The sequence below is a fragment of the Elaeis guineensis genome, chromosome 1 (assembly GCF_000442705.2).
Source record: "Elaeis guineensis isolate ETL-2024a chromosome 1, EG11, whole genome shotgun sequence".
Taxonomy (NCBI): domain Eukaryota; kingdom Viridiplantae; phylum Streptophyta; class Magnoliopsida; order Arecales; family Arecaceae; genus Elaeis; species Elaeis guineensis.
Window position 1 is genome coordinate 160,925,058 of NC_025993.2, and position 72,089 is coordinate 160,997,146.

The window sequence follows — 72,089 nt, forward strand, 5'->3', positions numbered from 1 at the left end:
CATCACCCAAAGCAAGTACACCAAGGAATTACTCAAAAGATTTAGAATGGAGAATTCCAAACCAATTGGCACACCCATGAGCCCCTCATGTAAGCTTGACAAGGATGATGAAGGTAAATGTGTAGACTTAAAATATTATAGAGGTATGATTGACTCTCTATTATATTTAACTGCAAGTAGGCCTGATATCATATTTAGTGTTTGTTTGTGTGCTAGATTTCAATCTAATCCTAAAGAGTCTCACTTGAATGCTGTTAAAAGAATCCTTAGATATTTAAATGGTACTCAAACTCTAGGATTATGGTACTCTAAGGACTCACTAATTGATTTATTAGGATATTCAGATGCTGATTTTGCTGGATGTAGATTAGACAGAAAGAGCACTAGTGAAACTTGCCAATTTTTTGGAGTTAACCTAATCTCCTGGTTTAGCAAGAAACAAAATTCGGTAGCACTGTCTACGGCTGAGGCCGAATACATTGCAGCCGGAAGTTATTGTACTCAGATCTTGTGGATTAAGCAACAACTCGAAGACTTTGGTATCAAACTTAATGAAACACCCATAAGATGTGACAACACTAGCACCATAAATCTAACTAAAAATCCAATTCAACATTCAAGGTCTAAACATATTGAAATAAGACATCATTTTATAAGAGAACATGTTCAAAACAAAAATATAATTCTTGAATATGTTTGCATTGAAAATTAATTAGCTGATATCTTTACAAAGGTCCTTAGTGAGGATAGATTCTGTGAAATTAGGAGAAATCTAGGAATTCTTGATCCTTTTGCCTAAATATTTCTCCAATTTTAAGAAATCGATGTCAAAATTTCTTTGAGCTCAATTTTCATCATCTCTCTTGGACCTAAAAGCTCAAGATTATCATTCTCACAACTTGTCATTGAGCAAAATTTCTTCTCCCAAAATTTTAATTTTTTTTAGAATTTATTCATATTTTTTTTGAATTTTTGTGATTCATGAGTCGACCCCCTAGGGTCGACCCAATGGCATACTTGAAATTTTTTGCCAACTTCCCACGGGTTCTTTTCTTTTTAACTTAAAGCCCATTCATGAGCCGACTCATTCTTCTTCCTCGTCTTCCTCCCTCCAAGACTCTTCGTCCTCATCTTCGTTCTCTCCAAAACCAAGGATTTAGCCCAAGATCATTCTCCCTTCTCATCTCCACCTCAAATCACCCCTTGGGAAAGGAGCTTCTCGCATCTTTCTCCCTTGATTGAAGTGGTTGGAGCGTGCCCTAGCTTCCACCGTTCTTCTCAAAATCGTCATTTCTCTCCGCCAAAATCCCTTTCCATCCTCTAGTAACCTTCCTTCTCCTCACCTATTTGATCTTCCGAGTCTCCCTGCCTACTCTTGTGGTGAGAATGGCCTCAAAGATGAAACTCCCTCAAAGAAGGAAATCAGTCCGTGCGCTAGAAGAAGGCGTCCGCAGAAAAAGACAAGCTTCTCAAACCACCTCTGCTCCCATTCCGGCTTCAGTGTCTGCACCAGGTCCCTCTCAGTCTCTCCTTAGCCCTAGCAAAATCCCTCTCTCTGACAGAAAGGTAGAACCGGCAAGAATATGGACTTCAGGTTTTTTGAAAAAGATGGTTTCTCCTTTGGGTCAAAGATCAAAAACCAAGGTTGAGAATTTTACTGTTCTCTCAAGGAAGTTACATATGTAGACTTGGTTAGAGAGTTTTATCTAAATCTACACTATGGCAATGGAACAGTAACTTCTACTGTTAAGGGAATTGATATCTGCTTAGATCCTATTATTTTGGGAGAGATTCTACATTTGCCCTGTGAGGGATATTCTAACATGGAACTCCCAATGAAGGAAGAGGGAATCAATGTAATTTTAGGAGGAGCTTACTCGGGAAGTCTAAGTAAATTAGAAGCCAAAATCTTGTCAATTGAAATGAGAATTCTACATCAATTAGTGATAAAGCTTTTCCTCCCGAGAAGTGGTAGACATGACCTTCTTTCTGGCCGAGACATATGCATAATGTTTCATGTGATCACTCAAACCCCCTTAAACTTTCCTGCTTTAATGATTGAGGCCATGAGAGAAACACTGAATAGATCTAAGGCACATCTGCCTTTTGGTATGGCCCTCACACTGGTTTTCAGGAGGTTTGGAGTCAGTTTTGAGGGAGAGGCAACTGCTAGACTTTCTCACGCTGACACCATCAACCAACACACTCTGCACCGCATGGGATTCACTAGGATTGATGGTGGTTGGATCAAGGGTACAGAAGAGAGAGCTGAGGAGAGAGCTGAGGACAGAATTGAGGACAGAGCTGAGGAAGAAGGTCCCTCATCACCTCTCCATGACTTCAGAGCAGCATCTCCAGATATCCAGTTTGTTTCAGATCCAGAGGCTGGCCCTTCAGAGTCCACCAGGAGGCACACACCAGTTCAGCAGCCAGACAGTAGAGCACCTTCCTCAGAGTTCAGATTGGCTGATGATCAGATTGAGCAGATTTCTTAGCGTGTGGCTTCCTTGCTTTCTCGTCAGTGGAGCACTTCTGCATTTGCACCGGGATCCACATCATTAGATGCATCTGATCAGACCTTGATCCCCCATATCTCCACTGTATTTCAGATGATCACAGATCAGTCAGTTCGGATTCAGCAGCTCGAGGATTACATTTTGAGACTGATTGGGAGAGTACTTGACTTGCAGGCGCAAGTCTTAGCTTTGACCCATCCTCAGCCACAGGAGTGCACTATTGAGGTCACAGACCTTACTGCGGAGGCTGGCAGGCTCAGAGGTGTATTGGAGGGTGATTTTGATTTCTTGATGAGAGAGATCAGAGGCTCTAGTGAGCATGCTTCTACACAGTTCACTGCACTACTTCAGTCTGTTTCGAGAGCTCTGAACGTTCTTGATTCCATCAGGCTCTCTCTTGCAGTCCAGTCTTTGACCTTTGAACATTCTCAGTCTTCAGGATCATCTCGCCCACCTACTCGTGCCAGCACCTCCACTCGTGGCAGAGACAGTCGGGGTAGAGGACGAGTCCCTGGTCATAATCCATCATCTCCCCACCCCATCTCTGATACATCTGATTCTGATCCATAGAGTCATGTGTTCTACTAGATCCTTGTTGTTAGTCATGTCTGTTGTTCTTTCTAGGATCTGTCTTTTGGGCCATGTAATGATGTTAACTAGTTGACTTTTATATTATGAAATATGTATTGAAACAACTATGGTTTTAATCATCTTTTAATTATATATCTACTCTTTGTAATGGTATCAATCATCTCTTGATTATATATCTTCTCTTTGTTGCTAATTCATATCTATGGTACTCAATGGCATATTTTATTTTATGATTGCTATATTCAGGGGGAGTAAATATTAATGATTAGTACAAGAAGTTTGAAGAAACACTACAGAGAAAATATTTTCAAAAAAAGAAGGGGAGTTAACAATGTTTGATGATGTCAAAAAGGGGAAGAAATTAAAGAAAAAGATCAAAAGCAAGATTATTAAATGACTTAAAAATACAATGAGTGAATTGCTAAGCAAAAGTATCAAAAGAAAGATAAATAAAAGACTTAAAAATAAAATGAATGAATTGAAAGAAATTAAAATATCAAAAACAAGATTGCTAACAAAATGGATGAATTGCTAAGCACAAAGCAAATGAGCAACCTTTAAAATTACTTCTTAGACATGCTCTGATATGCTTTAAAATTAGACATGCTCTGATACATCTTAAAATTTGACATGCTCTGATATACTTTACAATTAATTCTTAGACATGCATTGATACACTTAATTGTTAAACTTGCTCTGATACTAAAACTAAATAATCAAATGAGAATGAGTAAATTTTCAAGATGCAACTTGCTCTGATACTAAAACTAAATAATCAAATGAGAATGAGTAAATTTTCAAGATGCTAAGAAATTTGAAAAACAAGCAAATGAGCAAATGAGATATTTTCAAACACGCAATTTTCAAATCCTAAGGTAAATTCTGCTTTGCTCTGTTAACAAAAATAAATTTTCTATTCTGATACCAAAATCACATAATCAAATGAGCAAATTTTCAAATCATTAAGCATTAGACAAATTATTTATGCAAATGGGCACATGTATCACATGCCAAAAGAATCAATCTTCTTTTCAAGCAAATGCACTTATAAGTTGGTAGTAAATTTTTTATTTATCTTCAAACTACCTATAATGCATTTCATTGAAATTCATGATCATTGATTCATATAAATGCTTTTATTCAAATATTTTGTCATCATCAAAAAGGGAGAGATTGTTGCTCCTTAGATTGATTTTGATGATTACAAAACAGTTGAAGGGGTACCAATGATTTTCACTTGAAAAAGACTTATTGCTCATCAGGGGCAAAATTGTAATTTTACCAAAACTCTGATTTGATAGTATCAAATGATAGAATAAAAGATTTGTGATCCAATGATGAAAATTTTATTAATTTTGGACTTGTATTTTGAAAGATATGCATGATTGAAAATCATGAGTCGACTCAAGAGTCGACTCATAGCACATGAGATGACTGGCACGCTGAAATTTCTGACCGGCACTGTCTTGGCACTCCCTGTGAGTCGACTCAATGAGTCGACCCCCAAGGCATGAGTCGACTCATGAATCGACCTCTGCGGGTCTTTTTGCCAGTTTTATAGAACCTCGGATCCCGTTCGATTCTGTGATGTTTTTCCACAGAGGTCGACCCATGAGTCGACCCCCAGGCATGAGTCGACCCCTGTGACGAAATTTTTCAGCAACGACTAGTTTTTAACCCATTTTAAGTACTTTTAATGCTCATTTATTGTGGTCTAACGGCTCTTTTTCAGCCTAGAATATTTTTCACTATTTCTTAAAACTATAAAAGGGACAAAAACGTGGAAATCAACAAGGAGAACAAAAGAAGAATAAGAAGAACAAAAGAGAGGATTCAAAGAGAGAGATTTTGAAAAAGAGATTTCAAGCCAACGTTTCAGCCCTAAGCAAGAGCTCATTTAAAGCTTTCAAGAAGCCTTTAATCCAAGCTCACCAATTCCTCAAGTGCACTTTCAAGTCTCCATCCACCTTGAGAAAATCCAAAAAGGATCTTCTTCTCTTCAGTAAAGTGTATTTAAAGTCATATTCGCTCATTGAAGGAGCTTTTCTTTGTGCTTAATTATGCTATAAATTGTTATACTCAGTTTGAGTGATTGGTTTTGTTTTGGAAGGGTTCCAAAATAAGGAAAGGTTGATCCAAACCTTGAATCAGAGTGTATAGGGTTGGCTTGTACCCAGGAAACAAGTGGACTAGCTTGGGATAGCTAGAGTCGGAGTTTCTGACGTTTGTATTCGGGTTGAATACAAGATTAGTGGATTGGAATTCTCAAGTAGAAGCTTAGAGAGTGGATGTAGGTGCAAGGTTGGCACCGAACCACTATAAATCCTTTTGTTTGTGGGTGTCTAATTGCTCTTCTTTATCTCTTCATTATTTTCTTGCATTCTTGCTCTTGCTATTAGTCTTGAATTAATTCTACTCACTCTATCTATTTAGCTTTGTCAAACATTTCTCATAAGTCATTAGTTAAGCTTAAAATTTTTAGAAACCCAATTCACCCTCCCTCTTGGGTTGCATAGCTGGGCAACAGAGAAAATAATCAATGCTCTAATCATATCATCACAACGACTTCATCCATACTTTCAAGCACACCCTATTATCATCTTGACAGATCAGTCATTAAAGGCAATGTTACACCAACCTGATACGTCGGATCGAATGGCAAAGTGGGCAATAAAGCTTGATGAATTTGATTTACAATATCGCCCATGTCCATTAATGAAGGCACAAGTTTTGGCCGACTTCATCATCGAGTGTACAATACCTGATAATAAACCTAAGAATGAAGCTAATGACAAAATAAAACAGACCGTGGCTCTCGAACCTGATTTAACGTCGGTATGGGTGCTACATATTGATAGAGTATCTAATGCACAGGACAGCAGAATCGGTCTTACCCTCATCAATTCCGAAAGGGTTATTACTGAATATGTCCTTCAGTTCAACTTTAAAGCTTCGAATAACCAAGCCGATTATGAAGCGCTCTTAGGCGACTTAAAAATTGTCAAGAATCTTGATGTCGACAGTCTGAAGATCTTCACCGACTCACAACTGATTGCTGGATGATTAAGGATGAATTTGAAGTCCGAGACCCCATTATGATGAAGTATGTTCAGAAGGTGAAGGATCTTACATCAATCCTAAAATATTTTGAAATCTTTCACATCCCAAAGATAGAAAATGCTTGAACTGATACACTTTCGTGACTCATAACCACTTCTTTCAACTCGCTAGGTCGGACATTTATCGAATGTCTTGAACAGTCGAGTATTGATAAAGTCGAGGAAGTGCTACAAATCACTGATGAATCAAATTGGATTGATCCGATTGTCCAGTACTTGACAGATGAAATTTTTTCTACGGATCCCTCAGAAGCTAAACGACTCAGATGGACAGCCTCACAATACATTTTGATGAATGGTCAATTATACAAGAGGTCATTCTCTCTTTCCTTACTGAAGTGTTTGAGACCAACAGATGCCGACTATGCACTCAGAGAAGTTCACGAAGGGATTTGTGAAAATCACTTGGAGGACAAATCTCTAACTTACAAAGTCTTACGACAAGAATATTATTGGCCTACCATGAAGAAAGATGCAGCTGAACTTATCCGAAGGTGTGAACCACATCAGAAATATGCAAATATACAACATCAATCGGTCAATCAGTTGATATCAATTATTGCACCATGGCCCTTTGCATAATGAAGAATTGACATACTTGATCTTTTCTCCCGGCAATGGTCAACAATTTGACAATCAGAATTTTAAAAAGTTCTAGCAAAATTTTATATTACATACAAACTCACATCAGTCGGCCATCCACAATCTAACAAAGAGGTGGAGGTAACAAACTGAATAATTCTTCATTGACTCAAAATCAGATTGAATGAAGCTAAAGACCTCTAGGTGAAAGAATTATTTTCGATCTTATAGGCATACCAAATGACTCCTCGTATACCAATGGGAGAGTCGTCATTCAATCTGGTTTATAGAACAGAAGCGATGATCCCACTTGAGATCGGACTACCATCAACAAGAATAGAACAATACAATGAGTCGAGCAATTCAGAATATCAGAGAGCTGATCTAAACTTGCTTCCAGAAGTTTGATAGCAAGCTCAAATTTGGATGGCAGTATATCGGCAAAGAATAGTCTGATATTATAATGCAAAAGTTAAGCCGAATATCTTCCATCCAGGAGACCTGATCCTAAGGAAAGCCAAAATCTCAAAATCTTTGGATCAAAAAAAGTTATCTCCGAATTGAAAAAGATCTTAAAAAATAATCAAAATATTTAGACCGGATGCATATCAGTTGGAAACCCTTGAGGGGGCAGCTATTCCTCGAACATGGAATGATGATAATTTAAAAATATATTATCAATAAAGCTGCTCATATATACAGTATTCAGAATGAAATATTAAATTTTAGAATCATAAAAGTTTCGGCCAACTACAAAGTGATTTTAGATCGATAGATGGACGGTTAGTGCCTATCGATTATATTCTGATTTTTCACTGTAAAAACTGATACATCGATTATATTTCGACTTTTACTGTAAAAACCAAAATACCGACTGTATCTCGGTATCGACTATATCTCAATTTTTTATTGTAAAAATCAACACATTGACTATATCCAAGCTTTCACTGTAAAAATCTCGATACCGACTGTATCTCGATACCGACTATGTCCCGATTTTTCAATGTAAAAGTCGATTCTAGTCGAACGACTATTATGCTGACTTAGTTTTAACTAAACGAAATATTCTGCCAATATGACCCAAGTCAGATTGAAATTATACCGACTTGACTAAATCGATCGAAGGATATTCGGCTTGCTACCGATTATTAAATAACTAGATATACTAATCTGACTACGGTCGGTCGAAAGGTATTCGGCTTATTACTGTTTATCCTAATACCTAAAAGGTAAAGTATGTCTATTAATATTTGACTAATGGATAAATTCTATAAGTATATTTGGTTTGTTGATCGATATTCGGTAGTTAAATAATAATTCTACGATATTGCAGATACACAAAGAAAGAGAATCTATACTTAGAAAAATTCTTTCATTCATTCATTCATTGAAAAGAAGATTACAAAAATTGGATCGAAGTCTGATTACAAAAATTTTTGATTACAAAAGGAAGACAAAAATATTATATCAATCATCAGTCATCATCCCCATCTCCTTGCTTCGGCACAGCATTGGCGATTAGAACATCTTTTGGTGCAGTCGGTGCAACATCTTCAGCAGTTGGTGTAGCATCTTCAATCGATGCAGCTTCTCCGATAGCTCCATCTTCTGTGACAGGAGGGATGATGCTGCTCAAGTCCAGATCTGGGTATAACTTTTTGACTGCATCTCGATCATCCTCATATCCGACGTAATAAGAAGCAAATCTATCTTTGAGGATTTCTTCTTTAAACTCTTCAGAGTTCTTGAAGTTCTCGATGGCTTGATTCAAAGTTTTTCTTGCCGACACTGTTTCCACTCTCACCAACTCCGCATCAGCTCTTGCGGAAGCCAACTCATCGTTGGCCAGTGCCAATCTTTTCAGAGTAGCCCGATGTCTTCCACATTCGGCTTCGAGTTCATCGATGCAGCCATCCCTTTCTCATCGAAGTCGGTGGATGGAGTGCTTCTTGCTCTTGATCTGCGACTCAAGAGACAAGATATTTTGACGAGCTGACTTAAGTTTGACTCTGAAAGATTGAAGATCGACGGTCAGATGGGAGACTTCCTTCTAAAGCTTCGCCTCCCGCTCGATCGCCACCTGGAGTTGTTCAAAGGCAGCCATCTTCTCAGCATTGGCGGCTGCCACCTTGTCGATCCAAGTCCGATGGAACTCTGCAATCTTCCGATAGCCGACCTCTAGGTAGTGCATATCATGCACCTACTGAAAGCAGAAGATAAGTCAGATCAGATAAAAAAAAAATATTGAAGAACTTATCCTGAGTATCGTCGGGTAAAAGGAAGAAAACATTTTGGCTACGGTATGGTTCTTTCTGTTCTCCCGATCAGCCAGGAGAAGAGCAACTTGGATGAGCTGCCTGACCAATACTGGATTGGCCAAGGCCGATTCACCCTCAGAAACTCTAATATCAAAAGGAACTGAGTGACCCATCGATGATCCATCGTCTGTCGAAGTCACCGACGTCTTCCCTCGATCTCTTGTTGGCAGCCCCGCACTTGAGAATGCGAAAAAATCGAAGCTCGACTGTGCCCGAGAAGGTTTCGTTGGAGGAACAACTGGCGCAGTCATTGATTGTTCAAGCTCGGCCCGAAGGTTCAATAACAGAGGTACACATAATGAATGAATATCTGATATTCTGCTTTATGTACCTTCGGAGAGTGGAGACTAAATTTACGAGACTGCAACGAAATATCGATGTTGACGACATTCTCACTGATGGATTGTTCGTGTTCTCCAATATTGTCCGACCATATGGTAAGACAGATTTTCGAATGTTGACATCACAAGAAATGGATGACATGTATTGGTATGTGCTAAATAATTATGAGGAGGTGGAAGCATACATGATGTGAGTATACCATTTAATTTTTCAATATTGATATTGCATGAATGTACATGCTCATAGACTCTAAATTAAAAAATATATGTTGTTACTGTTTTACTTCAGTGAGCACGAAAGTGAACTCAGAAAAATCAATCCTACATTAGCAGCGACATGACATAAGTTCGCATCATGATTTGACTAACGGGTAAGCTACGTTAATGTTCACTATGACTCAAAGTTCGTTTATATAGTATTTTGTCAAACATAACTTGCTTATTGCTCTTTTAATTGTAGTTAGCTTAGCTACGTATGGACAATCCTAACTGTATCAGTGATGACTTAGCTGCACTTGCACGAAAACCTGATAGACATGTATCGATATATTCAGCATGCATAGTCAATGGTGTATGATTCTTAATGAAAAATCATGATCACGATCGAACCTGTTGCTCCTTGGATTGATTTTGATGATTACAAAACATTTGAAGGGGTACTAATGATTTTCGCTTGAAAAAGACTTATTGCTTTTCAAGGGCAAATTCATAATTTTATCAAAATCCTGTTTTGAAAGCATCAAGTGATAGAACAAAAGATTTGTGATCCATTGGTGAAAATTTTATAGTTTTTGGATATGTATTTTGAAAGATATTCATGATTGAAAAATTTGAGTCGACCCATGAGTCGACTCATGGCACCATGAGCTGATTGGCACACAGATTTTTTGGCTGGCACAGGCTTGGCACAGTCTATGAGTCGACCCCATGGGGTCGACCCCTCAGGCATGAGTCGACCCATGAGTCGACCTCTGCTGTTTTTAGGCCAAATTTACAGAACCTTGGTTTTCTGTTGGTTTTCTGTTGTTTTTCCACAGAGGTCGACCCATGAGCATGAGTCGACCCATGAGTCGACCCGTGTGACGAAAAAGTTCTGCAACAGCTAGTTTTTAACCCATTTTAAGTACTTTTAATGCTCATTTAATGTGGTCTAATGGCTCTATTTTAGCCCAGATTATTCTCCACCATTTCTTAAAGCTATAAAAGGGACAAAAAGGTGGGAATCATCAAGAAGAGAGATTTTTGAAAAGAGAATTTCAAGCAAACTTTTCAGCCCTAAGCAGGAGCTCACTCAAAGCATTCAAGAAGCCTTTAATTCAAGCTCACCAACTCCTCAAGTACACATTCAAGTCTCCAACCACCTTGAGGAAATCAAAAAAAGCCTTCTTCTCTTTGAGTAAAGTGTATTTAAAGTCTCATTCGCTCATTAAAGGAGCTTCTTTTGTATTTTCTGAGTTATTGATTGTTATACTCTGTTTAAGTTATTGTTTTTGTTTTGGAAGGGTTCTAAAACCAAGAAAGGTTGATCCGAACCTTGAATCGGAGTGTATTGGGTTGGTTTGTACCCAAAAAATAAGTGGACTAGCTTGGGATAGCTAGAGTCGGAGTTTTCGACGTGTGTATTCAGGTTGAATACAAATTAGTGGACTGAAATTCTCAAGTAGAAGCTTGGGGAGTGGATGTAGGTGCAAGATTGGCACCGAACCACTATAAATCTTTTTGTTTGTGTTGTACCTAATTGCTCTTCTTTAGAACTTCTTTATTCTCTTGCATTCATGCATTCAACCATTAGCCTTGAATCAACTATACTCTCCTTATTTATTTACTATTGTTAAACATTTGTCATAAGACATAAGTTAAGTTTAAAATTTTTAGAAACCCAATTCACCCCCCCTCTTGGGTTGCATAGCTGGGCAACAAGTGGTATCAGAGCCCGATGCTCTAGTCCTACTTTGATTTGACCAATCAAAGAGATAAAGATCTATGGCAACTCAAGTTGGCACTTCTCTAGCCGAGGGGCAGTCCACTAACCGACCTTCACTTTTCAATGGGTCCAACTATACCTATTGAAAAGCTCGGATGAAAATCTTCATTCAAGCACTCGACAATGATATGTGGAGTATCATAGTAAACGGCCCTCACACATCCACTAAAATTATTGATGGTGTGGAATCAGCTAAACCCGAAAAAGAGCGGGATGAGGTTGATAAGAAAATGACCCAACTAAATGCTAAAGCTATGAATGTTCTTTATTGTGCTCTTGATGCTAATGAATTTAATCGCATTTCAACTTGCTTGTCTGCTAAAGAAATATGGGATAGATTAGAAGTAACCCATGAAGGAACTAATCAAGTAAAGGAGTCCAAAATTAAAATGCTCGTGCATAAATATGAATTGTTTAAAATGGAGCATGATGAGTCTATAACTGAAATATTTACTCGCTTTACTAATATTATAAATGGTTTAAAGAGTCTTGGTAAGTCCTATTCTAACAGTGAGCTTGTAAGAAAGATTCTCAGGTCCTTACCAAGAACTTGGGAAGCCAAAGTGACCGCCATCCAAGAAGCCAAAGATCTAAACATCCTACCCTTGGAAGAGCTTCTTGGATCATTGATGACACATGAGTTGAGCATGAAACAACATCAAGAGGAAGAAGTCAAAAAGAAGATAACAATCGTCCTCAAATCCACAGCTCAACCAGATGAAGAAACTGATGACACCGAAAATGAAGAGCAGGATGAAGAGATGGCATTCATTACCCGAAGGTTCAAGAAGTTTTTGAGAAAAAGAAAACATGGAATGAGGAAGAGGCCACTCACAAAAGGGAAACAGAGCAAAGAAAAGGATAAAGACCAACCCCTTATCTGCTATGAATGCAAGAAATCGGGACACTTCAAGTTCGAATGCCCACAACTGAAGAAGGGTCCCAAGAAGTACAAGAAGAAGGCCATGATGGCCACTTGGAGTGGGAGTGATGACTCAAGCTCCGAAGAGGAAGACTCAACTGAACAAGCCAACTTGTGCCTTATGGTACATGAAAATGAGGTAAATTCTGAAACTCCTAGTGACTTTACATTTGAAGAACTGTATGAAGCTTTTTATGATTTAATTGATGAACTAAAGAAACTAGGGATAAAGAATAAAGATCTAAAATCAAAAAATTAATCTTTACTGAAACAAAATGAGAGCATTTCAATTGAAAAATCTGCCCTGGTTCAAGAAAATTAAAATTTAAAGAATGAAATTATCAAGCTAAAATCAATAGTTGAAAAATTTACCTTGAGTTCTCATAAACTTAATATGATTCTTGAAAATCAAAATACCGTGTATGATAAGGCTGGACTTGGCTATAACCCCTTGAAGAAATAAAAGTATCTGAAAAATATCTATGTAAACTCTTCAAGTAATAAGTTTTCTAATATTACTTGCTTTAAATGTGGTAGAGTAGGACATAAGTCATATACTTGCTTCTCTAACAAATCTGTAAACTCAAATGTAAAGAAAATATGGGTTCCAAAAGGAACCATTATGACTAACCAAAAAGGACCCAAGAAAGCTTGGGTACCTAAAACAAAAACTTGACTTTTGCCTGCAGGTGTGTCTAGCATCCCAAGGAGGAAACAGAAAATGATATCTTGATAGCAGATGCTCGAGACACATGACTGGTGATGAATCCCAATTCATCACACTTGATGCTAAGAATGGAGGGATGGTCACCTTTGGAGACAACAGTAAAGGAAAGATCATCAGTATAGGTAACATTGGTATCACTCCCTCCAAATACATTGAAAATATTTTGTTAGTAGATGGTTTAAAGTATAATTTACTAAGCATTAGTCAATTTTGTGATAAAGGATATAAAGTTATTTTTGAATCTTCTGTTTGCATTGTAACTAGTCCTATTAATGAAGGCATTAAATTTGTTGGATATAGACATGGTAATGTTTATATGGTAGATTTGAATGATCTATCTAAGATAAACATGCAATGCCTAGTATCTTTGAATGCCAAGATTAATGAGACTAGTTGGCTTTGGCATCGTAGGCTTGCACATATTAGCATGCATTCACTTTCAAAACTAATTAAGAAGGAATTGGTTCTTGGTTTGCCAAAATTAAATTTTGAAAAGGATGGAATTTATGATGCATGCCAACTAGATAAACAAACAAGAGTTTCATTTAAATCAAAAAATATTGTTTCAACTTCTAAATCTTTAGAGCTATTGCACATGGATTTATTTGGACTTACTAGAACTACTAGTCTAGGAGGAAAACGATATGATTTTATAATTATTGATGATTTCTCTCATTTTATATGGATTTTCTTATTGGCACACAAAGATGAAACTTTTCAAGTTTTCTCTAAATTTTATCGAAAAGTCACAAATGAGAAAAAAATTTCAATTCAAAATATTCGAAGTGATCATGGAACTGAATTTGAAAATCAAGACTTTGAAAAATTTTGTGATGAAAAAAGAATAGGCCATAATTTTTCTGCACTTAGGACACCCCAACAAAATGGTGTAGTAGAAAGAAAAAATAGAACACTAGAAGAAATGGCCCGTACCATGCTATGTGAAAGCAACCTTCCAAGATACTTTTGGGCGGAAGCTATTAACACAGCATGTTACATTTTAAATCATGCTTTGATTAGATAAATTTTAAAGAAAATTCCCTATGAGCTTTGGAAAGGAAGAAAACCTAATATTGCATATTTTCATGTTTTTGGTTGCCGATGTTTTGTATTAAATAATGGTAAAGAAAGACTTGAAAAATTTGATGCAAAATCAGATGAAGCAATCTTTCTTGGTTACTCCTCCACTAGTAAAGCTTTTAGGGTTTTTAATAAAAGAACCTTAGTAGTAGAGGAGTCAATACATGTTGTCTTTGATGAATCTAACGATCTTCCTTCAAGAAAGAATGAAGGTGTTGATGATGCAGATCCTCTTATAGAAGGAATGAAGGAGATCACTCTGAAAGATTCAACAATTCAAGATGATGAGGAACATGAAGACAAACAGGATGAGGGAGGTGAAGAACATCAAGAACAACCTCAAGGTACAAATGACCTACCCAAAGAATGGAGGTATGTTCACAATCATCCTAAGGAGTTAATTATTAGTGATCCTATGCATGGGGTAAGAACTCATTCTTTACTTAAAGATGCATTCAATCATTGTGCTTTTGTCTCTCATCTTGAACCTAAAACCATTGAAGAAGCTAAAAATGATTATAATTGGATTAATGCAATGCAAGAGGAACTTAATCAATTTGAAAGAAATAATGTATGGACTTTAGTATCAAGACCTAAAAATTATTCAATAATTGGCACAAAATGGGTTTTTAAGAATAAATTAGATGAACATGGAAATGTAATAAGAAATAAAGCAAGATTGATTGCTAAAGGTTATAATCAAGAAGAGGGAATTGATTTTGATGAGACCTTTGCACCTGTTGCTAGATTAGAGGCAATCAGACTTCTACTTGCATATGCTTGCTTTATGAAATTTAAATTATTTTAAATGGATGTCAAAAGTACCTTTTTAAATGGATACATTGCTGAAGAAGTCTATGTAGAACAATCCCCAGATTTTGAAAATCATGCTTTTTCTAATCATGTTTTTAAATTAAATAAAGCTCTATATGGTTTGAAACAAGCACCCAGGGCTTGGTATGAAAGGCTAAGCAAATTTTTACTTAATAATAATTTTTCAAGAGGCAATGTAGACACAACTCTTTTTATTAAAAGAAATCAAGATGATATATTAGTTATACAAATATATGTTGATGACATTATTTTTGGGTCTACTAATGAATCTCTTTGTCAAAATTTTGCAATGCTCATGCAGGGGGAGTTCGAGATGAGCATGATGGAAAAACTTACATTCTTCCTCAGACTCCAAATCAAACAAACAAAGGAAGAAATCTCCATCACCCAAAGCAAGTACACAAGGGAATTACTCAAAAGATTTGGCATGGAGAACTCCAAAGCAATTGGCACACCCATGAGCCCTTCATGTAAGCTTAACAAGGATGAAGAAGGTAAAAGTGTAGACTTAAAATATTATAGAGGTATGATTAGCTCTCTATTATATTTAACTGCAAGTAGATCTGATATCATGTTTAGTGTTTGTCTTTGTGCTCGATTTCAATCTAATCCTAAAGAATCTCACTTGAATGCTGTTAAAAGAATCCTTAGATATTTGAATGATACTCAAACTCTAGGATTATGGTACTCTAAGGACTCATTAATTGATTTAATAGGATATTCAGATGCTGATTTTGCTGGATGTAGATTAGATAGAAAAAGCACAAGTGGTACTTGCCAATTTCTTGGAGTTAACCTAATCTCCTGGTTTAGCAAGAAATAAAATTCGGTAGCACTGTCTACGGCCGAGGTCGAATACATTGCAGTTGGAAGTTGTTATGCTCAAATCTTGTGGATTAAGCAACGACTCAAAGATTTGGTATCAAACTTAATGAAACCCTCATAAGATGTGATAACACCAGTGCCATAAATCTTACTAAAAATCAAATTCAGCATTCTAGGTCTAAACATATTGAAATCAGGCATCATTTTATAAGAGAACATGTTCAAAATAAAGACATAATTCTTGACTATGTTTATACTGAAAAATAATTAGCCGACATCTTTACAAAGGCCCTAAGTGAAGATAGATTCTGTGAAATTAGGAGAGAACTAGGAATCCTTGATCCCTCTGCTTAAATATCTCTCTGATCCCAAGAGATCAATGTCAAAAACTCTTTGAACTCAATTCTCATCATTTCTCTTGGGCTTAAAAGCTCAAAATTATCATTCTCATAATTAATCATTGAGCAAATATCCTTCTCTTAAAGTTTCGAATTTTTCGAAAATTATTCATCATTTTTTCTGAATTTTTGTGAACCATGAGTCGACCCCCTAGGGTCGACCCAATGGCAAACTTGCAGTTTTGGCCAAAATCCTACGGGCTCTTTTCTTTTTTATTGAAATCCCATCCCTTGAGCCGACCCATTCCACCGTCTTCTTCCTCCCTCCAAAACCTTAGGTCTCCTTCTTCTTTCTCTCCAAACCCAAGTCCTACCCCCAAGATTCTTCTCCCATCACCCCTCTCACCTCAAATCGATCCTTAGGAATCGATTTCATCCCCATCTCATCCCTTATTTGGAGCGGTTGGAGCGTGCCCTAGCTTCCACCCTTCTCCTCCAAATCGGAGTTTCACTCTTCCAAAAATCCCTATCCTTCTCCTAAAATTTCTCTATCTCTTCACACATTTGACCTCCCAAAACCCCTTGCTTGCTTTGGTAGTGGAAATGGCTCCAAAAATGAAGCTCCCACAAAGAAGGAAGTCGGTCCGCGAGTTGGAAGAGAGCGTGCGCAGGAAGAGACAGGCTTCTCAGACCTCATCTGCTTCCATTCCTGTTTCGGCATCTGCTCCAGGTTCTTCTCGGTCTCCATTAAGCCCCAGTAAAATTTTTTTATCTGTTAGAAAGGTAGAACCCGAAAAAAATGTAGATTTCAAATTTTTTGAAAAAGAGGGGTTCTCTATTGGTTCAAAAATCAAAGATCAAGGTTGGAGATTTTACTGCTCTCTTAAAGAAATTACCTATGTAGATTTGGTTAGAAAATTTTATCTGAATTTGAGCTATGGCAATGGAACAGTAACATCCACTGTTAAGGGTATAGATATCTGTTTAGATCCTGTACTTTTGGGAGAGATTCTTCATTTATCCTATGAGGGATATTCAAACATGGAACTCCCAGTCAAGGAAGAAGGAATTAATGTGATTTTAGGAGGAACCTTCTCGGAAAGCCTAAACAAACTAGAAGCCAAGATCCTTTCCATTGAGATGAGGATACTACATCAACTGGTAACAAAGCTTTTCTTCCCAAGAAGTGGTAGACATGACCTCCTCTCAGGCCGAGACATCTGCATCATGTTTCATGTGATTACCCAAACCCCCTAAACCTCCCAGCATTAATGATAGAAGCCATGAGGGAAACCCTGAATAGATCCAAGGCACATCTGCCTTTCGGTATGGCCCTCACATTGATATTCAGGAGGTTTGGAGTTAGTTTTGAGGGGGAGGCAGCAGCTAGGCTTTCTCACTCTGACACCATCAACCAACATACTTTGCACCGCATGGGATTTACTAGGACTGATGGTGGTTGGATTAAGGGTGCAGAAGAGAGAGTTGAGGACAGAGCTGAGGAGGAAGGTCCTTTATCACCTCTCCATGATATCAGGGCAGCATCTCCAGACATTCAGTTCGTTTCAGATCCTGAGGCTGGCCCATCAGAGTCTACTAGGAGGCACACTCCAGTCCAGCAGCCAGACAGCAGAGCACATCTCTCAGAGATCAGATTGGCTGATGACCAGATTGAGATGATCTCTCAGCGTGTGGCTTCCTTACTTTCTCGACAGTGGGGCACTTCAGTTTTTGCACAGGGATCCATATCGCATGATGTATCTGATCAGACTTTGATCCCTCATATCTCTACTGTCTTCCAGATGATTTCAGATCAGTCAGTTCGCATTCAGCAGCTTGAGGGTTATATATTGAGACTGACTGAGAGAGTACTTGACTTGCAGGGGCAAGTGTTAGCTCTGGCACATCTACAGCCACAGGAGTGCATCACTGAGGTCTCAGACCTATCTACGGAGGCAGCCAGACTTAGAGGAGTTTTGAAGAATGGATTTGATTTTCTGAGGAGAGAGATCAGAGGCTCTAGTGAGCATACATCCACCCAGTTCACTGCACTGCTATAGTCTATTTCGAGAGCTCTAAACCTTCTGGACACCATCAGACTCTCTCTTGCAGTTCAGTCTATTGCTTCTCAGCCTTCAGGATCATCTCACCCACCCACTCGTGCCGGCACCTCCACTCGTGGCAGAGGCAGATGGGGTAGAGGTCGAGCCCTTGGTCGTGATCCTTCATCTCCTCACCCCATCTCCGATTCATCTGACTCTGATCCATCCAGTCATGAGCTTTACTAGATCCTTGTAGTTAGTTTTATCTTTAGTCTCTTTCTAGGATCTATCTTTTGAGCCATGTAATGTTGACTTTTGTATTTTGGTATATGTATTGGAATAACTATGTGGTATCAGTCACTTTTTGATTATATATATATACTCTTTGACTTTCAATGAATGACCTTCAAATTGAGTTACTTTCAATTATGTGCATGCTTAAAATACTATGAATTGCAATATGCTATCCATGATATCCAATGGTATATCTTTTATGTTTGTTGTATTCAGGGGGAGTAAACAAAAGTAATATTAGTAAAATTATTTTCATCAAAAAAAGAAATAGAGAAAATATATTCAGAAAAGGGAGAGTAAATAATTTTTTGTTGATGCTGTCAAAAAGGGAGAGAAATTAAAGAATCAAAAGCAAATTGATACAAGAATCAAAAGCAAATTGAGCAAAATGTAAAGCAAATGAGCAAATTTTTAAATTCTTAGGCATGCTCTGATATCAAAATTAAATAATCAAATGAGCAAATATTCAAAATGTTAAGCAATTGAGAAACAAGCAAGTGAGATATTCTCAAATGAGCAAAGAGTAAATTTTCAAATTCTTAGGCAAATTCTGCTTCGCTCTAATACCAAAAATTCTGCTCTGGTACCAAAATCACATAATCAAATAAGCAAATATTTTCAAATGAGCAAATTTTTAAATGAGCAAATGAGCAAATTTTCAAATTATTAAGCAATAGGCAAATTGTTAGGCAAATGAGCAACACAAGCAAATGGACACATGTATCACGTGCCAAAGAATCAATCTTCTTTTCAAGCAAATTTACTTATAAGTAATTTTCAAATTGGTAGCAAATTTCCTATTTATCTTCAAACTACCTATGATGCATTTCATTCCTTTGAAATTCATGCTCAATATTTCATATATATGCTTTTGCTCAAGTATTTTGTCATCATCAAAAAGAGGGAGATTGTTGCTCCTTGGATTGATTTTGATGATTACAAAGTATTTGAAGGGGTACTAATGATTTTCGCTTGAAAAAGACTTATTGCTTTTCAGGAGCAAAATCGTAATTTTACCAAAATCCTGTTTTGAAAGCATCAAGTGATAGAACAAAAGATTTGTGATCCATTGGTGAAAATTTTATAGTTTTTGGATATGTATTTTAAAAGATATTCATGACTAAAAAATTTGAGTCGACCCATGAGTCGACTCATGGTACCATGAGCTGATTGGCACGCAGATTTTTTGGCTGGCACAGGCTTGGCACAGTCTGTGAGTCGACCCCATGGGATCGACCCCCCAGGCATGAGTCGACCCATGAGTCGACCTCTGCTGTTTTTAGGTCAAATTTACAGAACTTTGATTTTCTGTTGGTTTTCTGTTGTTTTTTCACAGAGGTCGACCCATGAGTCGACCCATGAGCATTAGTCGACCCCTGTGATGGAAAAGTTCCGCAACGGCTAGTTTTTAACCCATTTTAAGTACTTTTAATGCTCATTTAATGTGGTCTAACGGCTCTATTTCAGCCCAGATTGTTCTCCATCATTTTTTAAAGCTATAAAAGGGACAAAAAGGTAGGAATCCTCAAGAAGAGAGATTTTTGAGAAGAAGATTTCAAGCAAACTTTTCAGCCCTAAGCAAGAGCTCACTCAAAGCATTCAAGAAGCCTTTAATTCAAGCTCACCAACTCTTCAAGTGCACATTCAAGTCTCCAACCTCCTTGAGAAAATAAAAAAAAACCTTCTTCTCTTTGAGTAAAGTATATTTAAAGTCTCATTCGCTCATTAAAGGAGCTTCTTTTGTATTTTCTGAGCTATTGATTGTTATACTCTGTTTAAGTTATTATTTTTATTTTGGAAGGATTCCAAAACAAGGGAAGGTTGATCCGAACTTTGAATCGGAGTGTATTGGGTTGGCTTGTACCCAGAAAATAAGTGGACTAGCTTGGGATAGCTAGAGTCAGAGTTTTTGATGTGTGTATTCAGGTTGAATACAAGTTAGTGGATTGAAATTTTCAAGTAGGAGCTTGGGGAGTGGATGTAGGTGCAAGGTTGGCACCGAACCACTATAAATCTTTTTATTTGTGTTGTGCCTAATTGCTCTTCTTTAGAACTTTTTTATTCTCTTGCATTCTTGCATTCAACCATTAGCCTTGAATCAACTATATTCTCCTTATTTATTTAGTTATTGTTAAATATTTGTCATAAGACATAAGTTAAGTTTAAAATTTTTAGAAACCCAATTCACTCCCCCTCTTGGGTTGCATAGCTGGGCAACAGAACCGCATAGAATTATGGAATAAGCGTGGAGGGCAAGTACAAGGATGCAATAATGGATTTTTTTGGTGTTTTGCATGAGGTTATAAAGCTGAGGTATAATGGTCTTTGACGGGTCATGTTATTCAAATATCGATGGTATAATTTAGGACGATACAAGCCAATTGTTATAAATCCTCAACTCGTTAGTATCTACACCAATCACTTGTGGTATGAAAGTGATCCTTATATTTTTGCAAAGCAAGTGAGACTAGTGTAATATATTGAGGACACCAAAATGAAAGAGCCTAGGTGAGTTGCAATAGGGGCTCAGCATAGACATTTGTTCGATCTCATACTTTTCACATGCCTGAATGATGAAGGTTTAAAAAATAAAGTCCATGCAACTATTATAAACGAAGCATATCAAATGCAAGCATCAGATAATATATTAGTGCCAGATGACATAGTCGATATAGGATAATTGTAATGAGACGACTGTGAACCTGAGGATGTTTCTATTATTAGAACATCGGCACGGGCACGGGCACGATCCAACCATAATTTGGGGTCACAATCACACATGGATGATGATTTCATCAACGACGATGATGATAGCATTTCAGGATCGATGCCTTCTACGAGTCCTATTGAAAACGACTATATGGACACGAGTTCAGATTTTGAGAATAATAATTAATATAAATAAGTAATTTATTTTATTTTTTTATTACATCATATAGTATTTGAGTTTTTTTGATTACATACTGATTTGAATTATCTTAATCATTACAGCATCATGGCTAGTCCTGGACGTAGATATTCGCGGGATAGATAGTAGGCCTCACTTGATGATACACATCCTCACTTTAGTATTTTGCACAATGAGTAAGAGGACTTAGATGAGACTCAGCTGTCCGAGTCTGCGGAGCAGGCTAGTGCTCAGCCAGAGCCCGCCCAGCCGAAGGTCATGACACCACAGCATCATCCCTCTGCAGGTACACTTTTATCAAAATTATAAACTATGTACATTTTTTTGTTATATACATCCATTGGTAGATGATATATATGCATTTCATGAATTTTCATATGTAGGAACACAGGGGCGACGTGCGGTGCGTGGTCCTAGTAGGGGCCTCATTTTGGAGAAATACGTACATACACATAATAAAAATTTAAAAGTACAGATATTTTGGGATCATCCGGTTGGCACAGAGGCTAGTATAGTTACCAACAAGATTAGTCTATACATGTATAATTATTTTTCATGGGCCACCGAAAGTTTCAAGTATGTCGCCCCTCGATACCGCAATGCCCTTGTCTCTCACATCAAGATGAGAATTAACTTCGAATGTGCAGGATAATAAGAATGTCCTCGTAAATAATGGATAATTCTATGTCTTGCATATCATTACTTGGTCTATATTATCTTTTCTCTAGTCTCTTTATTAGACTTCAAGGATGTTACATGGATAATTCTTTGTTACATGAGTAATTCTATGTCTTTGCTTCTTGTTATGATAAATGTTCATATGTGCAGGATAATATTTACTTCGAAGATTATACCGACAAACAAGTGACGGCATGTATTCTCAAAATGACTGCAAACAGATACAGAAATCGACGATGTAGGCTTCATACGTACTATAATGAGCTGCAGATGAAGGGGATTGACCCTGTGACCTAGCCTTACAGAAATTAGACTGGGTCTAGTGACGATTGGCGGTGGTTATGTGAGCATTTTGGAAGTGAGATATTTAAGATATGTTTAGTATTTCAAGTTATTTTGATATTGTTATGTCCTTTATTGGTTATAATTATATATATTTTTTAGCGATGATTGGAGGAGAATAAGATGAATAGGAGCAATACTGATTCTATTCATATGTAAGGGAGTGCCTCTTTTGCACAAGAAATGAAGAGGATAGTACGTAACTGCATTTGCAATTGCACGCTGTAAGTTCTTATTAAATATATAAATTACTTTGATATCTTTTTTCTTCTTTTCTTTTATTTGAATAGGGATTATCCGGGGTCGACGCCTATGATAAATTCTATCAGAATAAGAATGATGAGTTTGTGACCGAAGAAGCGAGGCAGCATCATGTAAGTATGGTACTACATTTTGAATACTTTTAAAGTCTTTGAAACAAACCTATGGTGTTATTTGGTTTATTATGAAGAAAAAAATATTACATTTGAGAGAGCAGGTGATGGGTGAGGTTGGATCTGACAGTGATGTTAAATCACAGTCTATTTGTTCGATGACAGATGATGTGATCTTGGATGCCGTCCTCGGACGACAGCTAGGGTCTGAACACAGCATACGCTCAAAAAATTTTTGTAGTTCATCATCCGACCAGTTTGATGATGCCTCGGTGCCAGAAGCAGTCAGGACATCGATGAGCGTGATGTAGGATCAAATTACTTATTGAATGAATCGCAACGAGATGCTCAAGAGGATAGTGGCTGCGATGGTGGGACGGCTCGATATTGATGCCTCCGAGTTAGCACCTCTACAGCCGCATGATGCCGCCTCTGCACAGCCATTGTGACACAGGCTAGGGATCGATGCCTGAAAGAGAGAACGAGGCCAACGATTGTGATGATGTATAGTTTGTAGTTTTTTTTAATTTTAAATGGTGTATGAACTCATACTTTTGTATCTAATAATGATAGCTATAAAACTTATTATTACTTGAAATTTAAATATTTTTATTGTATTCATATGTTTCTATATAAAATATGCTTAATCTTGTAAAAAATTATATTTAAACAGATGCTTTCATAGCAAAAATAGTAAAAATTATTTTATTTTGTCCTTAACTTAATTTAGCGGTGAAATATTAATTTCATCGTAAAAAATAATCAAAAAATTTTATCTCTTATTTAAAATGAAAATTTTCACTAAAAATTGTAACGAAATATTTTTTATCACTAAAATTATGATGAAATAAATTTCAATGCTAAAAATAAAAATTTTCATCATAAATTTTATTTTATTTTATTTTATTTAGTGATAAAATTTTATATTTCATCACAAAATTAGTGATAAAATTTTATTTTCATTGCTAAATTAGCTGTGAAATTATTTTTTCGTTGCTAAAATTGCAACGAAATTTTTTTTGTCGCTAAATTGACAATGAAATTTTATTTTTGTCGCTAAATTAGTGACGAAATTAATTTTTTTGTCGTTAAAATTGTGATGAATTTTTTTTTCATTGCTAAATTAGTGACGAAAATTATTATTCATTGCTAAATTTTGTGACGAAAATTATTTTCATTGCTAAATTTTGCGATGAAATTCTATTTTGCGTTGCTAAAATTTTAAAAAAATTTATAATGAATAATATTCATTTTTGATGATGAAAATTTTTTTTATTATAATTTTAGCGATGAAAGTATAAATTTTTGTGATGAAAAAATTTCATCGTTAATGTTACGAACTTTTCCACCGTGTTGTTGAATAATTTTGATGATAAAATTTTATTTTTAATGATAAAAAAATTTTATCACAAAAGATCAGATTTCTTATAGTGATGAGGGACAAAAAAATTATGGACCATTGGCAAAGCGAACTGAGGATCATCTCCTTGCACCATTGTCTTGGGAGGTCTAGATAGAAAGGATGGCCGTCGCTTTCTCAAAAATAAGTGTTCGATTGTTTCGATGTTGCAGAAAATTCTTCAAACATTTGACACTTTGTAACTTCTATTTTCAAGGAACATTGAGCACAAGCATCAATAACTATGGAGCAAACTAGCATCTTTTGCACCGTCAAACTTTGCGCTTGGTGACTTCTATCTTCAAGGAACATTGAGCACAAGCATCAATAACTGTGGAGCAAACTAGCATCTTTTGCATGGTCAAAATGGGAAGGGTCTCTGTTCTATTCAAGGACTGAGTTCATCTCCATGCTTCTATGCTCTCTCCTTCCTGCTCTCCTTCATTACGCTCTTCTTTATATGTAATCTCTTGTACATTATTTTCATTTGCCTTAATAAATCGAAGGGGAAGTGCCTCACTTCCTCCTCTTCCAATCAAAAAAGAAAAAAAAAAGAAAAAAGAAAAATCATGGGATTGAGTCTAAATGAGTCTTCCATCATCTCCAAGAAATAGTGGGATTACAAGACATGTTTTCTTCTCTGCCAAGCTGAGGACTGAGTCCTGATGAATCTTGATCAGATTAGATACTTTCATAATTAGTCGAACTTAAGAGAGACAAAAGAATAATGGAGAGGGAGCTTGGTTAATTTCATCACAATGACATATGCAAAACCTCTACTCCTCTACTGTAGCTATTTTAGTATATAAATTTTATTTTTAAAGAAAAAATGACTATCAATTTGAGATAATTTTCATCCACTCTTTATTCATCAAGAATAATATATTATTATTTTTTATTATTTTCTATTAGATAGCTTGATAGTTTTATTTGTTTCGATTTTTAAGATCCTCATCCAAGAATCCAACATAGTACCTAATTGCTAAGCATAGGGTATGACCATTGAAAAAAATCGAAATTAACAAAATAATTTACAAATTTAATAAAAATAATCAAATTTTTAGTTATATTTTTAAATTTGATAGCATGTTAGCACGTGCATGTCATGTGCTTAAATTCCCTTGCTCCAATGTAAGCACAAACTCCATATCGGGTTCGGATCCACGCCTGTGTTGAAATTGGTCCAAACCTGACCCACTTACCCGCCGACCGCCTGAGAAGATAAGAGGCGGTTAAGTATTCTACATATAGCCGGTTGGATCCTACGAGCTCGCCGGCTGGGCGGCTCTAAACCCTTGTACCCGCTTCGGTCTCTAGAGGGGAGAGTAGTAGCAGCGAAAAGAATCGGAAAGAAACCCTAGATTTTTTCCGAGGGAAAAAGAGGAGCGGCTTCGAATTGGTAAGCTTTCATGAGTTCGATCTCTTCGTAGATCGTTAGCGAGTAGTAGGTCTGGGTTTTCGTCTCTACCCTGGGGATTAGGGTTCCATGCTATTTTTAATTATTCTCCATTTTCGATTTTGTATGCGTTTCTCTTCGTAGATTCTTCTTCTTGGTGATGTGGATGGTGAAAGAGGAGGAACAATCTGTAGTTCAGCCCCCATTTTAATCCGGGATTTATTTTTGAGAAATTTCTCCATAGGTCCTTTATGAATTATCTCTTATGTGATGCTTTTAACTCGAATATGTGGTCTTTTTCATGGTTTTCGATTGTTATTTTGTTCCAATGCATCGGTTTTACTTTGTTTCCATGTGTTACGTGGTAGGTTTATGCCTTTGGTCGTTTATTGAGCAGAGGCCTTTGCTTTTCTATCATGGATGTTTATGGTTTTCACGAGAAGAAACGGTGATTTATATGGGAAATTTGGAGAATAGTGAGTCTACTTTGTGTTTTCCTTCCTCTGGTATGCCTTCTGCTGTTTTATTCAGTTTATTTTGCGTGTTATTGCTGTGTAAATTTTTTTTCTTCGTTTGTAGACTAATTAGGTTCATGCAATGCAGTTTTTGTTAATTTCTGGTGTCCTTTTCTTCAGCAATTAGGTTTATTTCTTTTTCCTTATTGTCGGTGTTTGGATATACTTTTCTGAAATTTTGGTTGGCCATTTAATATGCAGCTGTGGTTGGCTTTTGAGGAACCATGGCCCATCTGGGAGGTGGTGCCGAAGCCCATGCTCGGTTCAAGCAGTATGAGTACCGTGCTAACTCATCTCTTGTCCTGACCACTGATTCTCGGCCCCGTGACACCCATGAACCCACTGGAGAGCCAGAGTCTCTATGGGGCAAAATTGATCCTAGGAACTTTGGGGACCGAGCATACAGAGGGAAGCCTCCTGAGCTTGAGGAGAAGATCAAGAAGTCGAAGAAGAAGAAAGAGCGGGAGCCATCACTTGACACAGATCAGAGGAAGGACAGCAAGCGGCGCCGCATCCAGGAGGAGAGTGTTCTCTCACTCACGGATGATGCTGTGTACCAGCCAAAAACCAAGGAGACTCGTGCAGCATATGAAGCACTGCTTAGTGTGATCCAGCAGCAATTTGGTGGGCAGCCGCAGGACATCCTCAGCGGAGCAGCAGACGAGGTGTTGTCTGTTTTGAAAAATGAAAAGATCAAGAATCCTGACAAGAAAAAGGAGATCGAGAAACTCTTGAATCCCATTTCAAACCAGGTCTTTGATCAGCTTGTCTCAATTGGTAGGCTGATTACAGACTATCAGGATGGGGGTGATGCTTCTGGCTCGGCTACTGCAAATGTCAATGATGAAGCACTGGATGATGATATTGGAGTGGCAGTGGAGTTTGAAGAGGATGAAGAGGAAGAAGAGAGTGATTATGATCAGGTACTTACAAATAATGGCATTTTCTTATCCATATTTTTACCTCAATTTTCCCTTCAAATTAATTAATAAGCAATGGTTGTTGCCTATATATGATTAGGTCCAGGAAGAATCAGAGGATGATGATGATGAAGGTCAGGAATCCAATGGTGCTGGAGCTATGCAGATGGGTGGAATAGATGATGATGAAATGGAAGAAGCCAATGAAGGGCTTACGATAAATGTTCAGGACATTGATGCCTATTGGCTTCAGAGGAAAATATCTCAGGCATATGAGGATATCGACCCACAGCACAGCCAGAAACTTGCAGAGGACGTTCTCAAAATACTTGCTGAAGGTGATGATAGAGATGTTGAGAACCGGCTTGTGATGCTGCTGGACTATGACAAGTTTGACCTCATCAAATTACTTCTCCGAAACCGGCTCAAGATAGTGTGGTGCACTCGCCTGGCCCGGGCAGAAGATCAAGAGCAGAGGAAGAAGATTGAAGAAGAGATGACAGCTATGGGTCCAAGCCACACTGCCATCTTGGAGCAGCTGCATGCCACAAGAGCATCTGCAAAGGAGCGCCAGAAGAACTTGGAGAAGAGCATAAGAGAAGAGGCTAGGCGATTAAAAGATGACCGTGGCAGCAGGGATGGGGATAGGGATCGGAGGGTCATTGACAGAGACATGGAGAATGGGTGGTTGAAGGGCCAGCGCCAATTACTTGATCTCGATAGCATTGCTTTTCATCAAGGCGGCCTTCTGATGGCAAACAAGAAGTGCGAGCTCCCCCCAGGATCTTATCGAACTCCTCACAAGGGCTATGAGGAGGTCCATGTACCAGCTTTGAAGCAAAAGGCATTTGCCCCTGGTGAGGAGCTTGTGAAGATATCTGCGATGCCTGATTGGGCACAACCAGCCTTTGAAGGGATGAAGCAACTGAATAGAGTGCAGAGTAAAGTTTATGAAACTGCCCTTTTTTCTCCTGAGAACATACTTCTGTGTGCTCCAACTGGTGCTGGAAAGACTAATGTTGCCATGCTCACCATTCTTCAACAGATTGGTTTGAATAGAAAGGATGGGGTTCTAGACAACAATAAATATAAGATTGTGTATGTGGCGCCAATGAAAGCTTTGGTTGCTGAAGTTGTTGGAAACTTGTCTAATCGGCTGAAATCTTATAATATAGTTGTAAAGGAACTCAGTGGAGACCAGACACTCACTCGCCAGCAGATTGAAGAAACTCAGATTATTGTTACCACACCTGAAAAGTGGGACATTGTCACCAGAAAATCTGGGGACAGAACGTATACACAGCTTGTGAAGCTTCTTATAATTGATGAAATTCATCTTCTACATGATAACCGAGGGCCAGTGCTTGAAAGTATTGTTGCAAGAACTGTTAGGCAGATTGAGACAACCAAGGAACATATTCGACTTGTTGGGTTGTCTGCTACTCTTCCAAACTATGAAGATGTAGCACTATTTTTACGTGTTGATCCAAAAAAGGGTCTTTTCCATTTTGACAATGGTTATAGACCTTGCCCACTCGCACAACAGTATATTGGTATAACTGTAAAGAAACCTCTTCAGAGATTTCAGTTGATGAATGAAATCTGTTATGAGAAGGTTATGGCTGCTGCAGGCAAGCATCAAGTTCTTATCTTTGTTCACTCAAGGAAAGAAACAGCCAAGACTGCTCGTGCAATAAGAGACGCAGCTTTGGCTAATGATACATTAGGTCGATTTTTAAAGGACGACAGTGCAAGCCGTGAGATTCTTCACAGTCAAACAGAACTTGTTAAAAGCAATGATCTCAAAGACCTTTTGCCATATGGTTTTGCAATCCATCATGCTGGCATGGCAAGGGTGGACCGTGATCTTGTTGAGGAGCTTTTTGCAGATGGACATGTACAAGTGTTGGTTTCAACCGCCACTCTCGCATGGGGTGTTAATCTACCAGCACATACTGTAATCATAAAGGGAACCCAGATTTATAATCCGGAGAAAGGAGCATGGACTGAACTAAGCCCTTTGGATGTCATGCAGATGCTTGGTCGTGCAGGAAGGCCTCAGTATGACTCATATGGAGAAGGCATAATCTTAACAGGACATAGTGAATTGCAATACTACCTCTCACTTATGAACCAGCAGCTTCCTATTGAGAGTCAGTTTGTATCAAAGTTGGCTGATCAGTTGAATGCAGAGATTGTTCTGGGAACAGTTCAGAATGCTAGAGAAGCATGCACCTGGATAGGGTATACTTACCTGTACATTCGCATGCTTCGGAATCCTACTCTTTATGGTTTGCCAGCAGATATATTGGACAGAGACAAAACATTGGAAGAAAGAAGAGCTGATCTGGTAAGGCTTATCATTTCCTCACCCCACTTCCCTTGCTCTTTCTTATGCATCTAATCCTTGCCATTTTTAATAAACCTGGGTGTAGTTGGGTGCCATTTTGAACATAGTCTGTCAGTGTCAAATGAAAAGTTTGCGTAACTGGTTTAGGAATGAAAAAGGTGAACATCTTCTTGTTGGGAGTGTATTTTTCTGCCTTTTGTTGGCTTTCAAACAAAGCATCATGTTTCTGTATACCAATTTGTGCAGTTGTGGAACCACTTATATATTTATGTACAACTGTTTAATAAGGGATAATTGTTAGTCTTGGGATGTGAACGGTAGATTGTAGTTTAGAACTAGCATATGGTAAAGTATTGTGCATTGAAAGCCATTTGATTCTTTTACCCACTTCACTTCTTCATTTTGTTTGATCAGCACATCCCCATTGAAAGCCACTTTTAGATAAACCTGGGTGTAGTTGGGTTTCATTTTGAACATAGTCTGTCAATGTCAAATGAAAAGTTTGCATAACTGGTTTAGGAATCAAAAAGGTGAACATCTTCTTGTTGGGAGTGTCTTTTTCTGCCTTTTGTTGGCTTTCAAACAAAGCATCATGTTTCCATATACCAATTTGTGCAGTTGTGGAACCACTTATGTATTTATGTACAACTGTTTAATAAGGGATAATTGTTGGTCCTGGGATGTGAACGGTACATTGCAGTTTAGAACTAGCATATGGTACAGTATTGTGCATTGAAAGCCATTTGATTCTATTACCCACTTGACTTCTTCATTTTGTTTGATCAGCAGATTCCCTCTTACCATTATTGGTCTCTGCTGGCAGTTCCATTGCCTAATATAAGATTTTTTTTTTTTCTTTTAAGATATTGATGCATATAGTTTCCTACTACGAAACTCTCTTATAAGGAAATCTTTCACTTGATGTTGTTGGACATTTTCTTCAGTCTGTATTACTTTTGTTACATCCTTCAAATTTTGTTTGCATAAATTTTGTAATCCTAGTCCTAGTGTGGTAGAGATCTCTGCTGCCATTTTATATTGCTTGATTGCATATTGATTTAATGAACTGGGTGCAGCATTTGGTTGTTAAGTTTTATAGGAGTACAAAATTGGGATCCAAACAGCTTTCCATTTCTCTTTGTTAATTTATGTTGTTTGTTTTTGTCTGCCGCAGATACATTCTGCTGCAAATATATTGGATAGAAATAATTTGGTCAAATACGACAGGAAGAGTGGGTACTTCCAGGTGACTGATTTAGGTCGCATTGCAAGTTACTATTACATAACTCATGGGACAATATCTACGTATAATGAGTACCTGAAGCCGACAATGGGTGATATTGAGCTTTGTAGGTTATTCTCACTCAGTGAAGAATTTAAATATGTGACAGTGAGGCAAGATGAGAAGATGGAACTTGCTAAGCTCTTGGACCGTGTGCCCATTCCTGTCAAAGAAAGTTTAGAAGAGCCAAGTGCAAAGATCAATGTTCTGCTGCAGGCATATATATCACAGCTGAAACTTGAGGGTCTTTCATTGACATCTGATATGGTTTTCATCAGACAGGTATTTGTTTTGGTTTTGTCTACTCATATACGAATTTTTATTTTCAATGAATATTATTCTTTATGCCATCTCTTTTCCTAACTGCAACTCAACTTTTGATTATTTATGCAGAGTGCAGGGCGTCTTTTACGAGCTCTATTTGAGATCGTATTGAAGAGGGGGTGGGCTCAGTTAGCAGAAAAGGCTTTGAATCTGTGTAAAATGGTTGATAAACGCATGTGGAGTGTTCAGACTCCATTGCGCCAATTTTCTGGTATTCCAAATGAAATTCTGATGAAACTTGAGAAAAAAGATTTGGCATGGGAGAGGTATTACGACCTTTCCTCGCAGGAGATCGGAGAGCTCATTCGTTACCCTAAGATGGGGAGACAACTTCATAAGTTTATACACCAGTTGCCGAAGCTGAACCTTGCAGCACATGTTCAACCCATCACTCGGACTGTTTTGGGTTTTGAACTGACAATAACGCCTGATTTCCAGTGGGACGATACAGTTCATGGCTATGTGGAGCCATTTTGGATTATTGTCGAGGATAATGATGGTGAATACATCCTTCATCATGAGTATTTCATGCTTAAGAAACAGTATATAGATGAAGACCATTTCCTGAGTTTCACTGTGCCAATCTATGAGCCACTGCCGCCTCAATATTTCATACGAGTGGTATCAGATAGATGGCTTGGCTCTCAGACTGTTTTACCTGTGTGTTTCAGACACTTGATTCTACCAGAGAAATACCCCCCACCAACTGAGTTGCTGGATTTACAACCTTTGCCGGTGACTGCTTTGAGGAATCCTTTATATGAAGCTCTCTATGACACGTTCAAGCATTTCAATCCCATCCAAACTCAGGTATTTACTGTCTTATACAACACCGATGACAATGTCTTGGTTGCAGCTCCAACAGGAAGTGGCAAGACCATATGTGCAGAGTTTGCATTGTTGAGAAATCATCAAAAAGCATCTGAGGGTGTCATGCGTGCTGTATATATTGCTCCTATTGAAGCTCTTGCAAAGGAAAGATACCGTGATTGGGAGGAGAAATTTGGAAAGCGCCTTGGCATTCGTCTTGTGGAGTTGACAGGGGAAACAGCAACTGATCTAAAACTGCTTGAGAGAGGACAGATTATAATCAGTACTCCAGAAAAATGGGATGCTCTCTCTCGTCGGTGGAAGCAGCGTAAACACATTCAGCAGGTCAGCCTTTTCATTGTCGATGAGCTTCATCTGATTGGGGGAGAAATAGGTCCTGTGCTGGAAGTAATTGTCTCCAGAATGAGGCGTATTGCAAGTCACATTGGCAGTAACATCCGGATAGTAGCACTTTCAGCTTCACTTGCAAATGCAAAGGACCTTGGGGAATGGATTGGTGCTACTTCTCATGGACTTTTCAATTTTCCACCTGGTGTACGGCCGGTTCCATTAGAGATACACATTCAAGGTGTTGATATAGCAAACTTTGAAGCAAGGATGCAGGCAATGACAAAACCAACATACACTGCTATTGTTCAACATGCAAAGAATGGAAAACCTGCCCTGGTATTCGTACCCACAAGGAAGCATGCCAGGCTGACTGCACTTGACTTGTGTACTTACTCAAGTGCTGAGAGTGGGGAAAACCTCTATTCTTGCTTGGTTCTGAGATGGAAATGATGACTTTCATTTCAGGGATCAAGGATGACACCTTGAAAGAGACACTTCCCCTGGGTGTTGGCTACTTGCATGAAGGTCTCAGTGATTTTGATCAGGAAGTTGTAACCCAGTTGTTCCTTAGCGGAAGGATCCAAGTTTGTGTTGCAAGCAGCTCTATGTGCTGGGGAAGGTCATTGCCAGCGCACTTGGTTGTGGTTATGGGAACTCAATATTATGATGGCCGAGAGAATGCTCATACTGACTACCCCATCACTGACCTATTGCAAATGATGGGTCATGCCAGCAGACCTCTTATAGATAATTCTGGGAAGTGTGTTATCTTGTGCCATGCTCCTCGCAAGGAGTACTATAAGAAGTTCCTTTATGAAGCCTTCCCTGTTGAGAGTCATCTGCATCACTTTCTGCATGATCATTTGAATGCTGAAGTTGTTGTTGAAGTAATAGAGAATAAGCAAGATGCTGTAGATTATCTCACTTGGACTTTCATGTATAGGAGGCTTACTAAGAATCCAAACTACTATAATCTCCAAGGTGTTAGCCACAGGCATCTTTCAGATCACCTTTCTGATCTCGTGGAGAATGCATTGAATGATTTGGAGTCAAGCAAATGTGTTCTTGTTGAAGAGGATATGTACCTTAAACCTCATAATCTTGGCTTGATCGCTTCATATTACTACATCAGCTACACCACAATTGAGCGATTCAGTTCATCTTTGACTCCAAAAACTAAGATGAAGGGCCTTCTGGAAATCCTGGCATCTGCTTCAGAATATGCACATCTTCCAATTAGACCTGGTGAGGAGGAGTTGATAAGAAAGCTGATTAATCATCAAAGGTTTTCCTTTGAGAACCCCAAATGCACTGATCCTCATGTTAAGGCAAATGCGCTGTTACAAGCTCACTTCTCAAGGCACACAGTGGTTGGGAACCTAGCAGCAGACCAGCGAGAGGTGCTCCTATCTGCTCATAGGTTGCTTCAGGCAATGGTTGATGTGATCTCAAGCAATGGATGGCTTAGCCTTGCTCTTTCCGCAATGGAGGTGAGCCAGATGGTGACCCAGGGCATGTGGGAGCGTGATTCAATGCTTCTACAGCTTCCCCATTTCACAAAGGAGTTAGCCAAGAGATGTCAGGAAAATCCTGGTAGAAGCATTGAGACTGTTTTTGATCTGGTGGAGATGGAGGATGATGAAAGACGGGATCTCCTGCAGATGTCTGATTCTCAGCTGCTTGACATTGCCCGATTTTGCAACCGCTTCCCTAACATTGATATGACATATGAGGTGTTAGACAGTGATGATGTGAGGCCAGGGAAAAATATTACTTTGCAGGTTACCCTGGAACGTGATCTTGAGGGGCGTTCTGAGGTTGGACCAGTCGATGCTCCCAGATATCCGAAGCCCAAAGAAGAAGGATGGTGGCTTGTGGTGGGCGATAGTACCACAAATCAGTTATTAGCTATAAGAAGAGTGTCACTGCAACGGAAAGCCAAAGCCAAGCTTGTTTTTACTGCCCCTTCGGAAGTTGGAAGGAAGACTTACACGATTTACTTCATGTGTGATTCCTATCTTGGCTGTGACCAGGAATATAACTTTACTGTTGATGTAAATGATGCTGGAGATGGGGGTAGGAGCGACTGATTTATTCCATGGTGGCTGAAAAATCTTGGATGTTAGTGGGAGCCTTATTTAACCCTATCAAGTAGTTCCGGGGTTGACGGAGAAATGTTGTTATATTTGGTCTCTAGACTTCTTCATTTTGGACATAATATGTCTGCTTATGACCGTCTGGGTAGTGATTAAGATCTACATGTTCACCTTATTGTTGTTTCTTAATGCATAATTAAGTTTGCTTTGTGCTATTTGCTTGGTAATTTTCTGGGTCTTTCGTCTCCCTGGACCTGAAATGTATTTTCATGGACCGGATGAATTTTCTTGCAGTAAATATGTGGCAGGTTCTGTTTCTGATTTATGTATTGGGATGAAGAAGATAGTAATTGTGGCTTGTTATCATCGTCTTGCCAATGAGATGATGGCTCGTCCTGTGTTACAAATTCATCTCCTTTGTTGTGGCTAGCATTTTTTCCCGAGGATAAACTGTATTTGGTTCTTAATTTGTCATATTCCTAGTTATTTCTTAATGTACGTCCCTTCTGAGCCAGATGCAACACCCATCTGGGAAGCATGTCATTTTAAGACGCAGTTCCATATGGTATGAAATTTTTGAGCAGTGCCTTTCTGTCGTCTGAACTGATATGCATGGTTCTGTATTTGATGCAGACTGATTGATGATCTCAAACTCTCGTCAATGATGAATGGTGAGGTTTTGGACCGAGTTTTCCAACTTCTGAGCTCGATAGTAAATTTCGTATCTTTTAGAATTTAGGCCATTCTCGACGCGATTGTCTTGAGAAAGCGTTATGCTTTCTCAAACGTCTTCTTTCAGGCATTTTAACCTGAGTTTTTTCGTAACTTTTCTATAAGCTCTACGTTTGCGGTTGCCCAGGTGCAATGTTATTTTTGTTGGGTAAATAAGAGAGATAATTGCAACCTACTACTAGTGGTGTACGATAGGATTCGTCACGGTATCATTAATGTAAGAGTTTGAGACAGAGAGATGAACAGCACAGCAGCAAACTCCGAAGCCATTAACAATCCCTGTACCTCAAAATCTGAAGTTGGTTTGGAAGAGACAAAAGACCACAGGATTGCAGCTTATTGCAGCTGCGAGAGTAGTTTAAGTATATATTTCACTTTCTATATTCCTGTATCTGAAACAAAGATAAATGAGCTATAGTTTCAAAATTATCCCTGAATCTATGAGTAAAATATCAGTAAATTGGCAGTTGTGAGTAATATATGAACATTCCATACGAAACACCATAAAAGGCTCAAATCACTGCAGCATTTAGGAGTCAGTGAAAGGTAGGCAGTTGTAGACCATAAGTATGTCATATGTGAAAGAAGAAACAAGTTAATCATTGTATAGAGTGCACACATTCTAACCATGCAAAAACATAAATAGAAAACATTAGTAAAATAACCTACATTCTCTTGTTTTTTGACCTTTTTTTTCCATTTCTTTTTTTTTTTTTCTTTTCCATCCTCATCAGTAGATTGAGACTTCTTCTTCTTCTTCTTCTTCTTTCCTTTTTTTTTTCTTTTGTTTTTCTACTGATCGCTACTTCTGTCAAAAGTCTGAAACTTATAATATAATAGTTTGTGTCCACTTCAAGCTTTCCCCAACAATGCTAGTTTATGTAAAACTTGAAGTGCGATGTAGTGGGAACCTAACTCCGTACAATATGCATCCCACTCAAAAAAAGAAGTAATAATCTTGACAGTTTCTCTACGAGATAAATGGCCACCCAGCATTATAACAAAGCTTGGCGGTAATAATTGATGCTCTCTATTTTCAGCAGCCGCTAAATAATGATGAACATAGTTGACAATGATGTTGCCACAAATGGTGAGGTTCGGAGACTTTTGATGTCTATGATATAAAATTTGAAATCTGAAACTGATGAGACATAATATCATTATAGATCCAATTGAGCATATTGATGGCTGGTGGTCTCCTGTGGTGCTAGGTTGGGTGTCCTTGTAGGATGGGGGTTAGCATGCGTAACGGCATACGCATCCATGGATCCTCTTCTTGCCATTTGGGTTTGTTGCAGCTTCTCTGCATATAATATGTTATGATAAGCATTACTTGCATGCTATATGGTATGATCAATGATGTCATCATAAATCAAAATTTTAAGTCATCATCATAAATAAAAAATTCTAAGTCACTAAGATAATGGTTTACATGAATTCCTTCATCCTCGTGTGGATATGTCAAAACACAAAGCTCAAAAAATCTCTCTATGAAGTCAATGTGCTCCTTCTGACTGTCTAAGATTCATATAACATAAATAAAAAAAAAAAAGCAAAAATGCCAAAAGGAAGCGACGATGTAGATGCCTCTCCATCTTTGGTTAATCAAAGATTTTTATTTTTCCAATGCTAATTCTAGAGCACTTGATATTCTCCCAACATATAAATGCATAACTTGTAATCTTAAGGCAACAATCTTCAACTTTTTGTTGTGGAGGATGTTCTTAGCTTCAAAGAATTTTCAAGGTGGTGCTCTAGTCAAAAAATCCTCTAGATTGAGCCTCTCATCAAGAGTGGAAGATGAGATGGCTTATGATTTAGAACAAGGTAGAAAATCTCGTAGGATTCATTGGATTGCATACCATCTTTGTAATCCAATCCTACAAAACGGTGATCATGACCAACTACAGGATCATGTTCCACCAGTAGTTACGCTATCTATTCTAAAAACTATTAGATTTCAATATTTGTTGGATCAATCTCCACCAATAGGGTGTGTGGGCGTTTTGGTGCATCATGACTTCCATATTGATGCAGAACACCCCAAATCATACCAATTTTGATAATTATATTAGGTTCTTCTAGATTTATCTAAATTTTATTCGTACTAGCCTTGTTTAGTTAAATCTAAGGAGTAATGTCCAATCGGCTGTAGCCTTTCAGAATTGACTTTTGCCCGAAGCCATGTCCATGTCATGTGCACCACGGAAAAAATGGATGGGTGGAATTTCTGTAGCTTAGATCTGCATGAAAATATGAGGTGTATTTGAAAGTATAGTGTGATTGAATGGCTGTGCTTACACGCTAAACATTATGCAAAGTTTGTATAGTGATTACCACTGCTATCTAGGTAGTCAGAAGCTATCTTTCAAAATAGCCGTTGAAGCAAATGTAAGCAGATCAGTCCATGAATTTTGATAGAATACTAAGAATGTAGAGTCTTGTTATGTTAATTTCTCATAATATAATATGCGGAACATTTATGAAAAATCATTAATATTTTTATGAAAAACAAGCCCAATTCATCAGCCTACCAGCTATGAAAAGTTTTGGTTCGTGCATGCATCTGTGCCCTTTTAGATAAGAACTTCTATAGCTAGACAAGTCACACAATTCACCGAGAAACCCTATTATAATAAGCCTATCATTAATTTCCATTTATCACCGTCACGTGACACGCACGTGAGTGAGATATAATTACCGAGACCTGAAGCGGGATATGCTTCGTTTGAATTCAAACCCCCCAACTCCCACCCTCTCTCTTCTCTCTCTTATCTTGTCTCGGAGCAATGGAAGACCCATCGATGTCGATGGATCCGGAGGCGGCGTTCTTGGCCTCGGAGCAGGTGACGGGGAACGAGTGGGAGCTCTACAAGGAGAACGTCCGGCCCCTGAAGCGAGGCCGCAACGTCCAGCTCCTCAACCAAGCCCTCCGATCCCAGCAGGACCACGCCCTCAAGAAATCCCTCCTCCAGACCCGCAGGTCCCTTTCTTTCCTTTGTTTTGGAGGTCATTTAGGGGGATTTCCTCAGATCTTTGGTCTGATTCCTCTTCTCTGTTGAGGTCAGGAGAATGATCCAGGCGATCGAGGAGTACAAGGGGGAGGATCCTCTTCAGCCGTGGCTCGAGTGAGTGATTGGTTGCTTCTTGAGATTAGGGTTTCTGATCTGAGTGCCTTTCGTTGTTATATGCTGCCTGGTTGGTTGAAAGATTCCATCTGTCGCCATGATAAAGATGGTATTTTTTAACCGTTTCCTTTGGTGGATTATTGTGATGAATAATATTGGAAAGTAATTATGCCTTTTTCTTTCTTTGGATGTATATATATATATCATTCTTGGTGTCCACAGATTTGATTGAAGTAGGTGATCAGAAGTTTTCAAATCACGGACGAAGTTTTCAAAGTCGTCCTTGAAGAGGATTATCAGAAGCTGGTTCTATTAGTCACCCTTAATTTCTGTATTTGCTAATCTTGTTTTGGTCATTTTAAAATTTCTTCTGCGATTTTGTGGTTGCAATTGGATTAAAGCCTAATTTTTCTGTTGCTAGAAAGAGGGGGAAAAGCTTTTATTTATCTTTTTCTGCAAAAGATCAAGATTGTATGCTTTTTCATCTGATCTTACTTTACCACTAAAACTGAGATCTTGCGTTTTATCCCATGAAGCTGCATCAAATGGGTTCAAGAGTCATTTCCCAGTGGAGGAGAGTGTTCAGGGCTGGTTGTGATTTATGAACAATGCGTGCGTACGTTTTGGCATGACGACCGTTACAAGGATGATCTACGCTATCTTAAAGTGTGGTTGGAATATGTGGGTGCCGTGCTAACTTTGTCCACTCCCGTTTCATTTTTCTTTCCTTTTCTCTCTTTTAAGTATTGGAGTTCCATAAAGTACTGCCTTATATGTATGTATGTATGTATGCATGTACTAAGTATGTAGGAATGCATACATTGTATGTATCTATGTATTTTGTGTATGTTTGTATGTATGTTTATGTTGGTACTTATGTACGTATATACTTATGTCCAATAGTTTAGATTGATTCATCACCACTTTTCAGGCCGAGAACTGTGCTGATGCTGAAGTAATATATAGTTTTCTTGAGGCAAACCAAATTGGGCAAAGCCATTCTGTCTATTACTCCTCATATGCGTTGCACATGGAATCCAAGAATAAATTGAGAAAGGCTGATGAGATCTTCAATCTTGGTATATCAAGGTGACTCCTACAGAACCCCAATATAATTGATTTGTGCATTTTGTTCATTTTGTTGTGGATAATAGGTCTTGATGTTATAACTAGAAACCATTAATTAAGAGTAGATAAGTCTAATCAGCTAGTTGATTCAGATAACTATCCTTTTTCTGGTGTTGTAAAATAGAGAAGAATGGCAAATTGATGTCAAATTAATTGGAATAATCTACTCATAGTAAAAACTTTCCAATAAAGCACTGAATCAGGAATAGAAGCTAGAAGTTAATAATAACCAAGATGATAGAGAAGTGAACACAGCTCCCTCATCTATGCTGCCTCATGTATGGCATTGAAAAACACTACTACTTCTGATGCTTATTGAATTGTCCTTTCAAGGATCATCTTTTATTTTGGTTTCAGAACTCCTGTGATAGAGGTCACTGGATGTCTGTTCACAACAAATTAGAAACCTCTGGGCAGTTCCAGCTGAAGCTCTGGGCAAAACATGCAGGAATGCTCGGTGAATTTTAATGTTACTGGTCACTGTCACAAAGCCTGTCATGGGTAATTAAGTGAAACATAGAAAACGTGTGGAATTCATTTTAAGAGACTCTCGGACATAGTTCAAATTTATAAGTAGTTCACAATAAATAATTTTTAGTGGAATGTTGATGCACAATCCTAAGTGATGGAGGACCGTGACGACCGTCCGATAAGAGATCTAAGCGCACTACTGTTAAGCACAAATACAAAAATTAGACAGCTATTTTTATTAGGAATTCTATTTTTATTATGTTTGAGTGTTGTGAGACCTTCAATATTTTTATTTCCTTATTAGGATTTCTATACGTACTCTTATTAGGATTTTGGGTCTATAAATACCCATTGATATGTAACTGAGAACCCAAGGTCTGCATTATTGAGATTTGAGAATATTGAGTTGCCTCTCCCTCATATTCTTCCTCTCCTTCCTGTGTTTCCTTCCCTCTCCTTCTTCCTCCATCCTGCGTCACTACACTGTTACTATAATCTGATATTTTCTAAAATATATTTTCCACTGCTTAATTTTGCTGAAACCAAAGAAAAACTGTCCTTGTGTTATGGTTTTTATTCTTATATCTAATTATTTATTATTGTTTATTTTCACAACCTAGGAAAGCAAAACCATTGGAAAAGTTAGAAGCTGTGTACAGGACATTTCTCGCACGAACAACCAAGAAACAGGGTTCTGTTGATGTATGCCATTCAATGTTCTCATACTTTGATTCTTTGTTTGATCATTTTTCCGCATGTCGTCATTGGTTTTGCTTGTTATAGGATGAACCGTCAAATAATGACTTGCCAGTTCGAAGCTTTGGAAATGTCCTGACAACAGGAGAAGCTAGTAAGTTTCTATAAAAAAATTTAGTGATTTTTGTAAACCACTGCAGTACTTACCTGATTTCCAAAATGCCAGGAAGACAGCCTGCAGAAAATTCTGATCTCACGAAAGGGAGGAAAAAGCTACAGAGGTGAGCATCATTTCAGTAGAAAGAGTCAAGCACTACCATCTAACTGTCAGTTAAACCTCTATTTGTAGTTTTATAGACATGGAAAGGTATAATTATTCATCATTGCACCATAGTTCAATAAGCAGTGCCTTTTGACATCTATGAAGTATGGTTGCTGAGTCACTACCCATTTACTTCCAGAGTTCATTTTACTCAAGCCACAGTAGACAATATACATTCATCATAACCATTCAATTTCTCATCCTCTCTTTATAATTTTCTCTAAAGTCTGTAGACCAAATTGATTACTGCAGAGTTTATTATTGTTATATGAACCTTTCAATTAGAAGTTTCCTTTTTTTTTTTTTTTTTGAACAGTCTCGTTATGGGAGTGCTCCTTTCAGAAGTTTTTGTGATATAGTTGAAAACCTTCAATGTATTGCGGTTTTGAAACTTGATCATAATTTATGAGAAAATCATCATTTGAAATGTCAGATTAATCTAAATTGCATTAATAATTTAAATTGCACCTTATATTCTCATATCTTTATTTTACCTTATGTCCAATGAAAATGTGACTTTGTTGCTTTTGTTAAGCTCTTTTGTTAGTTGAGTTTCTTCTGATTTTCGATGCTATGTTTTTCACTGCAAATCTCAAACGGTATCATGTGTGCTCATACTCCTTGTACTTATCAAAGTCTTTATTTTGTAAAATCACGAATCTAGAATTAGTATTTGAGCATTTCTATTTTAAAACCATGTTTTTAAATGCCTGTTTATTTTGTCTGATATTTACTTTCTAATCTCATAGATCCAAGTTGATTTATTTTGTTATCATCATATTCATATTTTTGTGCTTCCACAGGCTTGATTCTAATAGACCGCTTTCTATTTACAATGATGCTAACTCTGGAGCAAGTCATTACCGCAATAATGTTGAGAGCAAGGAGAACTCCTGGCACATTCTTGGAACCCGATCAGATCGGAATAAGGAAAATAATTCAGTCCCTGCCAAATGGGTCTCATATAAGGTTTGATTTCTCTGCTCAAAGTCCATTTGGTTTATCACGCATGGTTCAGTATGTTGACTTGTAATAGTTTCTTCATTTTTAACCATCAGATTCCTCAGAAGATGAGTACAGAACAGGGCTGACAACGTCAAGCACTCATATTGAGGTGTATATTGATGAGGAATGTGCAGAGTATGTTATTCCTGAAACATAAAAAGATTTCATGCTTGTGCAATTAGATTTTTTTTACAAGACTTAGCACTACAGAATTATAATAGACAACAATATCTAAAAGAAGAGTTGTTAGTGATGTTATAAGACAAATGAATAGAGTTATTGAAGTGATCCTAGCATAAGCTACTTTAAATGGAGTAGGTGCATTTGATGGAAGGAAAAAATAGGTGACCAAAATCCACTGAGTTTCTATTATAACTGTGTCTAGTAATTAGCAAGGATCCTAAAATTTCCATCATCAAGATATATGCTGTTCTGTATTTTGTATCTCATTGGCAATTTTGTACCCATATGAGTTTTGTCTGAGCAGTTTGCCATCAGTGGATGTTGCCAAGAGTCCCAAGCCTTCTGTATTGAAGCTTAGAAAAGCAACTAGCCGAAACCTTAAAAAGTAAGCAGTAGACGGAGAGTTTCTTTTCTGTTAATTTCTTTTATTGTGGTTAAATGCTGATTTGTTTTCTGCTTACCTTGAACAGGGAAACGGAACTGCTGAAAGAAAATCCATTGCGCAATTTCCCTCTGAATAGTCTGCGATAATCGGCATCTGTATTTCAGCATCAATCCGACAGGTCTGTATTTGTATGATGGTGCCTGTTGTTGATTGATGATTCTGCTGTCTGCTTACCTTGACCAAGGAGGCTGAACTTCTGGAAGAAGATCCATTGCACAGTTTCCACTGAATAGTCTGAGATAATTGGCATATTTCAGTACCAGTCAAAGATGTCTGCTTTCTTGTGTTGTTCTGTTGTTGGTTGATGATTTGTGTGTTTTTTTTCTTTTGTACATGTTTTCATGCATCCAGCTTTTATCTCCAAAGCTTGTTATGTTTATGTTTGTCCAAGGAATCTACTTTGTAACTTCGTGGATGTTATGCTGGCAATATTGAATTATTGATTCAATGGAGTGCATTCTTGAAAAATTTCGATCTCCTTGCAGAGTTTGTATACCTTGCACAAAAAGGTAAATCAGATTGACACATGAATGATCCATATTAAGCAAGCAGATTCTTCAATACGTGATTAAGCACAAATAATAGAGTTTTGAATTATTTGTAGTAGTGGGAACAAGACATGACTGGAGAAGGTAAATGTTATTTAATCATCCAATATCGGCAAGAACAAATGATGGAATATTGGAATAATAACTTTAAGGAGCACAGTCAATAGATGGTGAAAACAAATGAAACTTGAGAAGATGTTGCCTCCAATACATGAAGGTCTCCCATTAACAAAGGCAAGTGAGGTACAAAACTTACACAGGTTGCTATTGAATTAGTAGATGAAAGGTTTCAACTTCTCCGAGTTTATGATTATGAAGATTAGAGTCTCCATGGAATTGAGACAGGTTCATGGTTTTTGACTCTTCCAAGCTGTGGTGCAACATCATCACAAGGTGGCCCATACTTGAAGTGCACAGAACAACATCAAAATGGTAAGCATTAATGTGTCTGCCATGTAGAGCTTGTGATGTTTGCTGTCGCTTTGGCATGCTGCAACCAAGGACCCACCGCAACCAACTGAAAGGTAATACCGATCCTTGAGGTTCACTGGAGGAGGCAAGCAGATCGAAGCTTGAAAGGTGCTTCACTCGCCAGCTTAGAAGCGATATTGCAGCAAGCAGGCAAGAGTAACGTGCTGTGACAGTATAGGACGGTTCACCGTAATTCCTGTTGGGTGATCTTTTGAACCAGGACCCCACCTTAGCTGCCTCCATGTTTTGTAGTGTATGGACAGTGATGGTTGTTAAGAATCTACAAAATAACTCAAATGCACAAATGACAGACAATTTGTAGAAATTCTTTTAAGGTATTTATCGATTGCTCTAGCCTGGTAGAACAGGTGAACCTATGGCAGGTGATCTGTTACTAGGCAATCAGATAGAATTTATAAGGTTTTGAGAAGTATTGGAGTAAGAGGAACAATGGGCTGAATTACAAAGAGAACATGACTAGACAATCTCAAAACTTCAACCTGAGCCTTCGTGACAGAGAGACGAGCATGGTTGACACTTATATCCCATGAAATTGAGCACATGGTATTTGTTTGCAATTAAGATTAAGGACACGTTTGGTTCACAATTGAAATTGGAATCATAGCCGATTGGAATGGGAAGAGGAATTAGAGGTGTAAATGGACTAGATGAGATTGGATTATGGATAAAAAATAAAAAATATAAATTTAAATACAAGGGTCTCAACAAGTTATACTATAATAGCATCATATCAAAAATATAAGTTCTAGATTTTCAAGAAAAACTACATCGCCAAAATATAATAAGTTTCATAACATTTAAAAGAAATTAAACTTGAAACACACACACATATATATATATATAATCCAAAAGTCCAAACTAGAAGAATGGATTGGATTTGGTTTGGACTCATAGTTTGGATTTTGGATTGGATTTGGATTTTATAACATTAAATCCAAATTCAAGTTCAAAGTCCAAAATTTTTAAAAATTGACTCCAAATTCAAAACCAAACTCTAAAAATCCGATCTAATCCTCTAGTTCGGTTGGATCGGTTTGGATTTTGGATTTTCTCCAATTCACTTATACCCTAATCATAATTGAAATTGAAATCGAAATGGAATTTGATTACGAAGAAAATGCAGGAATTGGATTTTGGGATATTGGAATGGAAATGAGATTCTCTCTAACCAAATAGTTGAAATAAGAGCCACTTATTTTCATTTCCATTCCAGATTTCAACTCTTCTCAATTAAATATTCTCTAAATGAAAGGAAGAAGTTGATGGACAACCATAGATGACAGAGAATCATACAAATTCTTTCATCTGTTGTTACACTATGAAGGAATGGCATCTATTTTGTTACAGCAAAGATGTGTATGTAGCTTAGTAGAAGCAGTCGTACAAGTTATACAACAAAGGTGCCAAAACTAGAACTCAGATGACAAAAAATTTTTGACCTCAAGAGTGTTTTTTCTCAGAAGAGGGTAGGCTTTCTTAGTTGTGGCCTTCACCTAAATCCTTAACTTTGTTACCAAACTTTTAATATTGCGGTAATTATGTCATAGTCTCCAAACCGCAATTGCCTTCTCTTTATTTCAGAAGATGGTTTCAAACCTACTACTTTCAAGGTCCATTCGACCCAGCTTTCAAAAGACCCCACCAGAGTTTTATTTGGTGAACCTAGGTTGTCTGACTATAATAGAAGACCACAACATGGTTGAAGCTCCCTTGAGCCCTTGCCAGATGAGCTGCACCAGGTTCGGCCGGGGATGGCGCCGGACGAGAGGCTTCCGGCTTCGAGTCAGGCTCTTCAGATTTTTTGGTTTCTTCTTTTGTCATTTGGAGACGATAAACAGAGGTGGAAGGAGAAGCAGTAGGCAGCAGTGCGGCAGAACCTGCAGTGGAAGAACTCAGATTGCTGAGGTATGTCAAGCAAGCAAACAAGATTATAATCCGCAATCATTAAATGCAGAAGCCATAGCAGACTGTTTGGATTTCATCAAGAGATCATCTATGTCAGTGGATGATGGTTCAGCCCCCAAAAGAGGAGAGATTCCCGTTGCTAACAATGGCAGTCACAGTGGCTTGTAATTTTAGTATAGTGGTGGCCTTTGGTATCTTGATCTCTTAACGAGCCCTGCCCTTGCTTGTCCGTTTCTTCTTCTCTTCCTTGACTGTAAACTTACTAAAATCCTGAATCCGATCTGTTTTGAGCACCACCAAATCAGATCTTACTTCTTTTGTTTATCAGGTGAAATGTAAATGTGAATTGGGATAGTCTTCGTAAGCTGCAATTTATATTTTGTTTGCTGAGAACTTCTCTTCTTTCGGATTTGCCGTGTCAGGGATGTAGAAAAGAAAACTAAGATGATAGTAAGTTGGGAACCAACGCACCAATTTTCTATCCCTTTGTTTCACCTTCTAGGCCTTTATATTAATGGGAGATTGTAAACATGGCATGAGAATATCCGTATACGGCTTTTCTTACTATTTGTGGACAAAGATACCTACCCTATATTTACAAGTGACTATAGGAATTATTGAGAACTTCAGGACCTGGTGTTCTTCTTGATAGTCCTTGTTTGACTATAAATTGGGGGTAAAACTTGGTAAATGTCTCTTTGCGAGAGCAGGTATAGGATGGAAGTAGCTGAGGTGGAAACATGCTGAAGTGGAATGGCTGCTTATAATTTTGCAGGATTTCCCACTAAGGCTTCGTGGATATGTACCCGGAGTCAGAAAACATGCATTTCTTTACATAAATTTTCTGATCAGCCCACAAAATGTCCAAAGATATAATGTCCTAAATGGATAACAGACAAGAATTGTGCCGGCAGGCCTGGATAGTGTTGGGCATTCCAACGCCTTATGGCAAGGTTTTATTGGCTATTTTTTTTAGGGGGTAGCTGAGTCTTGAAGGGATGGTATTCTCAGTAAGAGCAGCCTGTTCCTATTGTGGTGAGCTTGGATATCCCTTAATCCACTTGGAAACTATGTGTAACCATGTCGCTTAATTTGTGCCAAATAACACTGCATTAGTTCCTGATGATCTCTTTGAAACGTTAATCCGATTGCATCACAAACCGCGCCTGCAGCAAAGCTGTTCAAAATTTTACGGAACCATTTCACAATGAATAAAAAGCAGAATCTCCCGCTTGGGGCACCCTCGGACCCTGCAGGATTTTTTGCTTTTCGACTTTATGGGATGTATTCACATCAAAGTCATGTGATCACCCATCCGTACTAAAAAAAATAAAAATAAAAAGTAGAATCTCCATTTAGTAGGCCGCTGCCAAAATCTAGGTGATGTCCTACAAATTCTTGTCAAACATCAGAAAAAGTTGGGCCTCATGTAAGGGCGGGTAATACTCACCAACAAGATATAAGACAATGGACCAGGGTTATATCATTCGCACCAAAGAAGGATCCACCTTCATTCATATCAATCCAGCGGGTCAGGCTTAATCCCTTGCATAACTATAATTAGCTAAGCCCAAGTCTGGCTTGGCCTAGCCCAAGCCCTTGGGCTTACTTCCTAGGCCCGAGTTGGGTGCTTCAAACATCAAGTCGGGCCTTGAGCATTCTGGATTGTGGACGATGATGCTCACTAGTCACCGAGGGATATTCTCTGGGGGTTCGCGCTTTATGCGCGTACTATGGAGGGGGGCTCGCGGCAATGGCGAGAGGGAAAGAATGGGTCACGATTTGGGAGGCTTGATCTTCTTTTGTTATAAGTTATAATCATTGAAAAAAAAAGATAAATAAAAAAATAAAATTTTTTATGCATCACGGGTGACGTAGAAAATTCGATTGGAGTATACTACTTTGTATGATTGGTTTACGTAGCTACAATTTTTCAACGCATATTTAATGCCTATAGTCTTTATTTTTCGTTTGAAATTTTTGACCGACGAATATATCTTTTTTTAAAAAAAATTATAATATCTTACGTCAATATTATGACATCTTGCGTGCAGGATGTCATAATTTTGATGCAGGATATCATAATTTTTTCAAAGAACAGGAATATTTTCGTCATTCAAAATTTTCAAACAAAAAAAATGAAACTGTAAGCATTAAATACATATTGAAAAGTGGCTAGACAAAAATATCTCTTCTATATTATGACATCTGGATCATATTATGATATTCTAGTCATATTATGACATCTTGTATACAAGAAGTCATAATTTGATGTGGGATGTCATAATATAGTGTAGGATGTTATAATTTTTTGAACTATATTATGATATCTTACGTATAGGAAGTCATAATATGTCACAGAATATCATAATTTTTTTCAAAGAGCAAGGATATTTTCATCATGCAAAATTTTTGAACGAAAAAATAAAACTATGGTATTAAATATGCATTAAAAAGCAGTGGCTACGTCGATCAATCATATAAAATGGTATGCCCTACGTTGGATTTTCTATACTACCTGCTAGGGCTGTTTATTCGATTTTAACTGACTAAATTTGATCCGAACTGATCTGATTCGAAAATCGAATAACAAAAAAATGACAGGCAAAAACCGACCCAAATAAGAGAGGAATCGGACCGAAAATTTTGATTCGATTCTATTCGATTATTCAATTTTTTTTATAATTATCTATTTTTAATATAATATATTTAAATAATTATCATCGATTCATTATTATTTGTTACATTACATTTAATTAAATTCAACATACATTGAATTTGTTATTCGATAATTTTTTATATTAAAAATTAATAGTTAATAAATAATAATTTATTGATAATTAGTAAATGATAAATCGATAATAAATAAAATATAATATATCAAAAATTATATTATCTACGAGACAAATAAGCAATCAAGTATCAAAGCAAAGTATAACAATAGATCAAATCTAATATCCAATCATCCATCTATGTAACCAACAAGTTCTTAAAATATTAAACAATATAAATTTAAATTATGACTTCAGTTTTTGGTTTAATTTTTAAGTTTTTCGATTTTTAATCAAATCAAATTGAAAATTAGAATTTTTAAAAATAAAAATCAAAAATTAAATTAAATTATATTTGATTCGATTTTGATTTGATTTTTTAGTTCGATTCGGATTGATATTTGATCTGAAATCGAATTATAAACGATTTTACTATCCGCGGGGCACAAAAAATTTCTCAAAAGAAAAAGTGCTCGGCCTGAGCGATGTGAATCAAGTCCGGCCCATTTAATAGCCGACTCTGATTCCACGCCCAATCAAACCGGCGGGGTTTAAAAATCAAGCCTCCGCACATCCAAAAAATTCCAAGCTTTGGTGGGCCAAGTGGAACATCTAGGTTTGAATAGATCTAGATACATCCAAGTCCCAAGTCTATTCCATCAAAAAAATAGGTAAATAGACTTGACCATATAATAGGCTTGTCCCTGTTCCCATCAATTATCATTTTATCCTTATCCACTCTAATAAGTACTCAAAAAATTGAAAGATTAATTTATTTTTTTCAAAGATCATTGGAAAGAACACTTGTAGCATTAGGTTATTTACCTTGTCTCTCCTCAAAATCTGACTTCAATTAGGTAGATTGGCTACACCTATTCAAAACCATTAAACTTCAATTAATTAGTCAAGTTCTTAAAAGTCCTCCAGACAATAATCACGAAGAACCTAAATAGATCAATGGAGCGAAATAATCCAATTAGGGTACGACTAGGGGTGGCTTTATACTTGAATCAAGATAGACCAAGGATAGGTCAATTAAATGGTGAAGCCCAACGGTCCTAAATCAATCAGCTTGGGTAAATTTATATCATCGAAGATCAAAATAGGATACAAGTCGAACATTGCAATCAAGAATGACCAAATCTAATAGAATCGCACAAAAGCCATGGTGGAAGCTAGTGACTGTTCGACGACGATGATCAAGAAATAATTCGATCAAATAGCTTCATCTAATTAAGATCACTTAAAATATAATGATTTAATAGAGATTAACAAAAATAAGATTTCACGATGCTCAATAAAGACTCGGATAGTATGGGCATATTGTCCGACTGACAGAATGGTTGAAAATCTGTTATTAGAATCAACTTAGATTCAAAACAACATGTCAAATTCACTAGATTCATAAATCACATAAATAGAGAATATCAGGGGAGAAAAAAATTAACAAAATAGAACATGGATGGTTAGGTGATATTGTCCGACATATCGAACAGTCTAAACAAAATGATTTAATCAAATCATTATTGAGATTAGTGTATAGACAATTCAATAAAAATCATAAATAATCAAATCATTATTGTCTAGAGATATTCGGTTTGGTCAAGAAGATGCTGGCATATGATCCAGCGATTGTGGATCAAGACTCATTTCATTGGGATTAAATCAAAATCATTGAAAGAAAATTTTTTTAGTAGATCGATTATAGAGAGAAACTCTATAGATAAAGAAATAATTTTAGAGAAAGAAAATACAAAGTAAAACTTTCTAGAAAGAGAAGATGGGGATGCAAGTTGAGAGAGAAGATGGGAATGTAAGTTGAGAGAGAAGGAAGAGAGGGAAGAGAGAGAGAAACTCTCTCTCTCATTTTCTTTTATTTTTTTCTTTTCTTTCTTTCTTTTTCTTTTCTTTTCTTTTTTTTCTTCATGGAACAGAGGATCCGCGTCCTCTTTCTTCTTCCTCTTTTCTTTTATGAAACAGGGATCCTTTGATCCCCTTAGTTTTTGACATGAGGGAGTCCCCCAATCGTGCCACCCATGACCGGAAGGCAAACCACAGTGGCAAGACCCACGGACCTTGGTCCAGTGACTGGGGTGCTAAAACGGTGCTGGAAAATAAAGACTAAATATGGAATAAATAGGGGATCCGATAATCATTATTTTTCGAAAAGTTTAGTAGAAATCTTGGCTAAAATTCGAGCTTTAAAGACTATAGAAGATTGAAAAGATGTGGAGGGGATTTGCTTGATCCTGAATGACATTTTATCTGATTTCAGCGGCCAAAGTAAAAGTAATCCATCAAAAAAATAGTAAAATAAAGAAAAAATAAAGGGATTAAACGGTGATTTTTGGTGAGGGAGATTCAAAGAGCAAGGTCTTTAAATAGATCTCTAATAGGGAGGAATTAGAGTTTGATGTCAGTCGGTTTTCGAATCGATTAAGATTTTCAATCGGAGAAGGAGTTCTTCCATGTTTTTTCCCAGCTCCACAATAATTCCACAATAATTCCAGCACATGCAATGCGCGTGCTGGTCCAATTCTATTTTTTCTATTGCTTTGAGATCTATATTGTGGGACTGGGTATTACTCCTCCTCCTCCACTTATCTCCCTAGTGCCACCACTTGTCTCTTTACTGTCCCCTTCCTCCTCCTCTACCATTCATCTTTTCGGAGTCACATGCCACCCCCTTGTTCCTTCTCCTCCTCCTTCACCCATCTCTCTACTGATCGAGTCCGGCGCTTGCCTTCCCATTGTTATTGCTTGCTTCCCCACCTCCTTTTTCTTTCTGCCGCTCGGACCTACTGTCCTTTTTCTCTTCCTCCTTTGCTGTTCACTTTCTCGGAGTCACATGTCACCCACCTTTGTCCTCCTCCTCTACTACTCGGGCCCACCACTTGCCTCTTTGCTGCCATACCTTGACCTCCGACAGGAAGGAGTGGTGTTCTATGAGGAAGGAGGAAGGAGAAAGAAGGAAGGAGGAAAGGTTTGGGGCCCATCAGCTTTTCTTGGTTTCTAGATTGCATCTAACATTTAAATTATTTACCACATTATCTATACACCTAACCAGTTAAAGTTGCTGATAAATAGATGAGTGCTGTCCATCTTAAAATAGATGGCTAGAAAAAAACTAACAATAAAATAATAAAAAGAGGCTTCGAAGTATCATAGCAAAATCCAAAGATTTATAGCTCATTAGGAAATGAAATGTCATGCGGCAAAAGGTAAACTAGTAACATTTGAGCGCCCTATATCTTTTATCTTAAACAAAAACTAGCCACATCTGTAGTTCTCCAGTGCTCTCAAGATTTTTTTTTTTCTTTTTTCTTTTTCTTTTTTGAGAAACACTCTCCAGATATTTCAAATCTCATAAACCAGCCCCTTCCCCCAACCCACACCCACCTAAAATAAATAAATAAATAAAAAGGCTCGAAAACTAAAGCATGATTAGCAATTACGATGTCGTGAAGACACACAGACATGCACATTTTCTACTGAAATTTGTCGCATCGACGGGGGAAAACCAACAATGCATGCAAGTAAGTTATGTATTAAAATAGCTCATAAAATTTGGCTAGCTTACATTGTTTAGATTCTATAATAAAATTTAAATAATAAATTAAATGTTAGAGAAAATTAAGGAAAGTCGAAGATATATCGTATATTTTTTTTGTATCAAATATTTGCCCAGATTAATTGTTGCACATAAAATATGTGAAAAATTCAAGAACAATCAAAGGCACATCGCAAAATTCATGTACGTTAAAAATGTGCCCAGATCCATCTTGTCTGTATTGTAATATTTTTTTTCTCATTTTTTTGATTATTTTTGATCGTTAGATTCTGTATGAATCTGTTCTATATTTTGACTATATGTCGTAATAGAAGACGGGTTATTTTGGACCTTCACATTATTTTATATCAAAAAACGCTTTTGAAAAGCTATCCATGGTCCATAAAATGGCCTCTCTCCCTGTACCATGAAGCTTCTTCAGTCTTGATGAAGGCTGGATTTGGCTCAAGTTTCCGCTGCGACTCTTGAAAGATTTGACAGAGGATAACCCACCTCCCAAAGGAGGCGGCTTTTTTTACTTTTTAGGTGTTGTTTTTTTTTTTAATATTTATTTGATGTGAATAGGAGGTAGTAGGAAACTACCCCATTTTATTCAATGAAAAAAAAAAAAACAAAGTTGTTAGCTAATGGGAGAGTGGGCGAATGATTGCAGTCTAATCCAGTCAGATGTTCCAGTCTCCAATCACAGATTGCTCGTGATTGGTACGATGATCTGGGATGGAGTAAGTCGAGTCCTTTATCAAAAAATTTTAAAAAAATATTAATTTATAAAAATAATATAAATTTTAATTTATTGATCAAACTAATGTAAATCTTATAAAACATCATTTGAAATGATATTTTATAGGATCCACATCACCATCTTTTTTTCACCTCTTTTTCATATGGACGATGAAAAAAAAAATTAAACTCGCACGTTTTTTAAAACACTATTTGGAACGACGTTTTTGAAAATGCCATTTCAAATGACGAGTTTAATTATTTATATTTTAAAAAAATTATAATTTAAAATTTTTTAAAAAATAAAAATTTTAATTTTGATTCAAATAAAAATTATCATTTCAAATTAGTATCCCCATTTCAAATTATTTTTTTCAAAAAATATTTAAAAAAAATTAGTGTAAAAAAATAAAAAACATTATAAAAAAATAGAAAAGAATTGAAAAAATAAAAATTATAATTCCAAATTTTAAGAAAAATTAAAATTTAATTTAAATTCAAATAAAAATCATCATTTCAATTACAATCCCCTTTTAAAATTAATTTTTTTAAAAAATATCCCAAAAAATTAATACCTTAAAAATTAAAAAAATAAAAAATACCATAAAAAAATGATAAAAAATGATAAAAAAATAAAAATGATAATTTTGAATTTAAAAAATAAAAATTTTAAATTTAACTCAAATAAAAAACATCATTTCAAATTACTTTTCCATTTCAAATTAATATTTTAAAAAATTTTTTAAAAAAATATCTTAAAAATAAATAAAAAATAAAAAATACCATAAAAAAGAGAAAAATGAGAAAAAAATAGAAAAAAATAAAAATTATAATTTTGAATTTAAATAAATAAAAATTAATTTTAATTCAAATAAAAAATACCATTTCAAATTACTTTTCTCATTTCAAATTATTTTTTTTAATAAAATATAGCAAAAAAAAATCTTAAAAAATTAAAAAAATATACCATAAAAAAGAAATAAATGAGAAATAAATGAGAAAAAAATAAAAATTATAATTTTAAATTTAAAAAAATAAAAATTTTAATTTTAATTCAAATAAAAAATATCACTTCAAATTACTTTCTCCATTTCAAATTAATTTTTTTAAAAAAATATTCCAAAAAAATATTTAAAAAATTAAAAAAAAAAATAGGATAAAAAAGAGAAAAAAATTAAAAATAAATAAAAAAATTAAAATTTAAAACTTAGAAAAATAAAAAATTTAAAAATAATTCAAATAAAAAATATCATCTCAAATTACTTTTCCCATTTCAAATTAATAACAAAAAAATACCTAAAAAAATACATTAAAAATAGAAAAAAAGGTAAAAATAGGAAAAATAATTTTTTATGATAATTTTATTTTTTTAATTTTTTAAGTTATTTTTTTTGTATTTTTTAAAAAATTAATTTGAAATGGTTAAAGTAATTTGAAATAATATTTTTTTATTTAAATTAAAATTAAAATTTTTATTTTTTTAAATTTAAAATTATAATTTTTATTTTTTTATGATATTTTTTTGTTTTTTAAATTTTTTAAGGTATTAATTTTTTGGGATATTTTTTAAAAAAATTAATTTTAAAAAAGATTGTAATTTAAAATGATGATTTTTATTTGAATTAAAATTAAAATTTTTATTTTCTTAAAATTTGGAATTATAATTTTTATTTTTTTCAATTCTTTTCTTTTTTTATGATATTTTTTTAGTAATTTTTTTCTTTTATTGGATATTTTTTTAAAAAATAATTTGAAATGGGGATACTAATTTGAAATGATGATTTTTATTTGAATTAAAATTAAAATTTTTATTTTTTAAAAAAATTAAATTATAATTTTTATTTTTTTTATTTTTTTAAAAAATAAATATTTAAACTCGCCATTTGAAATGGCGTTTTTGAAAACGCCATTTGAAATGGCGAGTTTTAATTTTTTCTTTTTCATCGTCCACTTGAAAAAAGGATAAAAAAGATGGTGATGTCGACACTATAAAATATCATTTCAAATGACATTTTATAGGATTTGCATTAGTTTGATAAATAAGTTAAAATCTATATTATTTTTGTAAATATTTTTTTTAAATTATTTTGGTAAAGGACTCGGAGCAAGTCCCTCAACATTAAGTCGAGTCCTTTACCAAAATAATTTAAAAAAAATTATTTACAAAAATAATATAGATTTTAACTTATTTATCAAACTAATGCAAATCTTATAAATGTCATTTGAGATGGTTTTATAGTATCCACGTCATCACCTTTTTTCCACTACTTTTCCACATAGACGACAAAAAAAAAAAACTCGTCAGTTCAAATGGCATTTTTAAAAATATCATTTCAAATGACGAGTTTAATTATTTATTTTTAAAAAAATAAAAAAATAAAAAATAAAAAAAAATAAAAATTATAATTTAAAATTTTTTAAAAATAAAAATTTAAATTTTGATTAAAATAAAAATCATTATTTCAAATTAGTATCCTCATTTCAAATTATTTTTTTAAAAAAATATCTGAAAAAATTGTGTAAAAAAAAATAAAAACACCATAAAAAAAGAAAAAATAGAAAAGAATTGAAAAAATAAAAATTATAATTCTAAATTTTAGAAAAATAAATTTTATTTTAATTCAAATAATCATCATTTCAATTACAATCCCCTTTTAAAACTAATTTTTAAAAAAATATCCCAAAAATTAATACCTTAAAAAATTTAAAAAATAAAAAATATCATAAAAAAAAATGATAAAAAAATAAAAATTATAATTTTAAATTTTAAAAAATAAAAATTCTAATTTTAATTTAAATAAAAAACATCATGACAAATTACTTTCTCCATTTCAAATTAATTTTTTAAAAAAATTTCTCAAAAAAAATATCTTAAAAAATTAAAGAAATAAAAAGTGCCATAAAAAAGGAAAAAAATGATAAAAAATAAAAAAAATAAAAATTATAATTTTAAATTTTAAAAAAATAAAAATTTAATTTTATTGAAATAAAAAATATCATTTCAAATTACTTTCTCCATTTCAATTATTTTTTTTAAAAAAAATCCCAAAAAAATATCTTAAAAAATTAAAAAAATAAAAATATCATAAAAAAAATGAGAAATAAATAAAAAAATAAAAATTATAATTTTAAATTTAAAAAAATAAAAATTTTAATTGTAATTCAAATAAAAAACTTCATTTCAAATTACTTTCTCCATTTCAAATTAATTTTTTAAAAAATATTCCAAAAAAATATGTTAAAAAATTAAAAAATAAAATATATCATAAAAAAGAGTAAATTAAAAAAAATAAAAATTTTAACGTAATTCAAATAAAAAATATCATTTCAAATTACTTTCTCATTTCAAATTAATTTTTTTTAAAATATTTCAAAAAAAAAAAATATCTAAAAAATGTCATAAAAATAAAAAAATGGAAAAATGGAAAAATAATTTTTTATGGTAATTTTTATTTTTTAATTTTTTAAGATATTTTTTGAGATATTTTTTAAAAAAATTAATTTAAGTGGTGAAAGTAATTTGAAATGATATTTTTTATTTGAATTAATATTAAAATTTTATTTTTATAATTCAAAATTATATTTTTATTTTTTTATTAATTTTTTCTCATTTTTTAATGATATTTTTTTTTAATTTTTTAAGTATTAATTTTTTGGGATATTTTTTAAAAAAATAAATTTTAAAAGGAGATTGTAATTTAAAATGATATTTTTTATTGAATTAAATTAGAGTTTTTATTTTCTTAAAATTTGAAATTATAATTTTTATTTTTTTCAATTCTTTTCTTTTTTTCTTTTTTATGGTGTTTATTTTTTTCTGATATTTTTTTAAAAATAATTTGAAATGAGATACTAATTTGAAATGATGATTTTTATTTGAATCAAAATCAAAATTTTTATTTTTAAAAAAATTAAATTTTATTTTTATTTTTTCTCATTTTTTTTAATTTTTTTTTTTTTTGAAAATAAATAATTAAACTCACCAGTTGAAATAGTATTTTCAAAAACATCATTTCAAATGTGTTTTTAAAAATCCATTTGAAATAGCAAGTTTAATTTGTTTTTATTTTTCATCGTCCACGTGGAAAAGGGATAAAAAAGGGTGGTGACGTGGATACTATAAAATCATTTCAAATGGTGTTTTATAGATTTGTATTAGTTTGATAAATAAGTTAAAATTATATTATTTTTATAAATAATTTTTTTTAAATTATTTTGTAAAGGACTCTTAGATTGCTGGATCCATTGCATTTAAGATCATCACACCAATCACTCAAAATCCATGACCGGAGACTGGACTTCTCCATCCAGCTCCAACAGCAGACGATACGAACTTCAAGAAAAGAGTCTCTACCAAGTCCTCATTTCCCCAACAGGAGTATTTCTTGATGTTTTGGTGTTACTTAGAACCAAAAGGACCTTGACCAAACCATCATACAAACAGTTTAATGCTTACCAATTCACAGTTCCCTTGCCTTCATGGAACGTAACTATGGTCCAAGTGACTTGCCTATAGTGGGAATCTAACCAATAGGTCCCATAAATTGCCTTGGCCAAGGGACCCAAGACCAGTGGATACTGGATGGTGATACTCGATCACGATCGTTATGATCTTCATAAACGGAAGATATGGGGTGAAGCAAGGGCCAGATCAACATCGATCCTCCTCCAGACCCTTTTCAGCGAAGACAGCCGTTTCAGAGAACTTCACAATGATTTCAATTTAAATACAACCATGTGGAAATGGAAGTAGCCATGGTCTTTGTTCAATTTAAACTTCATCAAGGTCCTCCTACCTGATACTATATCATGCACAGTACCAGCTCATGCGGTTCATTTAATATATCAATGCACATTAAATTGAATTTTTCAACCAACACTGTACCTTTAAGCTTCTTGTAGCTTGGAAAAATCCTGCTCTGATCACCAGAGAGAGTGTAGCTTTCACCGCTCACACACACAGCTTTTATGACATGCCTGTCGTAAGAATTTCATGATGACGTTTTCACAGTAACCTCAACATTTCTATTTCAGAAAGAGATTTGTCCAAAGAAATAGCTTTCCTGAGCTTGAAACTTTCTTATAGAATGTGCAAACTATGGTGAATGAAATGGAGATCTGCCAGTAAAGTAATGGGAAGAGAAAGTTGGAAGAAAAGAAAAAGAAGAAGTCACATTATATTGTATCGGGCATAAATTTTAAATAAGCATAAGGCAAAGAAGGCTTGAGTGAACAAACCTGGCTAACCGTCTTTCATCCACATATTCTCACTACGACTTATAACTTAGTAGATCTAACGTTTAAAACTAAGAATATCTGAATTGCGAGTATATGCGTCAGTTCATGCACCAATGAACAAATTCTAATAATTTTAGAACGGAAATTGAACTCCAGTAATCTGAGCAACCATGGCAGGATGAGTACATGGTTCATATCAATGTGTGCTTCATTTAATTATGCTTCCACATGTCCTTTTTTTCTCCCTTCTGTTTTTTATTGCTGGTGAATTCAGAAATTTTTCTAGTGTAAATAGGATTCTAGATTGCTCCATTAGATATCTCAACCTGAAATTGGATCACGAAGAACGAAATGCAAGACGGTAAGATTGGACTGCTAGCTTTATCCAAACCCTAAATTAAGAGGTCCATTTACTACAGAAAACAAAATTGGCTACTTCAACATTGTTTTGTTAAACAAACTCATCTGTTGTAGAAGTTGGATGATTTATGAGCTTTGCAGCCTTATCCGATAGAAGCTTTATACAAGCCACCAAGACATAAAAGAATAGAGAGAGACAAGATGGAATGGAATAACAACCCTAAATTTCTTCTAATTATTAAGTCACAGATCAGAGGTTCTGGAAGTTTGTTCACGAAATATTGCCTCTAAAGATGGAAGAAACAGCCATACTTGAAAATAAGCATATAGTAGCTAAGAACTTAAGAGGTAATTAGTTCTTTCACATTGGCTTGCCATGCCGACATTCACTGAGTTGTCTTTGGCATGCACACATGTAAGTGTAGAATGACATGGTCTGTCTTTGCAGACTAGTTCTTAAAATGAGGTAGATGTCCACTGTATCAAAGGCAGGTATCTCCTTGTTACAAAGGCCTCATATTTCACTGAAGCATGTGGAAGATATGTAAGACAAAGTGTCCAAATGTCATTAGACATGAGATAACAGAACTACTAGCTCATAACAATTTAAACATATGCTATCTAACCACTGCAGCTAAAAACCTGCACTATACCAGAGGGATAAAACCTCATTAATGTCTTTCTGAACATAGTGGTTGAGCATGGTAACTTGTGCGTTTGTCTTAGAAGAATTCCTCGTAATTAAACATTTTATGGATTTATAGTCAAATCACCAACCGGACTTCGGTCTTCCCTATCCCCATCTGAGAGGTTTCAGGTTTAAACCTGAGTGGTTGCACTCCCACTGGATTTCACAAAGGAAAAGTTTTTTAAAAAAAGAAGAAAAAGAGAAAATAGAACATTACAGACAAATCCCTTAGGTTGGTTACCGAGATCTTGCTTTGCATCAAAACGCACTAAAGATGCCATGTATTTTAGGCAAGGAAATTAATATGGGCACTTGATGCATATCTCTTTTCTTATGAATGAATAACTACAGAAATCTAAACCAAGATGTAATCACAGTGAGTGAAGTTCAATTTAAAAAAAAAAAAAAAAAAAAATTCCTCTCCACTGAACTATCACAACTCCTAAATCAAAATCTGATTGAGAGCTAGGTAGCATCATAGGAAGCAAATCTTAGTGAGAATAGTTCAATGCCCTCTCAAGAAGTAAAGCTAATGAATTCACTGACTGTATTCCTATACGATCCATACTTTTTTTAATAATAAGTTCCATAAGGGTTGGTGTTCCATTATTAAATCAGCCTTATGTAGCCGTCACTCTCTTCATTTGCTTAGTTGATTTAAAGAACTTCATTAATTTGCATCTTTCATGTGTCTTACTAGGAAGTAAGCAATCAAATTTCCTGCTAGTGCCTCATTTTTTTGCGAACCAGAACTCCCAAAGTTCACACAAGTTTTAGTCCAAACATGTTTGATCTGAATGGAGAATACCCATAATTCATGTAGTAGTGCAAATAATGTAGTAGCGCAAATAAGGAATGGAATAAAGAGAAATATAAATGAAGGATAATTGCTCTATAAGTCAGTTGATTTTCAGGCAAATTAAAATAAAATTTGTGTTATTTTACTGTGCTATATTTTTTTATTAAAAAAAAATGAAATTCCATCCTTGACCACATATTTGCAGTTAGCACAGAAAGATAATGGTACCAAGTAAACAATCCTCTTACAATAGAGATAGGGGAAAAGCCTTTTTTTTCTTCTTGTCATAGGACACCAACCAAGAACATTCTAATCTCAATTACGACAGAAAATCCATCATATCTACATTGTTGATATAAGAATAGGATACTCCCGACCAACAAATTTATTGACAAGAAGTTACAAAAACCATAAAAAAATCTAATTTGGCCTGCCAGGCCTTAACTCAGTTGGCACCCTTCTCCATTCGGAAGAGATCCAGGGTTGGAGACATAGTGGTTCTGTCTCTATTTCAAGAGAATTAAAAAAAAAAAAAGCAATTCGGAGAACATAGAAACTACAATAAAACAAGAGCAAACAGAAACAATCATAAATATCTAAAATAGAGAGATGAAAATGAAAGATATCAGCACCAAAATACTCCATACTTTGCTGGAATTTTCCCGTTTGCCAGCAGATAGAACATGCATGACTGCAATCAGATTCTGGAATTTCATGTACAATTATCCATGATTTTTTTCTCATAACTCTCTTTGTCAGTAACTGCATAAAAGTATGGCTACTAAGGACTCCTATCTAACCTACCAATAGTCTCTCCAGAAACAAAATACAATGACGTTGCAGGAAGAGAACTCGCTTACGGAATCAAGAGTCTTTTTTAAAATAAAAGATGCCAAAATAGTTAGTGAATTAATGTCAGAGAGAGAGAAGAGAGAGAGAGAGAGAATACATAAAAATGTAATATATTCGACTTTTAAAAGGCTTACATGTTCTAAAGTTCGAGTCATCATATTCCTAAAGCTTACGGGAAAGTGGGACTGCTGCTTAGTTGCTCTCAGGAGACTCAATAGAAACCTTCTTTCTAGAAATGTACTTGAAAAAGATAAAAGTAAATGCTGAGAATCTTTCAATCCACTCTTAATGTCTTACCGGCGGTTTTAATTCCATGCTCGGTAAATGACAAACTACTGCACCCTTTTTTCTTTATCTTTTTCCCTCCAACCCTCTGTTGTGACTCCCTGGTCAGTAAGCAGGAAGTTGACAGAACAAGTTGGAGTTGCAGTTACTTGCTCCTCTTCCCACTATCCTCATTAAAGATTCAAGTATGCTCCTTTTTTTTTTTTTGGTTACAAAGATTCAAGTATGCTTTGGGCAGAGAAAAAGCACCAAGCTTTTGAGGCAGCCCACTCCCAGAACTACTACTTCCCTCAAGACTAGTCTAGCAAGAAATCAAAGCGAAAATAACCGAGCAAGAACAGCATAAGCCCATGCAAAAGCTTGCACAGAATTCACTGCATACAGTAACATTGTCGGCTAGCTTAGATCAAATCAGAAGAACAGGTTCTTGCGTCATACGAACCTTTATCATCTATGACTGAGATAAGTCGATTGTTTTGACATTTTATTTACAATATCGGGAATAATACAACACACATAAACAAGGACTGTAGCACATTTTCTACATCAGATCTACAGAAAACCATTATATGATTGATAGAGTAAAGAAGAAGATAGGAATGAGAGAGAAAAGAAGCTCACTTGATCAGAAAATGAACTTTGAATCCTGACCTTGAAAGCTTGGCAATCCCATTTTCCTTTCTATCTCATATCTCCATTTTCTCCAGCATCAATATAAAAGACCTGCAATGAGATTTTTACCTCGATCCTCAGTCCTTTTTTATTCCTTTTGGTAAATTACCTTCTCGTTCTTTTGCTGACACCAGCCAAAAACTAGTCTAAAATCACAATCCCAGTGATCATCTCTCAATCACCATTTCGCTTCCAGACACAGCCAAGTAAAACAACAACTTCTCTTATCATTTCAAAGCCCAAAAGTCTTGCTAATGACTGCAAATCAAGTGTCGTCCTTGCTCTGCATGGTTCTAATTCGATTTCAAAATTGCTATTTCACCACAAGCAACCTCATCATCAAAGCATGCATCACTACTTCTTTGACCTTTCTTCTCCTTCTCCTTCTCCTATCACCATTAGAAAGCATCAACTCAGGATAAAAAAGGTGGCCTAACCCCACCTCCACCCCACACATAAGCATCCCCCGAGAAGTGATAATTCCCCACACTTGCACCCAAATTATAGAATGGGACACCGCCATCCCCGACACTTCCACCACCCTCACCACCGCCCCCGGTGACTGCAGAACTCTGGGACGCCGACGTCTGCCGCAACTGCGCCACCGCCGCCGCCGATGCCGCCTCATCCTCCCCCTCCAGCGGCAGCCGCTCGTAAACGGCGTTGGCGAACGTGGCGGTCATCAGCATCACCGGCCCCGCAGCCACCAGCGGGCCCACCACGCTGCCCCTACCACCTGCCCCTGCCCACCGGCCAGGAATACCGTCATCCCCCCCGCCCCCGGCGGCGCCGGCGGCGGCAGCACCGTCCCCGTCAGCGAGAGGATCTCGAACCGCCCCCTCAGCGTTGCCACCACGCTGCCAGGCGGAGGCGCCCCCGGCTGCCGGAGCGACACGTTCGCCACCGAGCCGCCACCGCTCAGCACGCATACCCCCTTCCCCGCCGCCGCGCATACTCCGTCACGCTCTCCACCACGTCGGCGCCGCTGGCCACCTCCAGCACGTGAGAGCGGAGGGCGTTGGGGCTGTCGCGCGTGATTATTATCGGCGGCTTCGGCTTGTTCTTCGACCCCGGCGGCCGACCGCGCGGGCGGCGGGTCGGCCCGGCGGAGGTGGTGGGCTGGTCTCTGCTGGCACCTTCGTCGGGGGAGGCCTTTGGGTTTTCCTCTGGCGAGGGGTTAGATGTTGCTGGTTGGTCGTGCGGTGGTGGCGGCGGCGGTTGCTGTGGCTGCGGTGGGTGGAGGAGGTGGTGGAGGTAGCGAGAGGAGCCGCCGGCCGCCACCACCGCTGCGGAATCCATTCCAGCCATCGCCGACGCATCTACTCTATCCCACCACTTGTTTGCCAGCTTATCTCCTCCTCCTCCTCCTCCCCTTGTTTCCCCTATTATGGTTGAAAACAATTTTAATAAATATCTAACAACCAAAAGAAAAATTTGGAGGAGTTCTTTCTACAACTCTCTTCCGCTATTGTCGTTTTTCTTCCCTGCTAGTAGAATAGCTGAATAAAATGAAAGAACCAAGACCAAAGGAGATCAGCGTTTCTACTCCTTATTAACGGAGACTTGTCACCAAAAGTACTCCACTACCCCCTGAAGGAGGCCTGAAACCAGAACCTTAATTCAGATTGGTAAAGAACACACTTTTCGCCAAGTCAATGGAAGGCAACACCATTGATCACTACCTATACTTGGAGATCTTTCTATTGCTGCAGCCAAGAAGCATAGAACAAACTTCACAAAACAAGGAGTTACCCTTTTGCTGTTGGCATGCAATAAGTGATAAGAACTTTCTGTTGCTATCCTTCTCTCAGAGAGAGAGAGAGAGAGAGAGAGAGAGAGAGAGAGAGTTGGAGTTTGGGAATGGAGTTTTGAAAGGTGTGGGGGTTGGAAGCTGAGAAGAGGGGTGCAGGCGGTGGAAAGCGTGCACCGGTGGGTTGCTATGGCTTATGGGAAGAGAGACGAAACAATAAAGTATGGAGCAGCTTCATAGTTTATTTTAATTGCAACCACTAAAGAATACTTGAACCGAGGGAGAAGGTTAAATAAATAATATTTCTGTCAATGTTCGAGAGGCTACATGTGAGTAATGTACCGAACAGATTGCATAATGGAGGAGCTTTGGGTTATCATTTTATGGGGGCATGATATCTACCCCATGTTGGAAACTCTGTGTTATTATTATATGTCGGCATTATTTTATGTGAGCATGATAGTTGCGAACTCCGGCCACCCCATGCTTGAAGCAATCGTTTAACAGGTTTAAGGCAGTGGATTTGATGTTTTAATTTTGACCACCTGATGCAAGCCTGGAAAGGGAAGGAAAAAAAACATATCTGAGCATAAAACTTTTTGTTATTTGTCAAAGCTTTTAAAATGTTAATAATCCTTAAAATAATTAGTTAAATTCGTTAATATCTACACTTGAGTATCAAGCATATGGCCTTTTTGCATCCATCCACATATTATTTGGAGTAGTTTTATTTTTAAAACATCAAATTCTCTCTCTGTATATATATGATTGATGCGATTTGATTTTTAATAAATATTATATAATAAAAGGAGCCAATGGGATGTGTTTAAATTAAAAAAGTAAGGTAGTTGGTGGCTTTAACTCTTCAACTTACTAATTTCGCATAATCTCTTTATATTATTATGACATGTCATCTTGCAAGCATTGTTATCAACCGATAAATTGCTACCACACTTTTTACCAAACATTCATCCAAGGCTTATGTGTGAGAACTGAGTTCGATTAGTCATCTTCTTAGTTGTTGTTGCCATGAAATTTTGTCAACTTCTTACGTTTACCTATTCAGAAAACATCATTATTATATGACCTGCAAAAACATTAATGTTGCACATAGACTGTCCTCATTGTTGTAATATGAACTTCACTCCCAATTTGCTCGATCGCTTCGTTGAAGTTCCTATTCTAATTGAACCCCTGTTCTCTGTTGATTTTATTCTTCCGCTTCTCCCCTCTCTCTTTTAATTCTTCCATTCCTTCCCCCTCTTCTGCTATCACAGATTTTTCTTCCCTTTCCTTGGTCTTTCTTGCACTGATCCAACAAGAGCATGACTTTTTCTTGTTTTCTGCCTCCTTATGCAATCTACTTGCTAGTATACTAATATAACATTTAAACTTATTTCTCAAAAGAAAATAAACCTTCATCAATTTAACTTTTTAAGAGATTTATTCTTCTCGGTATTATAAAATAACATTTTAAGAAATTATCATCATCCTTAGTATTACCGTACTGTTCCTATCCTTGAAGTTCAAGCTACTCGATCGGAGGGAAATAAAGAGCTTGATAAAAGCATTTGCTATTATGTATTGTTAGTTAGTACTTAATCTTTTATTGACGGATTAAGATATCATTAACTTGTCTGATAAAATGCGAAGGGATGAGGATGACGTACACAAACATATAATTGTCTAGTACAAACTCTATCAACGGGATTTGCTTTTGCACTAGAATTATTCTAAATCTTGCGTACTCCAACAGTAAGAAGTCTTTAAAACCAAGACCACACATGACACAAGATACAGCACAATGGTCATTTTAATAGAATTACTCAATGTTATTGGTTGGCTCTTTTGCCGGGACCTATACCCGATAACATATACAAAAATTATATATTCTTTAAATTTTATAATGAATTATATATGAAGGTTATGTAGAAATTAACAATAACAAAAGGTATTTAAGGTTTGTAGTAACTCATATGAATCAGGAAGAATGTTGGTATCCATTAAAGGCAGCTATAGTCAAGCTGATAATTAGGAAGCCGTGATTGATTTTCTCTGTATCTGGGTCGCCTCTGTGGTCACTCCCTCTTCTTAGTAATCAACAATTTTAGATTTAATTCTTGTATGGTGCATCCTTACATAATCTAGATCTAGGTAATACTGGTGAGTAGCTCCCTCTCTTTTTTATTCAAACGAAGCTCTTAATTTCATTAGTTAAGGCTTATCATGAGTATTTCTACGTGAATGCAAAGGAAGTCTTTCGATGTACTCCTATGAAAGCTTTCAAAGTTTTAATATATTATAGATGAATGCTTGCGGAAAATTAAGGACAACCTGATGTATTAGAACTCCATTCAAAAGCATTAACAAGCCAAGGCAAAGCCTTGGATTGCTTGTTATATACAAAGAGTTTTCAGGTTTGGACCAATTTTGACCGCTAATGTTTGGCCTTTACGGTTTTGTTTAAAATGAGTTTGAAAATATATGCTAGTTATTGAGTTCAAGCTTCCCTTTATCTATGCGTGAGCGTTCAAATTTAGCTCATTCATGACCCCAAGTTTTTTTGAGGAAATGAAGTAAGGTACTTCCACCAAGAAGAATTTATTAATAGACTACTATAAAGTATTACAGGGATATACGGTTACATGCTAATACTGAGAATAAATATAGGCCCCGGCACCGGTGGAAATTGGACATTAGAATCCTGATGCCAAAGTTGAATAGCTTTTACAGGCCCAAATCTGAATATGGTGTTGCCTGTAGGGAAATCAGACAGAAATTTTATAGGGACTGACAATCTATCCAAGTTTCACCGTCGGAATAGGTACAAATATGTTAAATATCAAACCTGATTAGATCCCACTCGGGGAACGGCCTACGGAAGAGGGGTTATGAGGATAGGTTGGCCCAAAATCTGGTTAATCTAGTCACTAGACTCCTAAAAGGCGATGAGAATACGTTGTCTAGAATAATACAGGCATTATGATGCCTGCAATGAAAGTTGCTAGGTCTTCCATAAAAGAATTGAACATTCTTGAATACAAGATCCCTCTGAACATCCGACCATGATCCACAATGATCAGGGGCAAGCCTAGGAAAGCTGGAAAAGCACACGAGTAACATTTGGGTGAGGAACACCCGCTAGCCAATCAAGATAAACTGAGATAGCTTTCCTAGCTGTTGCAGGAGGCATGGTGGCGATAAAACGAAAGACTCTTGTATTCCTCTCTTTCCAGAGGCTCCACACCACGGTTATAAATAAGCATTTGAGAGCAGGGGATAGTGATCGGACGTGATGAGAATGCCTCCAGGAAACCCAAACATCTGGGAAGGATTGAGGCAAGTCTAGAGAACTAAATGGAGAGAAGATGATATGCCAGTAAAATCTAGAATAAGAATACTGTAGCATTAAGTGATTTAGAGTTTCACCAGATTCATTACACAACAGACAATTCTCTACGGTAGCAACGCCTCTTTTAATGAGGTTCTCCTTGGTTAAGACTTTATCATGAAAAGCAAGCCAGAAGAATAGCTTTGCCTTCTTCAGAATTGGAAGGTTCCAGAACCATTGTTCTAAAGGTGATATTACACCTTCGTTCAAGAGGAAGTCATAACAGGAGCGGATGCTGTAGATACAATTGGAGCTCCATTTCCACTGCCAGATATCAGGCTTTGAGGTAAGGAAGAAATTTAGCAGGAGGGCCAGAGAGGTATTGAAGCTCATTGTGAGCTTGAGAGTTCATTGGACGTCTGAAGGGCGCCATCAAAACAAGATGTTGCAAAAAGTCAAAAACAAAGCAGTTTTGTTTCGTTACAAAGAAATAAAGATTGGGGAGTAGGGAACATAGCTCACTATTTGCAATCCAATGATCCAACCAAAATAAAATTGAGCGACCATTCCTCACTGTTAGGATGAACCAACTTTTGTATGTGTAGAAGAGTTTTAGCACCTCCCTCCATAAGGGAGAGACAATTTTAAGCAGACGATGGGATGAATGAAGTAAAAGCCTCCTAGAGTAGTAAGCATGCTTAATTAATAAACACCAAGGCTTCTGGGGGTACCTTATAAATCTCCACCACTATTTCAAGAGAAGTGTTTGGTTAAGGGTGCGAAGATCTTTAACTCCGAGACCTCCATACAGTCTAGGCCAACAAATTTGCTTCCAGTTAATTAGATGCTTGATAGAACTTTGAGAATGTTGGCTATTCCATAAGAATTTCCTGTATTTTTGACTAATAACCTAGTTTACCACTACAGAAAGTTTTATAACCGATATTCAAAACATTGGAATAGCATTCAGAATGGAATTGATCAAAGTGAGGCATCCTGCTCGAGTGAGAGTTTGTTATTTCCATCGGCTTAGTTTCTTTGAAATTTTATCAATGAGGAATGACCAATCGCCTTTGTTGAGCTTTAAATGATGAAGTAGGATACCCAGGTACCAAGAGGGAAGAGATGATAACTTACAGCCGAGCATAGAAGCCAAGGTGTTAGCTTATTCATCACTGATGTTGATACCGAAAAGCTAAGTTTTATGAAAGTTGATGCTCAAATCCGAGGCCAATTTAAAGAAATACAAAATCAGCTTGAGGATGTTAATGTCAGATTTGTTAGCACCAGAGAAGAGCAAGGTATCATCCGCAAATTGAAGACATTGAGAGAAGCCTTCGATGCCACTAGGCCCAAGATTGTTAATCAATTTTTGTGCTGCGCAAGCTTGAGGATATTAGTGAGCACATCCATAATTAAGATGAAGAGTAACAAAGAGAGGGAATTGCCTTGTTTGAGCCCTCTCCAATTACGGAACCAATTGTCTACATAATTATTGATAACTAATGCTGAGTTGGATGTTGAAAGTAGGACTCTCATTCAATCGATCCATCTAGTCCCAAAGCTCATGTGTAATAGAAGATCAAACAAAAAATCCCATGAAATATTATCGAAGGCTTTCTCAAAGTCTATTTTGCATAAGATGGCAGAAAATTTTGAGTGCCTGAGGAGTGTAATTTGTTTGGCTGCTAAGATATAACTCTCAAATATTAAACATCCTTTGATGAATGCTGATTGATAGTCTGATACCAGTTCAGCCATTTTATTCTGAAGCCTGTTAGGCAGCACTTTGGAGATGATCTTAATCATCCCATGTTCAACGCTTATCACTTTATAATCAAGAACCGAAAGATGATCATATTTCTTGGGGATCAGAGAAATGAAGGAGTAATTAAGCCCGGCTAGATCGCACTCGTCAGTGTAAAATGCTGAGAACAACTTGCTGATGTCGTTGCTAATGCACTCCCAATATTTCTAGTAAAAGAAAATGTGGAATCCATCGCTAAATTAAAAATAGCTGATCTGATTTCGTCAGTGGAGAAAGGAGAGTCTAGTGATGCCAAATCTGGAGGGGGGTTGGGGCACAGCTTCGTCCGTAAGTTGAGTTTGAAAGAAGATATCTGCTTGACTGGCCACTGAGTCGAGACCCAGCTGTTCATTATTGTGTTATATGTTGTAGTCCTACTCTTGGATGAATGCTGCTTTGATGGACCAAAATCAGATGGATATGCTCACCATCCCAATTACAGAACTGAAAAACAAGTCTATATTTGACAGAATGATAGGATTGGTGTAAATCATTGGATCGATGAGATGGACTTAAGGTTGAAATATCCCACCAGTGACGCATGTGGTCATCAAGCATTATTAGCTACCATGCCTTAAATCATTCACCCTGACAGGAATGGTTTTTGTCACCAACATTGCAGATATTGCCCAGAAAAGCATTCCGACATCCCAAACAAATGGTTCCTGTCACATGATTTGAGAGGCAGCGCTTTTCCAGACCGACATTTTGTTTTACTAAATTATCCAGGACATCTTTGCCTAGATTCGTTCCCTTTGGTTCATTGCTATCATTTATAAACCAATAATGTTGTAACTTTGACTGACTAGCTCCTTTTTTGTGTGTGTGTGTGTATATATATATATGTTTTTACACAGTTTATGGTTACAATAGGTGGCAGGTGCAGCAAAACAGCAACATAATAAATCATTCCAATAGAAGATTTTAATAACAAAATTTGTATCGTATCTTAAGCAATGAATGTTAATAATTGTCGAGTATAAAACTGTGCTATTAATACTAGTTGCATTAAATGCTAGCATCTATGATCTATCTGGTGATTCATAATGTAAGTTTTTGAAATCGGACGGCCGTGGGTGAGTCAACATTCTGATGACAACCGTACATCTACCAGTTACGTGGAAGGCCGTTAAGAGGTAAGTAGTTGGTCAGCCTTTCGTGGCCCGAAACCTCGCCTCTTCAAGGATTATTATTATTATTATTATTTTATTTTTAAAAATATTTTAACTTATTTTTTAAATTACCGTCTACTTTAAAAACGTCGGTTGAATCGGTAATTTCATGGGCACGTTGGCACTAACGTGTTTTTTTGTTTTTTTGGATGAACCGAAGGAGCGATGGAGAATCCACCACGAGGGGGAGGGGGAGGGGGATCGGGTGGGGTTTGGAGGCCAACGCGGGGTGGCACGGAAAAGTCGCACGTTGGAGGGGGAGGGCATGGTGGGTAGAGCTCGCAAAATATGATTTGATTTATCAATTCGATCGGTGTTGGGTATATCGTAAATAGATTTAAATTTAAATTAAATAAATTTAGATCATAAATAGATCAATTTGTTTAATAAATAAATCGAATTTAGGTTTTAGATATTTGATCCGTTTAACCCATTTAACCCATTTAATATTCAAGTCGAGTTGAGTCAGTTAACTTATTTAACCTATTTAATCTGTTTAAACTATTTCTGATCTATTTAACCCGACTTGTTTAATCTGTTTAACCCATTTAAGGCATGTTTAATCTGTTTAAAACCTGTTTAATCTGTTTCTGACTTATTTAACCTGATCTGTTTAACTTGTTTAACCCGTTTAACCTATTTAACCCGTTTAATCTAATTTGACCTATTTAATAAACGGGTTAAATGAATTAGATCAGGTTATCTGTTTAATAAACAGATCGGATTCAGGTTTGAATTTTTGACCCGTTTAATAAACAGATCGGATTTGGATTGACGATTTTTGATCTGATCCGTTAATGACCCGACCCGATCCGATTGCCACTCCTAATGGTGGGAGAGAGGGAGGGCGGCGCGGAGGGAGCTGCGAAAGAGCGGCAGGCGATGGGCGAATGAGCCGTGGATGGTGCCGGAAGGGAGAATGGGTGCAAAAAACCCACTGATAGAGGGAGGGGTGGCTTAGGCGGAGGACTCGCGGGCGTACGGGGTGGGGAGGGACTGCAGGTGCGCGGGGGCGAAGGGGGGCTGCGCAGAGGAGAAGAAAAAAATTCCAAAATAATAATAATAATAATAATAATAATAATAATAATAATAATAATAATAATAATAATATATTAATTTTAGAAAATAATTTGAAAACAACACATTTTTCAAAATTATTTTTTTAAAAATAATCTTTTATCATTATTTTAAAAATCTAATTTTTTTCATTACAAAAAATAATTTATTTTTAAATAATTTATTTTATTTTATTTTATTTATTTATTTTTATTTATTTTAAATATTTTGTAAAAATTATTTTTTAAAAGTAATATTTTATTATTATTTTAAAAATATTTTTTTCCCTTCTCTTTTATTTCAAAATATATTTTTAAAATAATAATAAATTATTAATTTTTAAAAATATTTTTAAAAATATTTTTTTAAAAATAATTTTTAAAATATTTTTTTCAATTTTTTTAAAAAATTAATATTTTATATTAAAAATAATATTTATTTTCAAAATAATACTTTAAAAAAAAATTATTTTTAAAAAATAAACTTTTAAAATAATGATAAAATATTATTTTTAAAAATAATTTTAAAAAATATGTGGATGGGTACAGAGGAGCGGCGGTTGAGCGGAGGAATCGTGGATAATGCCAGAAGGGGGGGTGTGGTTGTTCGATGTAAAGCCGTAGGAGGGGAAGAAAAAAATAAAAAAAAAATAAATATTAATAAAATATTATTTTTAAAAAGTAATTTTCAGAAATGCACGAATGGGCGTGGAGGAAAATTTTTTTAAAAAAAACTACTAGTAGCCATAATATTTTTTTGAATGAAAATTTATATTTAAATCACTTTGTTATAAAAATAAAATATACATAATTTTATTATTTTAATTTATATGATAATAATTATAATAAAATATAAAATATAAATTAAATATATAAATTAACTAGTGGCTTTCAATACTTTAGCTAAATAAAAAATTGCTCTATCATAGGGCGCCCTACACGACTCATAGAATCATTCTATTTCACGACGACTTACTAGTTACTGACTCTACCTCCATATGACAGGCCGGGCTCGCGATTTTACTGAAATCATAGATCCAAGTGGCGATTTCAGTGAAATCGCCGACCCAAGTGACGATTTCAAAATTATTTTTTTTCCTTCCCCTCTTGTGCTCTTTTAGTTAGGCAATTTTAAAAATAAAATTTTATTATTTTTAAAAAATCTTCCTTCTTCCTTCCTTCCACATATTTTTCAAAATTATCTTTTAAAATTAATATTTTATAATTATTTTTTAAAAATAATATTTTATCATTATTTTAAATATCTATTTTTATTACAAAAAATCTTCTATTTTAATTTTTTTTAATAATTTATTATTATTTATTATTTTTAATACTTATTATTATTTTGTTATTATTATTTTTATTTATTTTTTTCTTTTTGTCTCCTTTCCCCGTATGCCACACCCTCCCACCCTCGGCTGCTCCGCGCACCCCACCTGTTGCGTCTTTGGCATCACCCCTCGGCTCCTCGATCATCTGTGCCACCCCCTGCACCATCCTCCGATCTCCTGACGAACCTGCACCCCACACACTCCACGGCCACCTCCATCGTTGCTCTCACCCACCCGATCGCGAACCCACAGCCCACTTCACATGGCCCGCCGCACTGTCCCCTAGCCACCCTCATCGCCCGCGTTGCCTCCTGGCCACCTGCACTGCCCCCTGGCCCCTCAATGTACACCCAGCACAGAGGAGAGAAGGA

The 72,089-nt window shown here is 36.2% G+C and overlaps 3 protein-coding genes and 1 pseudogene across 3 annotated transcripts; 2 read left to right on the forward strand and 2 right to left on the reverse strand.

Annotated features, from left to right (window-relative positions):
* Positions 1–25,475: 25,475 nt before the first annotated feature.
* LOC105039422 (DExH-box ATP-dependent RNA helicase DExH12) lies at positions 25,476–34,473 on the forward strand. The gene is given in 6 exon segments (XM_010915553.3): positions 25,476–25,613; positions 26,327–27,048; positions 27,146–29,395; positions 30,570–30,959; positions 31,071–32,574; positions 32,577–34,473. Coding segments are annotated over 5 exon segments (6,519 nt in total). The 5' UTR covers positions 25,476–25,613; positions 26,327–26,349; the 3' UTR covers positions 34,253–34,473.
* Positions 34,474–37,728: 3,255 nt separating this feature from the next.
* On the forward strand, positions 37,729–42,830 carry LOC105039423 (mitotic spindle checkpoint protein BUBR1). The gene is given in 12 exon segments (XM_010915555.4): positions 37,729–37,973; positions 38,059–38,118; positions 38,655–38,799; positions 39,050–39,207; positions 40,338–40,419; positions 40,501–40,567; positions 40,640–40,694; positions 41,539–41,704; positions 41,794–41,809; positions 41,812–41,875; positions 42,228–42,308; positions 42,394–42,830. Coding segments are annotated over 12 exon segments (1,149 nt in total). The 5' UTR covers positions 37,729–37,779; the 3' UTR covers positions 42,455–42,830.
* An 18,157-nt stretch (positions 42,831–60,987) lies between these two features.
* LOC105039424 (AT-hook motif nuclear-localized protein 27-like) lies at positions 60,988–62,577 on the reverse strand (annotated as a pseudogene).
* Positions 62,578–66,110: 3,533 nt separating this feature from the next.
* Positions 66,111–66,743, reverse strand: LOC140856898 (uncharacterized). Its single transcript, XM_073255119.1, has one exon. It carries the CDS (start codon positions 66,741–66,743, stop codon positions 66,111–66,113), a length of 633 nt encoding a protein of 210 aa, XP_073111220.1.
* Positions 66,744–72,089: the final 5,346 nt, after the last annotated feature.

What these genes read in the sequence shown, in the direction of transcription:
- LOC140856898 (XM_073255119.1), bottom strand. Translation starts at nt 66,743, where the DNA reads ATGAGCTTCAATACCTCTCTGGCCCTCCTGCTAAATTTCTTCCTTACC.